This window comes from Akebia trifoliata, chromosome 1, assembly GCF_017979445.1.
Source record: "Akebia trifoliata isolate Shusen 1 chromosome 1, ASM1797944v1, whole genome shotgun sequence".
Classification (NCBI taxonomy): domain Eukaryota; kingdom Viridiplantae; phylum Streptophyta; class Magnoliopsida; order Ranunculales; family Lardizabalaceae; genus Akebia; species Akebia trifoliata.
Window position 1 is genome coordinate 24,313,799 of NC_141375.1, and position 64,658 is coordinate 24,378,456.

Below are 64,658 nucleotides of genomic sequence, written 5' to 3' on the forward strand. Positions count from 1 at the left end.
AAGTAAGCCTTTTATATTTTCTCGAAACAACCTTAACATGCCAAGACAAATATTCAAAAGGCACTCTTTTGTAAATATTCTTAACTCACTACCATAGTTTTAGCACTTATTGAGTTGACTCCACTCAATTGGATTTCGAGGAGACTCGGTTCCCAAGTCTCCTCAAATGAACTGATCAAGTTAAAACTCAACCAAAATTATTTCACGTGTTATAAATGTGATTTGAAGGTAAATACGTTAGGCTAAGAGTCTGAATATTATTTTCTAGCTCCAGGGAATTGGCTCAACAATAAAACTAATGACAAGGGTTTGCTCTCTTTGGGTGTGTGTTCGAAACTTGGTGGTCTCCAGACTTAACTTGTTTTCCGTCGGAGAATTTCCACGGGGTCTGGATGTGTGACGTGGGTTGGTCACTTTTCTTTCCTTCTGTTTTGGAGTCGTGCACATCCAGAGGTGAAAGTGTATATGAACCATAGATGTTTTTCACTCGTTTCTTGATGAAAAGTATCCATGGTTCCTATACACTTTCTTGTGAGGATTGTTCAATGTGAGGTAAAATCTCTAGTTAACTTCAGCATTATTATTATCTTTGTTTTTCTGAATCGAATCTATAAGTTGAGATGGGAAGGTGTCATTTAAAACAGATTGTAGTCATCTCACATCTGAAATTGCCATTCGTATTAATTGACCATAGTGTTAACTATTGTAGAATACAAAGTCTCCAACTCTAAGGGCCTTTCTAGATCACTAGATGTACCCAAAGGGGCCTGTTAGAACAATGTCAATTGTCAACTAATGAGAATCTTTTAGGTATCTAATTATATTACTTAATAATAATAATGGTAAGGACGTGTTTGGCTGCACCAATTTGATTGCTTGGGGAATCCTAGAGATCGCATTCTGGCCGCCAATCATTTTTTCACCCCTCTGGAGGGGAAATGTGTTTCCCATGCATTTCGCGTAAATCCAAATTCCAAGTGCAGTCAAACAAACCCCTACGTGTTTTAATGCATTTGGGTCTAAATGGATGCAGTTTTAAAAAATTCCTTGGTTGAAGATAATTGACTCGGATAAAGAGTTGGACTGGTGAAGTAGAACTCATGCTGCCAACCCAAATATTTGTGATAAGGCATAGATAATTATAATGATTGGCAATATTTGCAGCAGCAGCAGCCACCTTGATTGCCCATGGTTCCATCCAAGAAACCATCGAAAAACAAATATAGTTGGATGATATGTTGTGGTATTTAATAGGATTTTTTTTTTCTTCTTTTTCCAACTTTGTTCTGCTCGTCCAAAAGAACAGATCAGATAGTAACAACAGTCTGATCGAGTCAAATTCGGGATCAAAAGGCTAGGCGAAACCCATCAAATCGCAGATACAACCCCAATGTGTGGACCTAGTCCGAAGTCAATGGAAAATGCAAAGTTTTTATTTATTTTATTATTATTATTATTATTATTATTATTATTATAATATTTTTATTTTTGGCTAGGCAAGCAATGGTTAATGATCAGGGTGAAGGTGGGTTCAATGAGCAACATTTGGGACATATTTGTCTCACTTTTACTAACACGGTAATTTTGGATAAACATGTAAATATCATATTGACTTTCAGGTCTTTACAGTAAAATAATAAGCAATAACCTGATAACTAATTGAAGAAAGAAAAAAAAAAGAGAACTTGTAACAATTCAGATTGGGTCCTTGAAGATTGATTTTAAGAACCCGGAGAAGAGAAAATCCATATTCAACGAAAAATATTATTCAAACCGTTATAGCTTTCAACTAACATTTGAGGAAAATGTGGAATAGATGAACCATATATATCCAAAAGCCTATAATCAATTTGCATATAAATGCTATTAAATCAACTGAAGCCTTCTGAAAACTTTCCATAGCAAATGGGTTCTCTGCTGATCTTGTTAATGAATATCCTTGAGTAATTGAATTTGGCTCCCTTGACGCTTAAAATCTTTCCGATTCCTCCGTAGAAATCTCATTGTGAAACTGTAGAAATATGTCAACAAAGCTTACAGGAGAGAGAGAAAAAGATTGAACAAGAAGCTTCTCCGTGCAACTATACTTTTCACAAGCTTGTCTGTGCAAAACAAATTGATTACAATTCTCCAAGAAATCTAAATACCAAAATACACAGGCAGGGCTCATCTGTACCCGTATATAAGGTGAAAAACTTGAACTTGAGCGTCAACGATAATGCCACACTGCAAACATGTTACAATTAAATATCAAATTAACTTACCCCATGTGAGAAGCAAAGTACATTGGATTTAAATACATTAGACCATCTCTACCCAAATATTTGGCCTAACGCTTCAATGATAAGGAGACTAGATCTTTCTCTGCCCTCCTTTTATTTTCTAAGACTATCTCCATGAAGTTTGATGAGCTTATTTGCTTCCAAAACCATATATGGGTGTTCCAAATCGATAGACAAGTCGAAACATGAAAAGGCACAATATTTGTGTGATAGATGTGAACTGGGATATTCATACACAGTTTTGACACACAAATGGGTCTGTAGGGCCCACATGGAGATGAGTCTGGTACAAATTTTTATGTACATGATCTCCATAATTAGGATATCATTCATATATATATGGGGAATGCTAACGTCTAAGACCTCATGGGGGAGGTTAGCATTGTCTACCAAATTAACTTTCCAATCATACCCCTCCCCATTTTGTCTTTTAGTGAAAAAGACAAGTGTATGTTGGTCTTTTACGTAATAAATCATTGGTTATATAATAAATATTAAGGGCATTTTAGTCGTTTGACTTAAATGCCTTTTTATAGTAAACGCTTTAGCAATTAATGCCAACATAATAAATGCATTTATTAAGGGAATAATAAATGTATTTATTATGTAAAAGACTAACGTACCTTGTCTTTTTCACTAAAAGACAAAATGAAGAGAGGTATTATTGGACAAAAATGTGGTGGAGAATGCAGACAACCCCATGAGGCCGTGGACATTAGCATTTCCCTATATATATATATAAGAACAAGCAAATTCTGAAACTTCTAACCTTATCAAAAAGTATTTTGGAGCTTTCCATTATGATCTCCATAATGAGATCGTACTGACAAAAAATAATCCCTAGACTCCCGATGTGACCCCATAGACCCATGTAAAATACAACTTATAATGTACACATATGTTGGTGAGAAAGCAGGAGTGAACCCAGGTCTACGGCATTACAACTCATATGCATTACCAACTTATCAAGTTGGCACCTTCAAAATACATAATTACGAGCCCAAAGAGTCGTTTAAGGAAACATCAAGTAGGAAACTTACCAAAAAGCTAACAAAATTTCGGTCGATGTAATCACAAAAATTGTCAAGCATCCACATCTTGATCATCCATTTCCTCGAGGATAACATATTTTGCAGCTATGTTGGAAGTTGATGACACTGCTTTTTCATTTTCATTATGTAGCTTTTGGTATCTGACAGTGATTAACATACAGCGGTATTAGACAACTGAACATAGATCTCTAACAGCATTTGTGGGATAGAAGAAGAAAAAAAGTGATCCATAGAAACTAAACGAGTTATATTATTAAATAACAATCTGAGATCAAGGGCACACAATAAATGTGCCGGCATTATTCAACAGTCAGCTTAGATTTCTACTTTACAATCCCTAGTCCTTTTCCCCTATTAACTCTTCAGTCCACTGGAAGAAACAAATTTATGGTTGCAACTACAGAGTTGATCTAAATGTTCCAAGCAATCAATTGGTCAGGCCAATCCGTACTTATCTGTGTTGCATGGATACGGGCCAAAAAGTAGGGAGCATTCATCACTACAGTGAAATATTATCGCATTCAAGTAAATATAATGACAAGGCCTTAATATTGCAATCCATTTGATATGTTCACTACCTCCGCATGGATACGGGCCGAAAAGTAGGGAGCATTCATCACTACAGTGAAATATTATCACATTCAAGTAAATATAATGACAAGGCCTTAATATTGCAATCCATTTGATATGGTCACTACTTCCGCATGTCTAATAAATGAAGGGCCAGAGTTAGGGGCAACTAAAGCTAGTTTTAAAAATTAGCCGAGTTTAAGAATCTCTTGATCAGTTGTCTTTCTTCACCAAACTGAGAGTCCCCGTCTATCCAAGTTCAAGAAAGTTTTAGACTCTTATTACACTATTGAATTTACTTCATATATCAACAAAAAAACAAAAAAAAACATACTTTAGAACATTATAAACTACAGAGCATTTTCTATCAAAAATGGTTTAAGGAGTGACGACTTACTTGTACCAGTTGAATAAACTGACACCAACCATGATTATGACAAGTCCAATCCCTTTCAGCCAGGTAAATTGATCATGGAAATAAAACACTGCAACCTGAAAATGAATACACCAAAGAAAAAAAAAACACAAATGAAGATCCACTTAAAGAAGAAAAAAGCTACAGAAAGTAAGGGAAAAAAAAACATTAAAATAAGTCAATGCAAACATCAGTAAAACTGTTCTCCAAATCATAGATAGACCATTCTTCAAGAAAATGTGAAGAGAAAATCCTATTGGTAAGGACTACATCCATAAAGTTCATCCTGGGAAAGTATAATTTTTGTGTTTTTATTTTTATTTTTTATAAGTAACTGGAAAAGTATAATTAACATGAAGAGACACATTAAATTAACTGTACATACCATATAAGAAGATAAATATAACCATGAGGTGGACATTACGGTGGGAGAGTATGAGCTTAGAATGTGTACAGTATTGGAAATATGTCTTATGTCTTTATTTTACTTTTTCCAGCTTTCTATTCTTCTCTTTGTAAGAGCATTTATGTCCATTCACTTTTATTAGTATAAATACTTAGCCAAACTCTAATTGAGACTTGACAATTATTCTTCTACAATTCTTCTTGTTATCATAGCTTGAGAGGATCCATCGACAGCCCCCCTTGGGATTTCTCCTTTGTTTTTTGGGCCTCTTGGAGCTTCACCGTCACCACCTCCATCTCTTCTCCTCCCATTCACCCCTTTAGACCTTTGCGACAAAAACCCTAGCTGCAGCCTTCATTAGAGGGTCTCACCTTCAGGAGTTTTCCTTTTCTTTATTTTTTGGTCCCAATCGCATGTTGCGATAAGACCTTTTCCATGCAATAGTGCTGGACTGTGTTGCTGCTAGCTGCAATAAGAGCTGCCCTCCTCTGTTCTTCTGGCTGGGATACAGGCTGCTGTCCGCAATCAAGGTTGCTGTGTTGGGCTGTGCTGCAGGCTGCGATAGTGCTGCTGGTATGCAGAGGTGCTACCTTTATTACTTTGTTTTTTGCAACAAGGATAGGGTTGCTGGTATGTAGAGGTGTTGCTGGCTGGCCATCTGCGACAAGGACAGTGCGGCGATAGTTAGTGCTGCTGCAATAGTGTTGCTGTGATAGTTAGGCTGTTTGGCTGGTTATGCGATAAGGCAGTATTGATATGTTGTTGTGTTGCGATAAGGTGGTTATGTGATAACTGCTTCTGCGATAGTGCTGGTTTTTTGTGGGATCGGTTCTTTGTGCGATAGCGCTGTTAGTAGTAGGCTACAATTAGTGCTGCTGTTTGGGGCTGTCTGCTTTGCTGTTGTGGGCTGCAATTACTGTTGTTGTGTTGTTTTATGCGTGCTGCTGAGTTGAGACTCTGTGCACTTACGCGATTGCAATTGTGCTGAATTCTTTTTAGCTCTTTAGATGATCGCAAGACCTCCCTTCAAGCCAAAGCTTCATCTTTATGCCTCAGCTGTTTCTCTTCTTGTTTTCTTCTCCTCTCTGCACCCTAAATGTATGTTGATTTGATCATACACTGTTTCTTCATCAAATTGTACTCTTCCTACATTTGATTGTTACCCTATTACCTTTTTATCCTTTTGTCATCTTTTGTGAGATATGACATCGAACCAAAAGAATAAGGAATTCAATACTACTTTTGGGCAAAATTCCTCGGCCTAATGTATTACAAGTGCTCTATTGGATGGTCGACATTTTCAGCCTTGGTCTTGGTTTGTGAGACCATATTTGGGAAGTAGAAGCAACTTTGACTGGTTTTTGAGCACTGTTAGTACTCGTTGTGGCCGAGGGGGGCGTAGTCATGGTCAAGGGAGTAGTCTTATTTGTAGTCATTGTGGGAAGACTAACTATGAGAAGGCTCAATGTTTTCCCCCCTATCCTTATTTGTTGAGATTTATTGCCACTCCTTCATTGGGGCATTTTGCTCCCCATGTTGCCACTATTGATTTATAGCAACTTTAGACCCAGATTGTCACCATTGTTCGAGATTAGATTCATGCTCATACTCGATCATCTTTGACTGTGGCCTCAGTTACCACGCCTCTAGGTATATCGTCTATATTTCATGTCACCAATCAAGTCCTGCTCCCCTAACATGGGTTATTGATTTTGGTGCCTCTGATCACATGACCGATGAGTCTAGCCACTTTACTTCATCTATTTTTCCTGTTACTCATAAGGAGGTTCGTCTTGCTAATAGGTCCCTTACTCCTATACACAACAAGAGTACCATCCTGTTTTCATCTGATATTTCTCTTGATTTTGTGCTTCATGTTCCTCACCTATCCCTTAATATTTTTTCTGTGAGTAATATTACTAAATCCCTAAATTGCTCAATGACCTTTCTTAATCATTGTATTTTTCAGGACCTAACTTTGAGGATGATTTTTAGCAAGGGGTATGAGAAGGATGGGTTATACCTGCTTGGATCTCCACCTATTGCTGCCCCCGCTTCTATGCTATCCTCATTTGGGAGTTCATACTTGTTCCTTTCAATCTTTAGATTTGTAGTATGCGCGCTTAGGACATGCTAATTTTCAACACATATGTTATTTATTTTTTGCTTTAAAAACTTCTTGTAGTGGTCATAAGTTTCAGTGTTCTGTGTGTAAGCTTTCTAAACATACTTGTACTTCTTATATTCCTAGCATGCATCAATTCAATATCATATTTGATTTAGTTCATTCTAATGTGTGGGGGTCTTCCCTTGTTATTGCTTTTACTGGTCATCGGTATTATGTTACATTTATAGATGACTTTCCTTGTTGTACTAGGGTCTATTTGATGCGCTCTTGTTCTGAAGTGATTCCTATTTTTGTTAATTTCCTTAAAATGATTCAAACACAGTACAACATTACTGTAAAATCTCTTTGGTCTGATAATGAGGGGGGTAATATATTTCTGATGGAATTCGCTCCCACTTTCATGAGCATGGTATGCTTCACCAATTGACTTGTCCCTACACCCCTGAACAAAATGGGGTGGCAAAACGCAAGAATCGCCACCTTATGAACATTGTTCGCTGTATACTTCGAGGCATGCATGTTCATAAGTAATATTGAAACATGATGGCCCTCAATGTATTTTCTTGGACTACTCATCTATGTCAAAGGGGAATCGGTGTTATGATCTTGTTTCTCATTGTGTTATACATTCTATGGATGTTACTTTTATTTAAAATGTTCCCTACTTTCGTGCCACATTTTCTTTACAGGACTCTTTTCCTTTGCAGGACTGTTCTACTTTTCCCTTTCACTTCAGATTAGAACCTACTGTAATGAGCTGATTAGGTTGGAGATGATATGCTTAATTAAAAATTACTGACTTCCCCATTCCTTTCTAACTCTAATATTTTCAAAATGCAGAAACAAGTTGTCCCCTCTTTTGGTTCCTTCCACAAGATTGCTCTCAAATTTTAGATATTTATGCAAAAGCTTTTAGCATTTACCCTAACTATTAGACTATGTATCCTATATCTATAGACAACCTATCATACATCAAGTGAAAGAGAACACTAGTCGACTTAGACTGTAAATTTGACATTCGACTCCTACTCTAGCTTAGTTTATCTTAAACTTCATAGTGATCATTATGATCCTCAATGTGCAACACAGACTTCTGCACCTATAAACACATTCACCATCCACTTGGTTTGCTTGAAACTGAAGATTAACTAGGTGATATTTATTGCTCCATTTTTTTTCTCTATTAACCTCTGCATTAGCACCCATAGAGAAGAAAAAGTTTAGAAAAAGACAATTGAAAATCATCATGGCAGAGTTTATGAAGGATTGCATATATTAAGCTTTAAGAACATAGACTGTAACATATAGGTAAGCATATGCAAATAAAAGAGCCACAGCAAAGGGAGTTCAAGGTTCAATGGAAGTATAGAAGTGCCAGCATATTGTAGAAACATTTTATGATCAAGACTATGACAATATACATCATACCAAAATGGTAACAGCCTCCTTGACAACTCCTGCAATTGTTACTGTTACCGCACTGGTTGCTGAGACAAGAATGTACTCAGTTAAAACCTACAAAAAAGAAAGAATATGAAATCAGTGTTGAAGAATGATTATAGCCCTCTAATGGCTTGTGAAAATCCCAAACTCCTGAACAAATAAGAAAACCCTGACATATCAAGTGTCCAAATTAAAATAAGACTTTTACACAGACAGCTTACCATAAAAAAGGCTAGGGTTCCACCAATAAACATTAACAAGGAACTTCGAAGGACATGCCATGAATTATTAAAATAATCATTCTTTCTGAATTCATCCCACGGATCCATAAGAAGAGAGAGTAGAGCAGTTGCCACTGCCATCACTGGAGTCACATAACTCATCAAAGTAAGGGGATTCTTTAAACCTGGCAACATTCAAATAGAAGCAACTCAGGCATTTTCTTGAAGTTCCAAGAATCGACATTTGTATAGGATACACAACTAAAGAGAGACCTTGTGATCATAAGAGAAAAAAGAATGTCAAATATAGTCAGAACTAAGAGTTCCACACAATGTGCATGTGTACATGCATATGAAGGCTTATACATGTATAAATGAATCTCATAATTTCCGTTCAAACTTAGTTTAACAAGCATCAAAATATAAACTTGATAGCATACCGTATTCTTCTTTCTTCATGCCAATTTTGGAAGCATTGAACACAAACAGAAAGGATAAGTCAGGTTCTGAATCACAAAGATAAACAAACAAAAAAATTGATAAATTGTGAAAGGATATTTAAATAGCTTGAGTGAGAAGGAAAAATAGTTCTAACCCCATAGATCATGAGATCAGAGAAATAGATAAGAAAACAGAAACACAAGAAGCCATACCTGCAAAAGAATCTGAGTCATGCACCAGCGAAACCCAGACATAACAGCAGCGAGCATAACAAAAATGAAACCCCAAAATGCAAATTCTGTTTCTTTTGCAACTGCCACACAGATTTGGATAAGTCATTCTACATCATAAAACAAACGATTGGAGACACTGGCAATGCATGACAAGTTTAACAAATTTATTTTCAGAACAAAACAGACAATGATTATCAGCCAATTAAAGAAATGTCCTAATACGTCTTTGATTGGGAACAAAAATAGTTCGATTCAAGCAGATGAGGTTGCCCTTTACTTGGATTTTAAAAAACATGAAACACCTAATTCAATTCAGAAGTATAACAACTTCAATGCATTTAGGAAGTTTGAACAAAGGGAAAATAATTGTCTGTAGACTGCACTAAAACAAGTAAATTATTGACAGTGTTCTTCAAAACTTGTATCTTGATAGTTGAAAGTAAAAGTTGCCTAGAATCCTAGATTTTGCATAGAAATAATACAAAAAGTGATCATAAAAGATTCATAAGAGTCACATGTATAAGCAAAGGAGTCTGGAATTGAAGCCATGAGCAACCAGCATGGAAAAATTCAGTCTCATCATTGATAATTGAAGATCTCATGGTATTACATTTCTTCAAGAAGGGTGACACTATGAAAGCTTGAGTTATCACTGAGTTAACATTGAACTTTTTCTCTCATGGCATGTCTAAGGGGTGAAAGGACCAAAACATGAATGCGAGCTGAAGGTGAAGATTTGAATTCTAACAGGGATTTTTCTTATATATAGATATATACATACACATACACTAGAGTTTGCTTGTGCCTACCGTTAAGCAAAGGCAATAAAGTTGAAGGGGGTATTATTTGAAAATGGGGGGAGAAGAGGAAAGATGTGAAAATTAGAGGGGTATTATTGGAAAAGGGAGAGAAGAGTAAAGGAAATATCTAAAGTTGAAGAGGAATACTTGGAAATGGGGTAAAAGAATAAAGACAATAAAGTTGGAGGAGTATTCTTTAAAAAGGTAAGAGAGAGAAAAGAATAAAGTTGAAAGTTATCCTCAAGATGCATGTGAGATTGAACCTGAACCTCTCTTTGATTGGGGGTGGGGCGGGAGACAACCATATATATATATCGTGCGGAAGCAGATATGTAACTGGGTCGGATAAATGCAGAATTTGGATTATCATAAGATGGAGCGAAGCAAAGAGGTCTCCTGCTCTTAGTGGCTGGAGCTAGAAGCCTAACGCTTGAGTAGACCGAAGGAGTAATCCAAGTAGGTTGCTTTAGCAGTAACAAGGAAGTAAATATATCAGTAGTACCCTAAAGAAGTGGCTATTGGTGGGCTTCTGTGTATGCCATATCAAAATGCCGAATCTCCCCTCAAGGGAGGAGAACAAAGCAAGGGGCGTAATGTCCTCCCTACGGGGGATGTGGGTCACAGGGAGAAGAGGTTTCAACAATGTCTTTGTCATTTGATACAATAGCATTATGTTAGATGGGAACAGATTTTGATAAATACTGATAACTCATGGATATATTAATAGAAAAGAAAGATCTACTAGATAATGAACTGATGGTTTTAAGCCATCTTTGACGATGAATCAACAATTCAGAGTGTTTTTCTTGCGTATTCTTGATGAACCAATGTTTATATATACATGTAGGAGGATCTATTTGGGAAGTAAGAAGCCCCTTCGATATCATTGCAAAGAATTCAATTTGACCACCATGTATCAAGTATCAACCATTGGATGTCTCCCACTGAAACAAAGAAGGGAAAATTACTGAACACACCCTAATAGAGGATTTTCTTGCTAAATGCCTCCTAATTTGTGGGCAGCAACTTAATAATCTAATTAGTTTTTACAACTAAATACCCCCTTACCTTAATAATGATTTAAAGTACCCAAAATATCATTTCACACCTCTGTTACCCCACATTAGTTTTCCAATGACTATTGAGATACATTACGACGATTTGCGACGACCAACGGCATACTCATCATTTTGAAGACTTAGTCTTCTACAATAAAGCATAATGTCTTGTTCTCCAAAAATGTAAGTTATTTATTTAAAAAAATTACACCATGTATATGCATTTTGAGCATCTCGTGAAGATCTATCCAGCAACAAGTTTGCTACTTTTTTATTTATTTAAAAACAAGGAATTTTTGTGCTTTTGAAAAGTAGCAATTTCCAACTAGTAGGTCTTCACGATATATCCAAAATGCATATATAATAATAAGACGCTCATATCAAAAGTGGTGTAATCCAACCATGACCTTAATCATAACATAACTTCTGATCCAAACATCCATTTGACTATTATTATATATGTATTTTGAGTATCTCGCGAAAAGTATCTAATAGCAAATTCGTTGTTTTGTCAAAAGCGACAAATTTACCACTTAATAGATGAATTGCGAGATACCCAAAATCCATAAATAATAATAGTCAAACGGATTACCAGTTTAAAAATTACATAATAATTAAAATCAAGTTGGATTTCACCATTTTTAAATACACAAAAACAACAATTTCGCCACTGGATATATCTTTGCAATATAAATAGACACCTAGATCAAAAGTTGCTCTGATTAAAATCATGATGTAACTTTTGATAAATAACTTACCTTTTTGGAGAACAAGATACCATGTTTTTCAATAAAAAGACTAAATCTTCAAAATGGTGAATATGTCGTTCATCGTTTGCCGTCACAAATCGTTGAAATATATCGTAGTAGGCGTTGGAAAACTCAGGTAAAGTACAAGAAGTGACAAAGGTATTTGGTATCCTTTAAATATTACAAAAGGTGACAAAGGTATTTGGTATCTTTTAAATATTTTTTTATTTTGAGAAGGCATTAAATTGAAATTGAGACTGAAACCAAAATTTAATACCTTGAGCATAACTCAAGCCTACCCAAGTTCATTCATACATCTTTGTAACTTCATTTTGCTAGCCACCATTCCTTACTCCCTCTTTTTCTCTACTGATATTGACCCTTCAAACGTTGAGGTTCTTTCAAGAAAATAAAAAATACCTCCTTCTTCTCTTTATGGAGCTCTCTTGCTAAACTATCAAAGGTGAGACACAAATGGGTTGTTCTATAGGTCCCTCCTATAGTAACCTAAAAGAACCAACATTTCAAACATTTAAAATCTCCAATTCTCCAACACCACAATCCTCAACTCCCATATGTGGGCTTTTCTAATAAAATCACAATTAAAACAATGAGTTCTTGCCATTAGAGTATTTATCTTGTTGCCAACATTTTCCAAGGAAACCTTCAATTAAATTATAGTTAGGGGTATAATTCATGTCAAGTTTTGTTCTACATGCAAGTACAGTAGTGAATCTATTAAACATTTATTGATGCAATGTAGCTTTTCCCACGAGATTTAGTCATTCTTCCTATCATTATTCCAAGCTTCTTTGTGCTTTCTTAGCTCTGTTCTCTCTCTTACAAAGTTGGCATGTTTTTGCTTTCTCATCTAAGAAAGGATCTTGTGGAATATGGTTCCTTTATCCATATGTTGAGGCCTCTGGAAGGAAAGAAACAATAGACCTTTTGAGGGGAAATAACACTACCTCCAAGATGTCATCATCACAATGGTTGGTCTTTTGTATTTTCGGTGTAAAATCTTAAAGAATTAAAGGGGGTGTTCTTTGAAAACCTATTATTTAGATGACAAGCAACTTGTTTTTGTGAGATGTTTTTGTAGTTTCCTTTGCTATTGGAAGACTCGGGCCTCCTCCTCCTCCCCCTTCCTTTCTCCTTTTAATAAAATTTCACTTATTAAAAAAAAAATCAAGATTGTCAACATGGACTCCTACCATGATTATCCCTCATCGGAGCTGATCAAATGGCAAATAGAGAGGGGTGGAAAGAACTTCACTCACACAACTCAAGCTCCTTTATTAGAGGAGAAAAAGCTCATCGCTTAACTCTCAATACCCCAAAGAGGTTACTTCTTCAAAAGATATAAACAAAATTCCTACAATTCATAACAAGGGGATACTTATACGAAACAGCTAAAAACCTTGAGCAATCCTAACTCTCGGAGACTAGGACTTCCCCTCAACAAATCCCAACCATTCAACTTCAACAAGTCCCCCCACACCCACACCCGCATAAAAGTAAGCAGAAACTCCCTACATAAATACTTTAGAAAGGTTTTTATTGTATATTGCTCAAATTGAGCTCTAAGCGCATAGAGTCCCACATTTTTGCACCTCGTCAACTCTCATGTTTGAACAAAACTCGACCTTGAGTTTTGTCCTTGTGCCTCCAACATTGGTAGATTGCTATTCCCAAAAAGCCAAATAACTTGTGCATCAATCTGACTCAGAAAAAGCAAGTTGTTGGAACATTTATATTTTATGGCACGCATAACGCATCTTGTTCAATCCCAACAAGCCTCTGTCAGATTGCACAAAACAGCTCCTTCAGTGATCACATCCTATGGAGCTCAAAACTTTGCAATTTGAGATTTCCTTGTTGGTTATCCAGTATTGTGAGTAGCATAGAGGCAACTGTTGGAAACAGCATACAACCCACATCATTTTGTTCTTCAATAATCATACTACCTAGCAAGTTGTGGGCAAATAAGTCAACAAAAAGGGATCCCATTTTATCGTAGCCACTGTATTAGAAACGAGATTATGATACATGCTCAATTTTTCATCATCTATGTCAAAGAGTGGGTTACTATAGGATTCAAAAGATAGTCTCCTTACAAAATCACATAAGAACTGTCTTAGGGCATCATTGTAGAAATGGGTCTGTCGTGATCGCTCCCACTAGTACGTCCTATTCATAAAGTGGAGGTAATACTAGGATATCATTTGGGTAGTCTATCTTATCTACTTTCTTTTGGTGGGTAAGCTTGGGGGTCAAAGCCTTGCAACATCTAAGAACATGGACATCACTTTGATAATATGTTTAACTAATTAAGGCAATGTAGGACCTTCAAGTGAACATTGCCCTCACATCTGGCATGTGCTAACACCTGCTTGCGTACGTAAGCAGAAGTGTGCTTAAAAAGGTGTCTGCTCATGTGTAATTATGTATGACCATGTAAGAGTTTTCAACCTACTTAGCAAAAAAAAATGCAAGGGTTTTCAACCTACAACATTAATAAATCACTCCGAATTTACAACATTGATATATTAGTCATGTAAGCATGGATATAAAAGAAATATGTTATTTGGATATTTGAATAACTATAATTTATCAACAAAAATGTAACTGATGAAGGTACATACCAGTTAATAAAATTCCAGCAGAGATGATGAATATGATTCCCATAAGTTTAATGCTTGGATTCTCCAACCTTTCAAGATAAAACAGAATCTTGAAGCGTTAATAACAAAAAAGGTAAAGGACTCTTGTAAATGCCAAACACTATGCTACTTTAGTATGTCAGCAACTAAAGCATCTTATTTGTCCTAAGCAAACTTGATAGAATTTGATACAGATATGATGCCCAATTGACAAGAAGCTCACTTGAATGCAAAAGCAAATACAAGTAGAAATATAGGAGCGGCGGATTTACACTGCAAAAGAGAAAAGCATGATCAATTCAAAAATTAATGAAATATAAGGAGCAAAATAGTCTCATTTTTGCCTATTAATAATTTAAACAAAAGATGTAGCAAAAGCAAGCAAGACAATGAATGATCATTACATTAAGTAAACAGGGGAAAATAAACCAACCATAGTGGCAAATGTGACAGAAATGAAAACAAGGGAGGCATTGCTCAGGTTTATATCCAGTGCAGTTCCAAGAGCCGTTGGCACAACTGTTAATAAAGGCAAAGTCCATCTGTAGCATTAGTTGTTAGAGAAGTTAATAAAATAAGCAGTAACCAAAATTTGACATGATTAAAATGTAAGAAGAAAAAGAAAATCAATTGCCAATAAAGAATGGTAAAATACAATAGAATAAAAAGATTTGATCAAAGGATATAAACTTCAATTAGGAGATTAATAGTGAAATTTATGATTGAAGGTATTAAATTTCCATCCGGTGGTGTTGAAGCTGGAGTCTCTCTCTCTACTCAGCACTTTCTGGTGGATCAACATCCAATCAGAATATTTGGATAAGTTCATAAATCTTTCTCATATTTTAGGTGTGCAGGCCATTTCTCATATTTCAGAATGATCAAGATAGAATTCGTGCTTTCATATATTTATCATGATTCGAGCATGAGAACTCAAAGAACAGAGATTTATATCTTTACAACATAAATAAATAAATAAGTACTAACTGAGGCAACTTAAACATCCGATGATAATGAATATATGAATATCACTAATGCACAAACACAAAGAAGGGCCATTCATCTACTCCTTCCTCAACAAAACACGGTGGTTTTCTTTTCCCATGTTTCAACCTCTCGTTTTTATCCCTTTTTCTAGCTTCTCTGACATTTTTTCATCTTATTTATAATTCTATATTTACAAACAGCCAGCAACCAGGATGTAATACCGTGCAGTGTGAGTACTCAATCTGCTATCCTAAGCTATGATTTCAAGCTCATATATGCCTTCAGTTATCCAGGGAAAATAGGTAATAAAAAGCATCAAAGAAAATAAACTCAGAAACCAAAAGAAATAGGCATGTATTTGTGTTGTGATAACGTAAAAAAGATTTACCGAGCCAACTTATCGACAGTAAACCAAAGGAGAGGGACATGAAGAGGATGTAATTACCTCTGATAAAGTAATCCCTCCACGACATTCTTACACTAGGTTGAAACCGTCGAGACCAAAACCACGTGATAGCTTTTGATAAAACAGCTTGCATCGTAAAGTGGACAGTATTCATCAACATTGGAGCTGGGAACTTTCCCAATTTATCTCCTAATAATATTTTGTTATACCTATTAAATGAAAGACAAAAACCATTAATTTTGCAGAGATGACCAACTATAAAGTGAACTGAAGAACTTAGCCAAATGATTACTGCTTGAGTAAAGCACAGTACTCACAATGTCAAACAAGTGCTGAAAGTGTACCATACAACTATGAAAAACAATGTCTTAAGCACAATGGCCATGGAAACAGAGCTCTGAGTATCCGGTGTTGTTTCAAGCCTTCCTTTCGGACCAGAGACATCAACATTAACATCCGAAAAGTTATGTTCCCTGGCAGACCGGTTCTCGATATCGAAAGGCACATATTTGATCTCATTTCCATTTTCTTCAACACAATTAGATACAACATCCATCGTGTGATTCCCATTTAAATGCATGCTTCTATGATGAACCCTATTCAATTGCTGTCTACCATTCTCTAAAGACCCATTTTCTAGCCCGGCACTTTGAAGCAAGGGCAATTCAAAATCAGACTCTTCTACACTTGCATCGGCATTATTCAAGCCACTTTCTAAACAGATGTTCCCATTCTCATCACACCAACGTGAAAAAGACGGCTCCTTACGAAGAATCGGAACATTGCTTCTGTTTTGAACCTCATTAACCAATCTTTGGTCATCCTTTTCAACCTCTGAATTACTCTCTACCATCTCCTTCCCTGCTCAACTAAGAGCCATCTTTAGTCAAATCCACCCCAATGACGACTTCAAATTTCCTTCATAATATGGAAATAATTTCAAATTTTGCGGAATTATATTCCTGCAACCAAAAAGACTACCAATATATTATATTGCATAAAAAACTCAATTTGATTTCAAAACTCCCAAATCTTCCCCAATTCAATTAAGACCTATTAAACCTCAACCCCAAGGGGTTGGACTAGTGGCAAGTCGAGCCTTGATAAGCTCCTTAGGAACGGTAGGTCAAGTATTTGAAACCCCACGAAGCAATGAATTCCTTGGGGCCACCCTCTAGGTCCAGTTGACCCTTGACTCAACCAGTTGCACGTAGGACTTTCCAAGGGGGTGGTGCATGTGACCGTGGGATTAGTCTCACCCGAAGGGTGGGGATACTCACGATAAGCAAAAAAAAAGACCAATTAAATCTCATTAAGATTAAATTTGGAATCTCAATTCAATAAACAAGCAGAGCAACTAAAGAAATGCACCAAGAACTCTTGATCTCAAAATGCAAGAAATATTCACCAATTTTACGAAGGATTTACCATATTCCATAAAAATTAAATCTTAAATCTCAATTCAATGAAACAAATATCAAATGGATCCACTGGTGAGCTACTAATTGGGCTTAGACCCATATCTCAGTCAGTTTGACACATTACAAAACAACTTTGAGATCTTGAGTTCAAGTCCAATTTACCCATCAAAAATAAAAGTGAGCTACTAAAAACGAATTCATCTTGAGAATTTACAAAAATATGTTTGACGTAATGTTTTAGTACAAATGATTAGTTTTAAGTTGTTTTTGACAAAGTTTGAACCCACAACCTTCAAAGTGAATTTTGGTGGGAAATGAAATTTCAAACCTACCTTTAATTTTACATTTTTTTTCTTTGAAATGTTCAGTCCAACATTGGATATTAGAAGTTTTATCAAGCATACATAGACCCCATTCTCATTCTCTAGTTCCTCTAAGAGAGAGAAACTAGCCTATGAGTGCCACACGCCTATGAAGTTCCCTTGAGTGTCTAAGAGGTGCACTCTGCACTTCACATGTATGCATCGTGAGGAACCCTTCTTAATTTTTACCAGTCACTGAGATCTTTGACTTATTGGCCAACGTGATCTAGATAGTTTGAGAGAGAAGATCTGTTCATTTGACCATACTGCCCATTGGTCACAGGTTTTGCCCATTAAACCATGTTGATTGCTGATCATAACAAAAAGGGTGCAACCTCCACATTTGAAAATGTTGACTGTTGGTCAGAGGAAAAGGGTGCAACCTTTCACATTGACCATTGGTGTTGGTGTTCACTTTCAAAAACTGTGACTTTCCAATTTGACAGTCAAATCATGATAGATGTTGCTTGGATCGATCAGGGCCCTCGATTACAAAATTAAAAAAGTCACTTAAACCCATAAAAGGGTACTTCAAAATCTATAAATAATGGGCTTTGGAATATGTCAAGAAAGGTGATAAATTCAAACTTCATGGTGTGCATTAGCTTCCTGAGGACTCTATGTCTCCCATCTATCACTACATAAACAATGTGCAACAAACAAAATTCTTATTTCCATACTTGAGCATTTTTTCTATTGTCCATTAAGTTGATTTATGCAACTATGCGCGTTATCAGCTTCATTGTATCATCAAGCGAAGAATCCAATTTTTCAGTAATCTTTTGCATAGAGGATGCAAATATCATCTTAAAGAGAGCGAGGTTCATCGTTCCTTGAAACGATACACTAATCAAAGTTTTCTATTTGTATAAACCCATTATTTTCTATTTTTTGAACCAATACCCACTAACTAACAAATCAAACAGATCTTCTCACTACTTCATTCAAATTGAATCAAAATCTATAAATATTAACTATTTCAATAAATTTCCCATGAACAGCAGCTAAACATCAAAATTCTTCGATCTCAAACTCAAAAAAATAAATAAATCTATCAATAACGTAAATACTAGATATGATTCAGCAATAATACATAAAAGATCTAATTGACACCATTTTTTAAGAAACAAAGCATAAATATGTGGAGAAATTCTTAGATTTCAGCTCAAATAGAGATGAACAAACCGTGATCGACTGACCTGAAATCGCCAAGATTGTTGTGAGGATCTTATTTTATTAGAGATTTAAGAGAGATTTTATTCCTTCCAATCGATCTTAGAAATTGAGGGAGAGATAAGTTTACGACTTACGAGTAGATCTGATCTGGTTTAGAGATTCTTTCAAAGGCGTTCGTGTGGTGGTGTCATTGCAGTCGTCGGTTGGCCTGTCGTACAGAAAATAAGAGAGATCGTAGTCTCGTAGAAGGGTAAAATCTTACGAGTGAAAGGATCCACGCGGGTCCTACTCTTATAAATACCCCTCTTTCAGTAATTATTTTCAGAACTACCCTTCAGAAGTCAATAAGGGTAACACCATTCGCGATATTCCTAGAGATACCCCATAGTAAAACCTTCATCCGAAATCTTATCTCATCTCAACCTTTCTTTGATCACCAATTGTTCAACACAACAAACATTTCTTTTGGATAAAGTCACATCGGATCAATTTAATATCCTATTCAATCTCCCATCGGATTGATCCGGACCGAATCCAGATCCAATCTGAACAGGGGCGGAGCGAGGATTTTGCCCTTATGGGGGCAACCAAGATTAAAAAAAAAAAAAAAATTGTGGGGATAATTAAGAGTGAAAAAAATAATTGTGAGGGCAACAGTGATAGATTTTTTTATTCGTCGTTAAAATCTGTCATAATAGCTCATTAATTCATAGACTTTGAAATTCTTGTGGGGGCAAGTGCACCCACTTTAAATCCGCCCCTGAATCAAAACATGATCCACGATCCATTGATAGCGCTAGTAAGTTAGTGTATTGGTGATAGGCAACAACACCATGAACGAGAAAGTAACATGGCAATCTTTCACAACCATTGACCAATACATATTTAGTGGCCAATATGGATGGATGGTTTATAGTCATTGGATTTCGTAGTTCAAGGAAGTACGATCATTGAAATGCTAGTCTTAGTTTCAATAAAAATGTTCAAATTCAATGATTAGAAATCATTAATCAATCTATTATTAGTGTTTAAGTTCATTAATAGTGGGGCGAAAATTTCATGGGGAAAAGAATGCATCACAATGTAGTTTGGACTACAAAGTTTGCATCATGTGCTTGGGGTCGTTGTGAGAAAAAGTGCTAAAAAATTGGACGGTTAGAAGTATTAGTCACATGGATGAACCCAAATATTGTACCACGTGTACAAGAAAGAGAATGGCAGTAGAGTTGCAATCCAACTCCCACAAGTACCAGAGATTCATTCTTGGAAAGCATTCCTTGTAATGAAAGGAAACAAAGGTGGTAAGGTGGGTGGCAAGCTGTATATTACGCCAAGATTACTTTCTAGTACCACTCCCATCGCACCTAACAAAAATATATTCACTTAATGTGAGTGGCTTTTTCTTTAAACAATTAATGTGCGTGGCTTTTTCTTTAAAAGTCATGATGAATGCATGCAGGCGGTGTTGGTATGCGGCCGGTGTGGCAAGGGCACAAAATTATAAATCTTTTTCATTGGAATACACAGGAAAAAGATGTGCAATTATGTGCCCTTGCCACGTCAATCACGTATCATTATAAATCTTTTTCATCGGAATACACAGGAAAAAGATGTGCAATTATGTGCCCTTGCCACGTCAATCACATATCAAAATCGTGAGTATTCATCATTATTTTTACTTTAATTCAATGCCTCGAGATCTCTAGCATGATCATACCATCTAGTATCCACTGATTTGGAGCATCAATGTGTTACCTTCCTAAGAAGCAAGGGCAGAGCTAGTAATTGCCCCCACAAAACATTGACAATCCTATATTTTCTTTTGATTACATGCCCCATTTATCTCCACTCCCTCACCTCTCTCCCCATTTGACGCCACACCCTCACCTCCTTCCATTTGTCTCCCCATACCAAAACCGTGGGCATTCATCATTATTCTTACTTTAAGTAATTCTGTTTATTTCTCTTTATTGGATCAATTCTTCCCTTGAGGAAGTTAAAACCATTTCTGTAGAGAATCTCCACATTTCAGGTAAACATTTTACCTCTTCTTTGGAAAATTCAAAGCAATCACAAAATTCAGAAAAATTCAGCACCACTTACTTTATTTGCTGATTAATCCTAATTACTAAATCTTATTAAACTTTTTTTTAATTTCAAAATAAGAATCTTAATTTTTTTTTCTTAGAAATAGATTAGCTTCAACATCTAGGGTAAAATATTAACCCTTCAGTCTCAAAATTCTATTTGCTTCAAATCTCAAGAACAAGATAGGGCTTTTTTGTTTTGGGGGGGGGGGGGGAGAGAGAGATCGAAGATGATGTATTTTTTATAAGAAACCCATTTGCAGAATTCCTTGAATTTAATGGAAATTTTTTTCTAATTCTATTTGAATTAAACTAAACTGAACTCCCAGCCCAACAATTGTAGAACCCTAACTTGGTTACTGGGATTACATAAAATCTTTTGAGTTCAAAGCCCATCCTTTTGTAGACTTTAAAACAACCAAAATCAGCTTTGATCAAAGATTTTTAACCATTGGATCTGATGGCAATTTTATACTTCTTGTTGGTAGTTTTTCGTACCACACTTCTTAAGAATAAAATTGCAGAGACGCCTTTCGGTGTAGCTGTCAGAAACTGAAGATGTAAAGAGCAAAATTGGATATGTGAACTTGATGGCAATCAGTGGGACCTTCACCATTCCCTGTCAAGAGAGAAGCACCATTACCGAATCAAAAGTTTAATGTCAAGGTTTTCTTCTATCCTGTTTACAAGTGTACTTAGAGAAATTAACAGAGCAGCAGAATGCTAGGCTAGTCTAAGTAGTTGTTGTGAATCTAGGGAATTTTGTATTAGTGATTTGTGTACTAATGTGGTTCAAATCCTCGATGAGGTTAGGGAAGGTAAGAGTCTACTTTCCTGACTAATTTTAGCTCTATTTCAGATGGTTAAGATTCTCCAATAATTTATGTGATCCATTCAAGAGGTGGTGAAGCGTGGAAAGAGAGAGAGAGAGGATAGGTCATTTGACCCCACATGAAGTGCCTGATCAGAAAAAAAAATTTGATAAAACAGACACTCCAAAAATTTTCCAGAACTAGATCTACAAACACACTACGAACATCACAAAAGTGGATTTTCAAAGTAGTTCACCTTGAGTTTTACTACTTAAAGCTGCATTTATGAGGATTAAATAAACCGGTTTCTTGGATCTCTCTAATTAAAATCCCCATTGTCACCCACTTCATTGGATGAGTGAGTAATCAGCATAAACACACAAAAATAGTTTTTTTTACGAAATGCACCTGCTCCGGATCTCTAGGAAGGGCAGAAGGAAAGGTTACTGATATCGTTCTCAAGATATCAACACAGGTTCACATCTATATCTTAGTTGTTGATTCTTCTTGTCTATTAAGCACAGGCAATTCGGCGCACCATTCTGTGTCTTGATGCAGTTGGTTGGCCCTGCGGTACATATTCACTCAAGCTGCAATAAATTATGACAACAAAAAATGTCACAAGTTCAAATTCTGGTTAGTTTCACTAGCATTATTGACAACAGAGCTTAAATTAATACAAAGAGAAATAGTGGAAAGTGCTTTCTAGAAGGACATGAAAAATGTAAAAAACTGACGACTCACATGCAATGTTTAATTTTTCATAACTGTGTTATTTTCGAAAACCACCACCACCACGATGATGTTATTTAACGATGTTATTTAGGCAGTTCAGTTGTCAAGGAATAAAAAGTTTCAACTTAAATAACAGCATTACTTAGCTTTTTTTTCCTGAAAATAATGGGAATTATTTATCATTGTTATTTCAGCTATTCAAGTTAGAATGTTCATTCAAATAACATTCTGGAACACGTTATTTCAAACATCTTTTAATATTATTTGTGGGTCACAGTCGCACAACAATGACAATTGACAACATTCCCCTAAACATGTAATTGCGTGTATTAAACCTTGCTAAAACACTGATGGAAAATATTACCCTAGCGCAAAGTATTCCATTAGCCTATTGTCGAGACAAGATTCGTGGCTACATTCTTTGCTACAATTGCAAGCCAAGCATTTAGCAAAATATAGTAAGCAAACAGTTTCAGTTTGCAATATGTCACCCTTCAAAAATTGTGATACATTGCAAAATATATTACAAAGATTGAGGATTATGGACAATCCACTTTTCAGGAAGCAGCTGTGGCAATTTGGCTCTAATCACAATAGCCTGCAGAGAAGTCATTAAAGCCAAGTTTGACAAGAAGTCTTACAGGTGGGAAGTGCACCACTCCCATCCCTTCATGTTTGAAAACGTTCGTCACAAATACAAAGACTTCATAGCTAATCACTAATCCTATACCTATATAAAATAAAATAAAAAAGACACCCGTTACCCATCCAATAGGCAAGTTTCAGAAATGAATGATATAGAACAAAACTTTTCCATATCAGTTCCTAGTACATCAGCTTCTTGCATTTATCCTTCAACCTGGCAATATGGTGCATGTAACAAAGGGCTGAAGCGTCAACGTTTAAGTAATTCCTTGAAAGTCAAATTCAAGTTATCATCTTCAACCCAAATAATAGATCAGTAAAGGTGCATGAGCTTCACTAAAATCCATAACACAAGAATCTCCATTTCAACTTTCAACAGCTATCATCATATGAACTAGTCCAACACAAGTTAATAAGACTTGGCCCATGACACGTCCCGCCAGGCCCTCATATGCTTCTCAGTCAATTAATTTCAGGAGATCAATATATTTTATCCAAACAAATATTTTCAAAAGGGGGCTTTCAAACTTTTCAAGACACGTAAACTCTTCTACTTAACAGAATTCACTGACTTACCATCATAAAAACAATTATTCATAAACACAGAAAAGCAAGTAAGAACACACTATTTCTGATTTATTTAATTTTATATTGAGTGGACTCACAAAGACAGTAGCATCCATGTTGACAAGCATGAAGAAACTTGGTACACATCCAGGATGATCGGAACATACAATTCAAGAGGATCTGTGAGGTCAAAAGTAGAGTTCTGTGATAAGAATGAGTAAAAATCATTGAATCTATCACATTCTTTTGGATAACAAAAACAGGAAGTCAGACCCATCATAAAGTTAGAAAAGCCATCATTGGATATGCAGTCACAGATTTATTTTTTCTCTAGTGTCTCTAAACCCATTCTGTGGTAGATCTCAAACCCTTAAGCAATTACATTAGCCTAGGATACCCAGATACTTCAATATGCACAGTGTACGTATATCAACAAGAATATGACATTGATGGAGTAGTACAAGATACTGCATGGATGTGTACTTCTACTTCAATAGTTCTTCACGTTCTGTAGTACTAAATGCTTACTTTAATTTCCTTGTTTGTTTTGTCAGCATAAATATACAAATAGTATAAAATTGTACTGTAAATAACATGGCAATATTTTCAGTTTCATTGCATTTCACCTGCAATTTACGTTACATATTTAAGTGGCCACGTAATGGCAACTCACAAAAAACCATAAATAATCTGGAGCAAAACAGGTTTTAGAGGCGAACTTTGCCACAAAGTTCTTCAATGATTATGGAAACAACTGTATTCTAACTGGTACTCGTTCTTTTACAACCAATTATTACTTACTTGTGTAGTCCTATTGAGTCAAAGATAGAACTCCTTGGAAGGACCCATCTCATGATAGTTCCCATTCTCCCTTTTGTAAGCTGTATGTATCACATGGGCAGGGAGATCATTCTTGACATAAGAGTTTCTCTAAAATGATATAAATAAAGTAAATTTTACGAACATGTAACCTTATAATAGTGTAGATTTCATAAAATAGAATGAAACGATAGTACAAGAAGTTTTTGGTTTGGAAAACAGTACTAATATCTCATGGTAGGACAGTTGAGTTGAGATAGGGACGAAGGAGACGAAGAAGAATCGAAGATCAGCTAAAGTGGGGTTCCGAAAGAGAAGATGCAGCAACAAGTGAAGCAAGAGAGGAAGAAGAAAAGGGAAGAATTGGATGAGCAGATCTCAATTGTTTTTTTTTTTCTTGGGGTTGAGAGTGCATGTGGTGGTGGTTGGGGGGGGGGGGGGGGGGGGGGGGGGGGGGGTGGTGTGGGGGGGTGGTTTGGAATTCTATGGCTCTCAACCATAGTAGAAATATAAACGCTGGAGTTTTGCTCCTTCGCTATTGTCTGGGGGATTTGGAAGGAGTGAAATGGGAGAATTTTTTAGGATAAGATGTGCTCCATAGAAGAGATCATTAATTCTATCTTGTATTTGCTTTTCTTCTGGTGTAAAATTTTTAAGGAGCTTAGAGGGGTATTCTTTGAAGATTTTATGTTTAGATGGGATAGAATTTGTAATCTTTCAACGGGTGTTTAGCTTGTCGGTGGTATTCGGGAGAGTTCTCTTCTTTTCTTGTGTTGGTTATCTCAACAAGCTTTTTGATATTATTTCTTTCACTCACTCACGCATGCACAAAAAAGAAAAACTAAAAGGTTAAAAAAATGTTTCATAGCACAAAAGAAGAGAAAAATCGATGAGAAGACTCCGTCATTAAAACAAAACAATATATATTGATTACTTCCAAGAAGGACCCAGCTCTATAGTTACGGCAAAAGCATAAATATATGGGAAAGCAAAACAGTTTGGTAATCCTGAAGCCCCTCAGATGCTTCAAACTTGTAATATTTTTTCAGCAACAATTCCAAGCACATATGATATCTCAAACAAGGATCAATCCAAAAGGAAAACAAAATCAATAAAAATGACAATTGACAAAGAATATAAGTTCATTATAGTAATTACCTCTACTGGATGCGCCTGAACCACCACTTACATCAGTTCTTTTTCTTATTTTTGGATTTGGTGGGAATCTTTCCATATTTCATGAGTCTCAATTGTGATATTTTAAGTTCTGCCTGACGGTGTCTTCTCCTACTTCGCTTAGACACCGTACCCGTTTCACCATTCAATTCGTCCAATTGGGCTTTCCTTTGCTCCGCAGCACCTGTTACCAATGTTGTTGAATGGCCATAGCCCTTCAAGCTATGCTTCTTACCAGTTTTTTGGTTTTGGGCAACTAACTTATTCTTCATTTTCTGGTTGTACCTCTTGAGCTTATGTACCTTCCATTCATTTTCCCTATAAGGAGCGATTTTTTTCAAAGAAACATATTGATTCAACTCCTTGTCGTCCATCATTAAAATCTCGGAAGCACTCAACCCATATCTTTCAGACGAAACTGACGTATACTTGAACCGCGTTTTTAGGTCTCCTATTGTATCTTCATAATCCAACTTATAGTACTCATCAAAGTTATTATCAAGTGCAACCTTCTCCAAAAGTGGGATTTTACGCTTCCTCTTTCTTTTACCCTCTTTGGGCAACTCTTCCTCATTTTCTTCGCTGTCATCCGAGAGGTCAATATCCTTTCCATTTGCCTTGCGTTTTAAGATTTTCTCTCTAGCCGCTGAGAACCCATCCCCAGACCCAGACCCACACACATCCCAATCTTTCGGAAGCCCAAGCAATTCATCTTCTTTATCAAAATCAGGTTTTTCAAGATCATCATCATCATCACCACCTTCATCGCCATTGCTGCAAAAACCAGGGTCTGCATCCTTTGCATCATAGTAATCCACATCAAATGCTTCCTTCATCTTCTGATCATACTCCTCGGGATCAAAATCGTCCTCTAAATCATCTTCATTCAGCATGCAAGCTCCGCCATCCGTTATACCTGCAATAGCCCGTATTTTCTCAAGCTTCTCCAATATCTCATTCTTCTTTAAATTCTTCATGTGTTTCAGCTCTTCTTTTCTCTCAAATTCTGCTTGAGACATCCTCTCCTCCTTACTCTTCCGTTGCAGTTTACGGGCATTTGTTTTCTTCCGTACTGACCCCTCCGTGAACCGAGAATGACCCAACACCCGATCCCCAACGTTCTCTTCAAACCGGAAATTATACTCCGACTCGTATTTCTCTTGCTTCTCTATCGCTTCCTCGTCGTCCGAAATACCATAAAAATCCTCACCTGAAGGCTTATTGCCCTTATCTTTGTCGATCCACATTTTGTTCAAGAAAAAATTCTTCAAAAACTTCTCGTTCTCATCCAAATTCTCATCCCCACCAAAATACTCATCCAACCTCTTTTGTACTTCACGGGTATCCTCGTCCCCCTCCACATCACCACCGTTAATTTTCTTGTTCTCTATCAGCAAATCTCCATCATCATCACCATCAAAAGCCTCGTCCACAGCTTTCAAGAAATCCTGTCGAAGCTCATCTTGTTCTTCAAAATAGTTCTTTACACCCGATTTCAATTCCTGCTCTTCAAATTCAGGTCCTTCTTCCATCAATTGCTTCGCGACAACATCCTTCAAATACATTGGCTTCACCTTAACTGATCTACGCTTCTTATCGTTTTCTTCTTCAGATTCAGATTCAGAATCAAAGAATTTCGCATCTTTTCGATTAACTATTGGATCATTCTTCTTAACCCTAACTAGAGCATCTAAGAACCGTAAATCACTTTTACCAGAACCAATCAACTCCTCCTCATCGTCTCCAATATCAGATTCGGAAGAAGAGTTTTCTTCGGAGTCTGCGACGAGTCCTCTCTTCTTCAGCTCGTCCAATCTCTGCAACTCCTCTCGTTTCTTGTTGTGCTCGTATCGCCGAACGAAATCTTCATTGATTTCGATCTTCGAAATGTCTTCATTATCGTCTAAATCGCCGAACAAGTCGACCCCCATTTTCAGAAACTATCAATCGAAATCGAAAACCCTTGTCGTCTGAATGGCCAAGATTGTTTGAGGGTCTTATTTTATTAGAGATTTAAGAGAGATTTTATTCCTTCCAATCGATCTTAGAAATTGAGGGAGAAATAAGGTTACGACTTACGAGTAGATCTGATCTGGTTTAGAGATTCTTTCAAAGACGTTCGTGTGGTGGTGTCGTTGCAGTCGCCGGTTGGCCTGTCGTACAGAAAATAAGAGAGATCGTAGAAGGGAAGTGAGCGATGACGGTTATGGTGGCGACGAAGAGGGTGACTGTGAAGGTGGCTTTGGTGGTGGGGAAGAAGATGATTTGGGGATTAAAAAAAATTGGGGTGAATTATATTATCCCAATGGTTTTTAAACTCGGTATCGCTTCACGTCTCGTTCAGCTCCTATACCGAGTCGTCTCGGACGAGTTTTCCGATACGTTTGAGATGTCTTGTGAGATAACTCAAAAAATTGAACGTAAAACTCGATCAAAAAATAACTTTGTGAGTTGGTCTCATTCAACTCTAATACCAAGTTAACTCGGGCGATACGTCTCGGTCTCAAATGAATTTAAAAACCATGATTGGTATTTGGTAGAGAATGCTTTAAAACTCGATTTTCCGTCTCGTCTCGTCCAGGTCAGATACCGAGTCGTCTCGGACGAGTTTTCCGATACATTTGAGACGTCTCGTTTAAAAAATCAAAAAAGTGACTTGTGAGATGGTCTTGTTCAGTTCCGATACTGAGTTAATTAGGGCGATACGTCTTGGTCTTGAACGAGTTTTAAAATCATCTATAGATGAAAAAATAAAATCATTGTTTGAATTTTTGAAGACGGTGGAAAATTAGTTTCCATCTAAAAAATCAATCCAATATAGGAAAATTTAGGCCCCGTTTGATTCAGCTGCCTGAATCTGCTGTCAGCTTCTGCTGTCAGAATCTGCTGTCAGAAGCTGAAACACTGAAAAGCTTGTTTGTTACAGCTTCGTGAAAGTGCTGTGCTGTTGACCAGAATCTGGTAATTATTGTTTGATACAGCTTATAGAATCTGTTGTTTAGGGTAAAATGACCAGAATACCCTTAAGGTTGATGGAACACTCAAAATGCATAAAAAATTACCAGAATACCTTTATAAATATATAATTACACTAAATATATATAAATATAATAAAATTATATAAAAACTTTTAAAAATAATTTTATTAATTTTAAAATATTTAAAATTTAAAAAAAAATTATAGAAAATTTTATAATTCTACAGAAATTTCGGCAGCATCTCCTCTTAAAAATGGACATATGAAATTTTCCTGATAAACAAAATACCTGCATAATACGCAATTCAACATTCACATTACATCATATATACATAACATATCCACATCACATCATATATACATAACACATCCACATAACTTCTAATTTACATTCCGACATCATTTAAACATAATAATCATAGTTAATATAATAAGTAAAATTGAAATAAATAAAAACATGAAAAATATACATCCAACAAATGCATACAAAATATATTTTTCATTCTTCTTATTTGACTCTGTTACTTTATCTTAAGGAACATTATCATTGATGATGTCAACTTCATCTGCCCACACAAAAGACCCTGCATGTCTCTATAAAGTAAAATAACACATGAATTAATATCAGTCTAACCAAATATAAATATGCACCCAATATTAATATCAATATCATATTACCTGCCAAGATGGACACCTATAAAACATCCTCCCATAATTTTCTTTTGTTTTAGCTGTGATTAATGTCATCACTCGACCACATGAACAACATGGTGGATGCGTATAATTTACCATCAATGCTATTCACCATACACAAAGAACATAAATAAATAAGCATAGAATCTTCAAAATATAATTAAAAATATTATAATCTTTATTCCAACATCGAAGAACAGTATTTATAATTACAATACAAAGTAAAAAAAAATTAATATGAAAATGCATCAATGATTGCCAGTAAAAATGGCATCAGCTATTGAATCCCTATGCATTTTCATTATTTGTTGACTCTGACAACCTACTGATGGGGGATCTGGATACTCTTGATCAATAATCCTGTTTTCTTCCTCTTCCATTGCCCCTTCTTCCTCGAATCGAATAAATTCTTCATCGACAATTGCATGTTTTCTGATAAAATTGTGCAATGCCATGCAGGCCACGACAATGTTTCGTTGTTTGTCCAAATTATAGGAACGCATCATCTTCAAGATAGGCCATTTTGCCTTCAAAACCCCAAAGGTTCATTCGATCACATTCCGAAGTGAAGAATGTAAATGATTGAACATTTCTTGTCGACCATTTGCCCGTGACCTCCGATAGTCTTGTAGATGGTATCGAACACCTCGGTAAGGTGCGAGATAACCTTCCATGAGCGGATACCCAGCATCTACCAGATAGTATTTACCTATTATCCAACAAAAATTTATATTGCCTAATCTTGAATATAAATATATATAATTGACAAACTTTTAAATACAGACCTGGTGGAGGATATGGAAAATTTAAATTGGGAGTATTCAATGTCTCAAGGAAAACCCGTGAATCATTAGCCGATTTTTCCCAACCAACCACCACATGAGTGAACAACATGTCAAACGAACATGTTGCCATTATATTTTGCGTGAATCCCTTATGTCCTCGATATTGCATTTGGTCTGCTATTGGTACAAATGCACTAATATGTGTTCCGTCTATCGCTCCAATACAACCCTACATATTTTTTAATTATATTAATCTATAAACATTAATAAAACAAATATATTTAAAGTGTATGTATATGAGAAATTACCTTAAAATATGGCCAAAAACGAGGATTGTTACGGATGTGCGGAGAGACTTCATTGAGGTCGGGAGGTACAATCAAGGACATTGACAAGTTCACAATCGCCAAAAGAACTATGTTGAAATACTTGCTAACCGTTTCAAGTGAATGAACAAAACGATCCGCAATTACTCTTTGTCCTTGATTATGTCCTATTATCAATAGGAACATCGCTACTTGTTCCTGAATAGTAATATATCGTTGCATCTTTAGCAGACCCCGTTCCTCAAGAATAGAACATAGATTCACAAATACATGACTTTCCATTCTAAACAATGCGTGGCACATTGTATTATCATTCAGTGTTTTTCGCACAAAATCAATCCCCTTGAACGGACAATTACTATGTTCCTCCCTATCTAAGACATTCGCACAATAAAATAAAGAACCTAGGATGGCTCCTCTCGTGCCTAAATTTAAAACACTTGACCCAACAGTATTATTGGTATCATCATTTGAATCCATGGTATCAGCAGTATCAACAGTATTGATGCTATCAACATCTGAATCCATTTGACCTGTTTATGGATCCATATTAGTTGTATATACACCCAACTTACAATACATAATAAAATGATATCCACCACATACAACAAAACTCATTATCTACAATATTAATCACAATAAACATCCAATAGTGCAAATAATATCCATTTATAGGAAAATATAATATATGTTTAACAAAAATTAACATATCCATCTAACATAGTATATTACATCATATTAGTGCAAAAAGTAACCAATGTATATTGCACCCTATAGGTGCATCATCAAACCGACATAAATATAAAAATAACATGAAAAAATATCTAACAATCTCTCCCAGCCAGATAATCAGTCATCTCGCTCTCCAACCACCTAAGACGAATATCTGTTGATCGTAACCCACAAAAAATCTCTCTGAATTGCTTGTTTTTCATAAACATCTTTAACGCAAAATGATAGAGATCACTGTTGGGGGTTATCTCTGTTAGCTGGTCTAAGAGGTCGATTGACTCTTGAATAGTACCTTTCTTAACAGATGACTGATTGATAGAAGCAGATGTCTGATTGTTAACTGCATCTACGAGCTTCACCAATGATTGGCTAATTAGCATAGCAGGAGTCATCTTTTGCCTACGACCCTGAAATTGTAGAGTATCGCCACTTCTGCGTCGAACAGGATCTGTGGGTGGGGGTACAGTAGCGGTAGCATCATCCCCTAACTCATCAGCATCATCAAGAGTAAAGTCTAGAGGTGTCTGAGACTCTGGAGGCAAGGTCTCCATGACATCTTCTAGATCATCCCCAAGATTATCTGGTTGGTTTACTGATGTAGATGGCATTGTACCAGATATAGGCGACCACATCCGGCTACCAGTAGCATATGTGCTTCCAAAGATTACATCTAATTGCTTCGCAAACATCAAAGGCTTCGATCGAAATATTGCATCTTTTGGATGATGCTTTAAAAAATAAAAATTCTAAATTATATATAAAAGAAATAAAAAAAATTTAAATAAGTGAAATAAATAAGTAAAAAAAATATATACCTCTAACCACCCATCCCACCAATCCTCACTTGCATCTAATATACCCGTCTCAACATTATAAGAGACGCCAGTATTTGTGCAAATCTTATTCCAACGTCCCCAAAGTCCTTTTTGTCTATCCCACTTATTTTTCATTTGCCCTCTATCATAGTAAACGCTAGTTATCATTTTAAACTCTTTCATCAATGTTTCATATCCGATCTTATCAAGTACTTTATGTGGTCTCCTCCCCTTTTTAACTAATTCATAGCATATCTCGACCCAAACTTCATGTTGTTTGGGTGTCCAATCTGCTTTCGCACTTTTTGAATTGTTATCTTCCATCTGTCAATGGTAATAACAACAGTAGTGCATAGAACAAAACATGTCATATTCTACTTCAATCTCATCATCAATCTTTTGTAAAATCTTTAGTTCACACACAAAAAAAAGAACGAAATAAGTAAGAGCAATAAAAATATTGTTTTCAGTCCCACGGTGATGGATCCCATATATATTTTGATTTTTGCACAATGTATAATCAAAGAGAGAAACCAGGAGGCAATGTCAGGCTATCCTATAGATAGCCGGAAGAACGCACAGTTCTCAGTCCCACGGTGAGGGATTCCTGTGTTCTCAATCTTTGACTGTACAGAGTACAGTAATTGATGTGTGTGTGTGCGTGTGTAAGATAAAGAAAAGCATTCATGATTCAAATATTCAAACTTTAGATGGTTAGAAAAATCGAACCAAATTGATAAAAAAAAAAAATTATGAAATTTACTTAAATAACAAAACTATAATCACGTAGACCCTAAAATTAGGACATCCATACCAATGACTACCTTGACTTGCTAAATAAGATAAAAATCCCAAAAGACTATTATAAAAAACATAACATGAATCCTACTCACATGAGATAGAACTTGACCGATAAACTTCATTATAGAATCAATTTTAGAAGACTATTAAATCCCAGAAAATAAATAACAAACAAAAAACTACTATTACTTTATAACTTTTTAAAGGAAATTCAACTTCTACAATACCAAGAACATAACCAACTACATCAATTTTTCAAAATGCAAAAGAAAAAAATTCCAAAAAAAAAAAAATCAGAAAAAAACCCAAATAAAAACTCCCTTATTTCAACCCATAAAACTCCTATATTTCTTAGAATCTGCAATTCCGACAAATACCCATATTTATTTATAATGGAGTCTCTAAAAAATCAGAACAATATATACCTAAAAACAGATTAGTATAAATTGAAGAACATAACATATTTCCCTAAACAATGAAACAAAGAAACAGAGAGAAAACTCAACAAAAACAAGTTCATCTGAATCTCTCAAATCAAAACAACCAAAATCTAACTACAAATACCCTTAAATTGAGAAAATAAACCCAATTGCAATTTTCAAGTTTAGTGATCATCAACAAACATTCTACCGACAACAAATAAATAGAAGAAAAAAAAAAAAAAAAAATATAACACATAGAACATGAATAAAGTGAGAAGAAAACTACCTCTGTAGAGAGAAAAAGACAGATAAAGAGCTTGATAGAAAGGGGTCGATCACTGTTTTGACAGAGAAATTGAAGATTCCTGACTTGGAATTTCGAATCGACAGTTGGATTCTTCTTCTAGAGGGCTGTGGTATGTAAGATTCAGTTGAGATGAAGATCTAGAGAGATGTCTGAGGTCCTATCGACAAGAACAGCTTCGTGCTGTCAACAGAGAGAGAGAAAGAGAAAGAGAGAGAGAGGATCAGTGGTTATTTGAGGAATTTTCGAGAAAAAGATATGAGGAGAAGAACAGATCTGTGATCTGTCGAGTAAAAACCGAGCTACTGTGTGCGAAAAAAATTAGATCTGCTGTGTGTAGTTCTTCGACAGAGAAGGGAACGAGAAAACAAATGTATGGCCGAAGAACAGCTGCGTGTTGTCGAGAAGAAGAAGATAGCGATGGAGATCAGATGTGATCTGTTGAGAAGAAGAGATAGCGATGGAGAACAGATCTGATCTGTTGAGTTGTTGTGGTTCTGTCGCAGAGAAGGGAAGAAGATAAGCAAAGAAGAGAGGGGTGTTTCGGTCTTTCAACGTGAGCGGTTTTTCGGTGTTAAATTCACCCGCAAACGCGAATGTAAAAGCTCCTTTCAGCAGCTTTTCCTATTTGCTTTTCAAACCGTGATTTTTTAACGCGAAATTACCAAACGGTAATTTTGAGGTGAGACGCAGATTTTCGACGCAAAAACGCAAAAAAGCGCATTAAAAATCGAAAACAAACACCCACTTACTTTTTTCATAGAAAATGACTATACATTCTATTTTTCATGTGTAATCAAACATACTCTTAATACATGTCTTAATAGATCTATATACAAAAAGGTCATCCACACTTGGACGGATTTAGAGTCGGGGCAATGGGAACACTTCCTCCCATAAGAATTTTCAAACCGATTAGTGAACAATGAGCTATTGCGATAAATAATAGTGATGGATAAAGAAATCTGTCGTTATTACCCGCACAAAAAAAATAAAAATTCACTCTTATATTACCCCTACAAAATTCTTTTATACTCCTAATTACTCCCACAAAATGGAAATTACAATTTTAGTTGCCCTTACAAAAAAATTTCACTCTCACTTAGTAAAATCCTAACTCCTCCACTGTCCACACTTGCTACTCTTCGTTGAAGTGTAACTCATCTCATCATATGAGACACCTTAAATTGCAGTGATGGGGGGATAATTAAAACAAGTCAGCCCAATAAAAAAAATAACTAAATAAAGTAGACTCAGGATTCTATATTGTCCCAATCAAAGTTTTCCCAAGTTAATCATATTGGGAGGTGTTCCACGTCAGGCTAAATATCATACGTTTTAACAAACGAAATGGGACCGTTGGATAAGATGTAGATGAACGGCACAGATGAGTTCAATTTAATAGAAACGTGTTAACTTGCATTTGTAAAATTGCAAATACTTCCCTGCAAAGTCTTTTGTTAATTCGACCTTCTCTCTCTCGCACTCCAACTCTCTCTCTCTCTCGCACTCCAACTCTCTCGCTGCTATTCCCTTTCTCTCTCTCTCTCTCTCTACAACTTTCATTTTCTTTTTTTATTAGAAAGATGTTTGAATCCACCGCATGCTCCTACACACTCTTTTTTTAAGGATATAGAAACACTGGTCATAAAACTCAATGAACAATAATTTTCCTTTACCTGACATACACCATATTTTTAAGTCGATCATCAAAAAGAGATTCAATAATTCAATCTTTCAATGTTGGTTACACCTTCACTTTCCACTTCCTTCATCTTGGCATATCGATGCATCTTCTCATTGAGGACTACTTGTGGGTCCTTCTCCATCAAGACCCTATCATCACCATAAGCATCCCTCAAGAACACAGCTCAGTTCATCTCTGTTCCAGCCAAATAAAACATTCTTGGTTGCTTCAAAAGCATCTGGTAAGTGTGCTTAGTGAGACTAAATTCCTCCTTGAACTCATGCAACACTCCAACTCTATACTTCTCTGCTTCCACAGACCAAAGCTTCAAGTCCGACCCATCCGAATAGGGTCAAACAAGTGGAAACATGTTGAGAAAATTCAGTTTCCTTAAATCTTCTTCATCTAAATCCAAAGATTTCCCATGATTTATAGGAAATTTAAAAGCTTTCTTAACTCTCTCTTCATCTACAATGAAATCCCTTTCGAGCGTACTCACAACTAACGTAGGATCTCAATTAACAAGTTCCAGTATTCTCTTACTATCATCTTCAACTACAATCCTGAAATAATTGAGATATTTGGAAACCTTATCTCTGAAATCTTTCGAAATCCCAAATAAAAGCCTACAACGATAAATCTTGTTGAGAGGAATCCGTTTCTTCGCAAACATCATGAGTAACTTACGAACTTTAGTAACCCTATCTTTCTCCATAGAATCCATAATCGATTTCTCCTCTTCGAGCAAATCCTCCATGAAATCAACGAATCCGAACAACATTTTCCCATGTGTGTGACGATAAGTCTGGAAGATCAACGGATGACGTTCAATAGATCAATAAACCTTTCGATAGACAGAGAATTGCAACAAGAGAGAAAGAGAGAGAGAGAGAGTAGCAGCGAGAGAGTTGGAGCACAGGAGAGAGACAGAATTGTCTGTGTTTGTAGAGTATAGAGAGAGAGGGTCAAATTAACAAAAGGCATTTGCAGCGAGGTATTTGCAATTTTACAAATTTAAGTTAACACGTTTTTGTTAAATTGAACTCATCTGCGCTATTCATCTATGTCTTATCCAACAATCTTATTTCGTTTGTTAAAACGTATGATATTTAGCCTGACGCCGAACGCCGAACACCTCCCAATCATATTATAGTGTGAGCAGTGTGGGTGTCTACACTTCATTACTTCTAGTATCAGTCTGGAGTAGAGAATGGAGTTTGGTTAAGGCGGACAGTTGGCATAATTTTTAGACACGCCCCTCCACGTATTTGTTAATATTTAATATACCCATGTTTCAAAATTGTCAATATTAGTTGAATTTTATTTTTCGCCATTATTATCGGTTGTAGTAGCATAGAAATCCTAATAATGAAAAATAAATGAATAATTAATTTATTTATTTATTAATTAATTGTGAGGGTAAGTGCCCCCACTGTAGACTTGTCTTTGCCTAAAATAATATTTTATTGGAAAGTATGTGCTTCCCAACAATATTATAAAAATTGTGAGGGTAAGTGCCCCCACTGTAAACTCGTCTTTACCTAAAATAATATTTTATTGGAAAGTATGTCCTTCCCAGCAATATTATAAACTCTAATGATCATTTTTCGAAATTTGATAGAATGATGTTGGAAACCTAAGATTGTTAATTGCCTAACTTTGACCTGACCCATTGTGGATCGGGTTTTGGAAGTATTGATAAGCCCATTTGTTATTGGGTCGGATCAAGCGAGGTATGATCTATGTTAGAGTTTGGCTCAAGCTCGAGCCGATCTTGGGAGATAGAGTCATTGGTAGCTTGACCAATCTGATAACTTTATCATATAATTTTATATAAACAGGATATATATATATATATATATATATATATATATATATAATGAAGGGTATCCGTGCCAGCTTACACGCATTCTAACTAGTCCCTATGCCCTGCACCTAGGCCATGGCTAGTGCCTACTTGGTCCAAGTCAGTGCGTGGCCACCACAATAATATAGTTAGTGGGATTCGAACTTGAGACCAACTAGAGAGCAAACCTAATGATACCCAAGTATAAGAAAACTTATGGATTATACCCAGATACTTATAAGTTGGACTTGTTTAGAAGTATTTTTATTTGATCTAACCTACTAGATTTGCGATTAAGAGTTTGAGGTTTGTTACAATTGTCAATTAGTTTAGTTAGTAAAGTCTTTGGATGATGATATAAGAAACATGAGTTCAAACCTGTCAACACCAAGTTACTAAACTTATTAAAAACAAGCTTACCAATAAAAAAATAGAATTTGAGATTTGTTTAGTACTGGATTATTGACATCCCTACATATTCACGATACAAATCATATTTCAACATTAATTAGTAAAGACTATAATTTGATAGAAGGGGGAAGTGATAAATTTGGGGGTCTGCAATGAGTGGAGAGACCTAGGAACTTATAAGGAGAGAGACAAGATAATTTGTGCCCGATGTGGGACTAAACTCAACATGCCTCCCCATGTGTGAGCTGGACTGGGTGAAAGTATGTGGAGATATGAATTGGGTGACAAAGAGGAGAGAAAAACCCACTCTGATATCATGATAAATTTGGGAGTCCAACTCATAACCAATTGACAATAAGTAGAGAGACCCAAAAGCTTATAAGGAAAATGACAGGACTATTTGTATCTAATGTGGACTAAACTCAACAAGAAGGGGGGAGTGATATGGCCAATGATATTTTTGACTATCCAAACATTTGCTAGCTCCCTATAGGAGCAAAAGTCTTCAAGAAGCTCTATCCAAACATAGTGCAAGTGCCCACTAAATCCAAATGCTTAGCCATTCGTTTGATACAATTTGGACGAGCCAAAGCCCATGGAGCATAGGTCAGTTGTGTCCAACACATATATGAACACATGAAAAAGTAGAGCCATATAATTATAGATTACCTTAAATTGCAATGATATCTCAGTCATCTTTAAATGATCAAAATATAAATGTTCTCCAGCTAGGTTGACTAGCTTTTTCAAAGAAATTGGAAAAAATCGGTGATTTTGACATGGCCCTCCACGTATTTGTTAATATTTAATATACCCATGTTTCAAAACTAATGGCATATCCCTCAACTTTGGCCTTATCAAGAGTGTAGATTATATCCTTACTAAATTTAAAATTATATTTCATTCAGCCTTCAAACCTAAAAAACAAGGTAGAACTATTGAAGTACGGAGATTATATATTTTTGAGTAGAAATATCAAGAATTTTCAATAATTGGTTGAAGACATTATTTTTCTTCTTTGAATTTTTAAATGGTAAACCTGTTTTCAATAAGACCAGTAATTCAATGATGATGGGGGATGAACTCTATGTAGGATATTTTTCGAAAAAAGTGACATGTGTCAATCTCAAGGAAACATAGTCGAACACCCAAATTATAGGCTAACATAATTGAACTAGCCAAATGTCCTAAATAACAAAGGGATAAGAAAGGTTGGACTTGCCTGTAACCAAGTTCTGAGGGAGTTACGAATCCCATAGAATAAGGAACATAATTGTATCCATGAAAATCAAGGCAAATCCTTACACAGGTGTAACCGTTCATACGTAAATCAAGGAAAAGATTAAGAAAGATTTAAGGAAAGAAACCCTTATAAAAGTATGGGTGCAAGGTATTAAAGTGTATGTAATTTCGTTATAAAAATTCCCTATTCCACTTCTTATACTAAAAAAAATCCTGACTTAGATGTTGGAGTGGTGTTGTTGCAGGCTCACCTGGAGTATAGGAAGGCGAGAGATTTTTGACTAGGGAGAATCACTGGGTAGTGTAAGTTTTGTATATATAAACTTGATGGTATCATTACTCATATACTTTACCAACTAAGCTAGTTGGCATCGACTTGGTTCAATCCCCACCATCATGGAGTTACTGATCTCATTAAAAAAAATATACCTAATGGCAACACCATTTTTTTTTATAGGTTAAAAATTATTTACTAACTTTTAAGAACAAGAAGATATGGATTTTTGGAAGAAAAAATGGTTTTTGGCCTTAAATATTGAAGAAAATGGTATTTAGGTCTTTTTTCCATTAGTCTTTCAGACAAGACCTAGGTCAAGGAACATGTCTTCAGTTTGAAAAACACGAAAGGTGTCTCAAATAATAAACAAAATATGGAGGTGGTGGACGTACAAATCACCTAAAAAGGACCCATAGCCTCTCCTTATCAAAAAGTAAAATAAAATATGAATCGTTATGTTAAATATTCTTTTCTAAGTTGACGCTCCAAACTCAAAATGACCAAATTAGCCCATAAGCCCTCCGAGATGCTCTTAAAAAAGCCTACAATCTGCTTCTTAAGTAAGTACCATTATGTCATTTCCACCACTTTTCCTTCAACACGGCTTTGATTGCTGTCTCTTTATTTGTCTCTGATTTCGGCCACTGGGGTCCACAACAAGCCGACATCAATCTCTCATGATTCCATGTCAAAAAGGGCGAAAAAAAAAATTTAAAATAAATATGAGAGAGAGAAATCCAACACAAAACCAAACCATCTTCTCTTCTCTGATTCTCTTGTAAATCTCAGTTGGTTTCAGATAAAAACAAGAAGATTTGTTGTAGGGTTTTGCAGAGGAGAAGAGTAGTGATGTCTGCTTATAAAGCTGAAGACGACTATGATTATCTCTTTAAAGTAGTTTTGATTGGAGATTCGGGTGTGGGGAAGTCGAATTTGTTGTCTAGGTTTACGAGAAACGAGTTTAGTCTCGAATCGAAGTCCACAATAGGGGTGGAGTTCGCTACCAGAAGTTTAAACGTAGATGGGAAGGTCATTAAAGCTCAGATTTGGGACACAGCAGGCCAAGAGAGGTATTTTTATATTCAAAAATTTGGTTTTTTTGTGATTTGGGTATTTGAATTCTTTTGGAAATTTAAAGCTTTAGATACTGGGTTTGGATTGGTCTCTGTTTAGGGTATTTGTATGGTTGGTTTTCTTAGTTTGTCAGCCTTTTTTGAGTTGGATGGATAATAAATGGGAGGTCTTATTAAATTTCAGAGATGAGTTTGTTTGATGGAGATTTTAAGAGTTTAGGTATTGTTGCTTTTAGTGAAGTGGTTTTGGGGATTCTTTTGTTTAGGGTTTATTTTGATTCGTAGATGAGTGTTAATCTAGGGTTGTTTGGTGGGTATTTCTCAAGTTCCTTACATTCTTACCGGTTAAGCTTAGATCCATGGGAGACTGTTAGATCTCAACCTGAGTAGAAGCTGAAAAAATCAGAGCTTTGTTCTTGGGTCACCTTAATTTTGCTTCTGAAGAGAAGAAAAACACACATGGGGTGGGATAGATGCTCAGTGTAGATCTTGCCTAGTAGAGAATTTTGGTTCTCTTTTAGTGAAAGAGAAGTTTTTTGCTCACAGCCCTCATAGACTTTGTGGCAGAGAGAGAATAGGAGAGAAGGTAGTTTTTTTTCTCTCTCTTGACCTGCCCAAACTGCCCACTGTCATGGTTTTCCTCTTTATTTCCTCTCTTCCCTTCCCAAATAGAGCCCCTTTAACAGAAAACACAAACCCTATTTTTTTTTTTTAGCATTCCTCCGATTTCTGTCAACGGATTTTCGATTAAGAAGAAGAGGATGATACCAACATCCCCAATTTGAAAGGACAATTTGGTTCGCGATTTTGTTCCATTTGGTTATACTGTTCTGTGCTTCTTTTATTTCTCTCGAAATCTCAGGTAAAAATCTCTCAAAACTCATTTTTTGATGTCTGCTTCTTTGCATTATTATTCACAAATTTGTTATTTCCATGATAAATTAAGAATGTGTTGAAAATGGCGGATTTATCTTCGTGTATGCTTGTTGATTTCGATATTTGAGTTATACAATCATTCCCCTTTCTATGTTTTTATTTATTTTCGTGTATGCTTATTGGATTCTGATTGTTTGAGTGATACAATCATTCCCCTTTCCATGGTTTTTAACAGAAAACACGTTAGAAGCAAATTCCTAATTGAATAGATCTATGATACATGTCAAGATGAGAGTGATCTAATGTATTTATCTCTGTGTATCTTTATTGGATTCTGTTTTCGTGTTATATAGTCATTCCCCTTTCTATGATTTTTTATCTTCATGTGTGATTATTGGATTCAGATTTTTTGAGTGATACAATCATTCCCCTTTCCATGATTTTTAACAGAAGGCACGTTAGTAGCAAATTCCTAAGTTAGTAAATCTATGATGTGTCAAGATGAGTGTGATCTCATGACTTCGAAAGATTGATTATTGATCAATCCTTAAGAAATCATTGAAGAAAAATGAGAAAATGGTTTTGAACACTTGTGCAGTACTGAAAAATATGTGTAACTGTACCAAACTCGTATGGTATGTTAGGAAAAGTCAAGTTATGGTTGGTTGAAATTAAACTTGGATACTTGTGTGGTGTGTTAGGAAAAATCAGGTTATAATTGGTTGAAATTAAACCTAGACGACTCTTCTTTAAGGAATCCAAGACTAAAGGGGAGTAGAGAAATTTTTAGATATACGAGTGGAAGCATGGTTTAAAATCTCATTTCGATTTGGTGTTTTGGTTTTTGAAAAAGCTGAAATGATACCGAAACAATTTTGTAACATTACAAAACATTAAATTAGCCATTTTAATAAAGTCTTGCATAGAAGACTATGGTCAAGGGACATATCATCAGTTTGAAAACACTTGGTTTCTCAAATATTTATCAAAATGTGGGGGTCCTATCTAAATAACTTCAGTCTTCCAAAAAAGACTAAAGTCAAGGGCATCTCATCATCTTCTTTTAAGGAGAGCCTGAGTCTTTGCTAATCGCCACACTGCTGTGCCTGCACCATCCATCGTCTTTTTCTAAGTAGAGAGAGGAAAACGGACTTTGTATAAATTTCTCCTATAACTGGTATCAGAGCCAAGTTCAATTCAAAAGTCTGTCAAGGTATAAACCTTTGTAATATTTTGCCATATCAATATACATAGTTTTTATATTTTACACAAGCACATATTTTGTATAAATTTCTCCTATATTATAAACACTGTACTCTGTACAGTCAAAGATAGAAAACACAGGGCTCCTTCACCTTAGGATCGAAGCTGGCTTTCAGTCTGACTATCTATATGGTAGTCTAAGATAGCCTCCTGGTTTTTCTCCTTGATTCTACAAAAACACTATTCAAAAATCAAAATTACTATTCACTATTTGAACTGTTTGCTTACAAGAATTATCTTTTGATTTTGCCTATAATTTTAGTGGAAATTTGCCAAATTTTTAGTCTTCTTTCCAAACTCTTTTAAAATTAGGTCCGAGGTTTCCTAGTCACATAGTAAGGCTTAGTTCGTGTGTGATAAATCTAGCAGTAAGTTGTTGACCAACCACTAATTAAAACAGAGTTTTTAAAGATCCCTAAAAATGATGAACAAATTTTTACAAAAATTAAAGAAAAAATCAGATGATTCTTCTTCAAGTGATAACACTGTTCAAATCTGTAGAACTTTACTAAGTAAGCTAGCTGATACCTTCACAATGAATGTGCCATGTTATCACAATTTTAAAGAACAAAACATGGGTTTCGCTGATCCACCTTTTGAACATCTCTCTTCGATCCATTTCATCCACATGGCAATCTCTAATGAGACATACGGCACAGTTCAAAGTTCACCAACAGTATCCACCATTTGATGTGCTAATTGAACATTGACATGGATCACTTATTTGTTAATGTGAATCCTTACAATATTATGTTGCTTGATAATACATTCACAGATGGCAGGCACACACACAACAATGCATATTAATCACAATATGAAATACTCTGTATCTCTTGGTTCCCTCGTGTTTTCTGATGTCATTTTGTAAATTTCGGTATTTAGTTCATTGATTTGTTCTGAAAGAAAGTAGTTTATTCTATATTTCATCTGTAGACTGGATTCAATAACATATCAATATCATCAATGTCAGGTGCACAATAAAAATTAAAAGAAAAAAAATGTATTACACTGACAGTGGGCAATGTAATCTTGTATCTCATGATTTTGATGTAATGATAGATTGCTATTGTTAAGTTGTGCAGTTGTTGCGTGGACATATGTTTCATATTTTTTATTTTATTAATATGTCATATGCTTAAATAGTTATTTACATTATATCATTTCTTTCCCACCTGGTAAGTGCTTATGTTGCATTTTCTAGTTTTAATTTTCATTTACAAAGTATAAGTCTATTAATACCAATGAAATAAATCTCCCAGTGTGTGCCTCCTCCATTGTTGAATCCAACAAAATTGAGGTGCTGCCACGTTTGGGTTTCACATTGAAGGGGTTCACTTAAATGACTCGATAATCCTCAAAATTAGAACGAGTTTCCCATATTTCAATACCCACTTTATATTATTTATTTAGAAGTCACTAAAAGAAATTCAGTCTGTTTGACCCACCTTTTATCTTTCTTCTTTCCATGTTGACTGCTTGATCCATGTTATCTAAATACTTTAGGTATAATGCGTTTTCTTATGCTTTCAGATCTCCTCATTTTCCATCAGATGATTCTTCAGAGCATGCAGTAGAAGTGCATAGACAGACCCTAACTACCACCTTATTGTCAATTACTATAGCGGGGCAAGTCACCTACCTAAGTGGGCCCTCTACAGGCACCCTTCAACACCTAGATGTGTTGGAAAATATTTTAATCTCTGTAGTTTGTAACTAACATCATCTTCATCGCCATCAAATTCTTATCCCATAAATTTTAAGCTTAACAAATCTTGTTACATCCATTCAGTTATGCCTGAAGCAATATTTTCTCTTAATTTAAGTGTGTTCATATTTGTAACACTACCTAAGTCCACGTCTTTTGTGATTGGCCTTCATTGCACATGACCCAACTGTCTCAATTGACTTTCCATTAGTTTATTACTTATTGGGCTACTGATACATTTTCATGAATCCAATCATTTTTTAATTTATCTTCTTGGCTTTTCCACTCATCCATCTCAGTATCCTCATCTTAGCTACACTCAATCTGTAACCTTTTTTTTTTTTTTTTTCATTCCAACATTTAGCTTCGTAAAATGGTATTATAAAATTTTCCTTCTAATTGGATTGGGATGCAACTGTCACATACCACACAAGAAACACATCTTCATTTTATCCTTATGGATAATATAGTGTACCAGACAACCAACTACCAAGGTATAATGAAAACGGTCACTTTTGAGGTATTTATTGGTCATCCATTTTTTTGTGGTCCTTCCTTTCGATGGGTCAATACTAAAGTAACACTCCATATACTCTTTGTTCCACTTATTTTAAAGCTCCTAGACTTCAAAACAACTCTACAGAGTTCTAGTTTGTATTCTCTATTCTAGTTTTCTTAACTAACATTATGTTTTTTGCAAATAGCATGCAACAAGGGAGCTATGCTGAATATAAGCAGTTGGTTTATCTATAACTATATTCCAGACAGAAATAGACTCCAAGCCGATCCTTGATGTAGATCATGGGAATTCATTTGTCTCCTCACCATTTTTTCTCACATTGGTCGCAACTCTATCATGTGTGCTTAACTATTCCTATATATGCTCTCAGAATTCCTTTCTTTCTCAATATCCTCCAAATCGACTCTCTGGGTACACGCCATCTAAGTCAATAAAAGCTGAGATAACTCTTTATTTTTTCTAAATTTCTTCATCATTTGTCTAAATAGAAATATAGCCTCGATGGTTGATAACTCTAGCATAAACACAAATTTTATGAGTTATGACATCTTTTTGTTTTTTTTCTCTCTCTTTAATTTCATGGTGTGGCTCATAAGTTTGTTGTGACGATAAATCGATAATTAGTGCAATCCTAGGCATATTTCCATACTTATATTGCAATCCTAGTCAAAGGTTAGATCATGCTTCTGTCATGATCTGGTTTATATCAATTTTACTTTCTGAGAAATTTGATTCTAGGGTTAGGGTTTGAGAAAAGAAGGGAGAAGAGAGAGAGAGTCAACCTTGTTTAGGTCTCAATGATAAATATTTATTTAGCAACAAAAACGACAAAAACATAAATTACATCTGATCAACCGGCTACTAAATCCGATCAATCAGATTTTATCGGAAAAAATAAAGAACTCTAACATCCTCCAATATCAAGTGTTCTGGTTTAGATTTCATTTCTAGTACGTGCTTGCAATTTTTCTAAATTTACCTTAAAAGAGTTCATTTTTTTTGGGATGAGGCTTTAATGATGTTAATAATGGAGATGATGGCTTTCTTTGTCTCACAGGTATCGTGCCATTACTAGTGCTTACTACCGAGGAGCTGTTGGTGCACTACTTGTATATGATGTCACCCGACATTCTACATTTGAAAACGTGGAAAGATGGTTGAAGGAGTTAAGAGACCATACCGACCCCAACATTGTTGTTATGCTCATAGGGAACAAGTCTGATCTTCGTCACCTTGTTGCCGTCACCACTGAAGATGGTAAATCTTTTGCCGAGAGAGAGTCTCTCTACTTTATGGAGACCTCCGCCTTGGAAGCAACCAATGTGGACAACGCATTTGCTGAGGTCCTGACTCAGATATACCGTATTGTGAGCAAGAAGGCAGTGGAGACAGGTGATGAGGGAGCTGCCTCGGCTGTTCCCTCTAGAGGGGAGAGAATAAATGTGGACGAAAATGTGTCTGCTATCAAGAGAGTTGGATGTTGCTCGTCCTAGGTGCTGCAGGGAATCAAATATTTGTGTGAAAGTTATTTGTGTCCACCATGGTTTTCTGTAAGATTATTTCAGGGATACCAACAAGGAAGAAAGAGTTAATTGTGGAGGATTCTGAAACCATTGTTAATTTTAAGTTTTCTCCCCAACGTGCTTGCAGTTTCTTTGTCTAGGAGCAGGATTTGCTATAAGTGACCAAAGGGTGGAGTGGGAGTGGAAATGCGACTTCAACCCTATTGGATCGTTGCTTCACTGGGTAACCTTGCATCATCTTCTATGGAACCAACAATGGTATCGTAAATCCATTGATCGAAGAATTATTGTACTACTTCAGACTTTCTCTCATTAAAACTGGGACAAAATTTGTGAGATCTTGATCGATAGAGTACAAAGTCAGATGGTAAGGATAAATGCTGAGCACTTTAAAATAGATTAAAATATTTTTAGTTGCCCTACATCTTTGCAAAATGCACTCCACGTAAAAAACAAAATAACACCGAATTGGTCCATCTGCTGAACTCGTACTGAATCCATTAAGAACAATCCTGTAATAAGTTTGCTTTTTTTTTTTTCTTGATTGGTAATTGATAATAGGTTGTGGAGAGGGGGGCGCCCTAATTAAAATAGGTAAAATTTCATTTTGTGAGTCTAACATGAAATTCCAATTGACTCGTATTTCATTTTAATTCCCAAAACATGGGGAACAAGATATTGGATATTTATTTGAAAAGTGACAATCTCGCTGATTTATAAGGTGACATGTCACTAAAAAGTGGGAATCTGTGAGTGTTATTTTATAACCAATATTGTTAATTTTCAAATAAATATCAATGATCTCAGTTACTTTTTTCTTAACACAAGCAAGATTGTACATTGAAAAATCTACGCTTGTCATGTTTTGAGAATTACAATGAACCTGAATGGCAGTTTAGTTTGATAATTTTGGAGAAATTTCTCATAAAAATAAAATATGAGTGTCCAACGTATCTAACAAACAGCTGAGATGGTAAGATATTAGAGGAGAGAAAAAAAAAAAAAGGGGGGGGGGATTTCTTTCTCCCCAAAGGTGGAGAGAAGAAGAGACATTTTATAATACCAACTCTGCCCTCATCTCTTTTAAGCTATTTTACAATTTCAAAGTTGTCCTTAACTTCTCTCCTATCGATCCAAATATGATGGAGAGAAATAGAGTTTCTCTTCTCTTCCCTTATATTCTCTTCGCTCCACTTCTTTCAATCCAAACACAGCCTATATATGATGGAGAGAAATTGCATATTTTCTCTTCTCTTCTTGCAATGAGTTTCTTTTCTCTCCACTTTTCTCACAGTGAAACTAATATGAAAACTCATTACATCCCTATAAAATTCAGATTTCTCTTTCAACTTGGTGTTTTATTGGACCCCTGGAAAAAAACCTAAAATGATTTAGAGCCCTCTTTATTATAAGACACGTGGTATTTTGAATTTGTTTCACAGTCCTATATTTTCATTAGAATTTGAAATACCTCCTAGAAATGCCACGTGTAATTCAATGGAGAGGATTTCTTCAAAATATTGAAGCGACCTGTCCGCTTCAAAGTTTTTTCCCCACTCAAATAATCCCTCTTTATTTCCAATTTTATTAATTTAATTTACACTGAAACCAAGGCATTGATGGAGAAATGGAAAAAAAAAATTTAATAATAAAATTATAATTTGAATTTGTGTGTTGGATTTTATGGCGCACACGACACGCACTCCGTTAATTAATTATAATATTCCCGCGGAGACAAAGTGGTTGGTTGGTAGGTATTGGCGAACGATCTTATCCTGTGCTCCCGCACAATGAGGACTCGCTTAAACTACACCTGCGGCGTTCCTCCTCCGCCTCAACAATTCCTCTTCGAAAAACCATCGAACATTCTGGCAACTCGCCTAGATCGGCGTACAAAGACTCCTCTTCTTCATCCATTGTGAAAATCATCGCCACGTCAGCATCTCCATTACTGCTTCCCGCGCAAATTGGGTTCTCTAATATTGTGGGAGAGGTAGATACCACTTCTGAAAACCAGCTATAATCATCGGCTATAATGAGCGATTCGTCGCCGCCCAAATCGGTGAATTTATCGTCTGATTCGATATGAAGCTGATTTGTAAAAATCCCTAATTCGTCTTGCTGGAATTCGGGAATTGTAGCAGAGGTGGAGGTAGAATTAGGGTTTCTGGATGGTGGGGAAGGGTGGTTGTGCTCACAGGCGTACGTTATGACGAGCTTGGTTGGGTCGAGTCGACTTCTCTCAACTTGTTTTCTTGCTGGGCAGCCCTTTAAGCTACTACACCGATAATACCCTCTGCCAAACCCAAAAACCACATAAAGATAAAATTGAGAAAATAATTTACTGGATTCTAATCCCAACGTACATTCTAGAAAAACCGCGTTCCATTAGCTAAAATACGCTGGTGTCATTAGGATTAACATGTGCTCCATTATGAGCTCGTTTTAAAAAAAATGTTATTTTTGACTGTTGTTGAATTTGAATTTTAAATTTGGGAGTTCTGAGAGTCCTTCACTTTCAAAACCTTGGATCTTGCCAATGTGGTAAACCATTTGAGCTCTTAAGAGTTAAATTCTTACAATGTCCCGTGTTGTGTTGTTATCTACATTGTGTTTTTTTTTTTTTTTTTGAGTTTGAAACACTTAGGATCTTAACCAAGTTGTCCACGCAGCCTGATGTGTTTACCCTAATAAAAATGGGTCTCGTAAATACCCAACATTGTTACAGGAACAAGACACCATTCTGGATTGTGACTCTCATTACATATTGAACTACAAATTGGGTATAGTAAGAGTGAATACATATGTAATTATGATGTTAGTCACGGTGTTACATGATTTTATCTTTATAATATGAGTGCTGATACTATGACGCGGTTTTGGTGCGTACGCTTGACGCGTTTGCTATCACAGGAATGGCATTAGTAATAGAGAGATTATCTCTTTTACCCACTACCCACATATTTATTTTTTTTAATTTCAAATATTAAAAAGGGATGTTGGACTCACATTGTTTATCATATTTACAATCCAACATTACAACCTCTTAGATTTCTTGAAAATATTCATATTTAATAAATAAAAAAAATTATTTTTCGAACTTAAGTGGTCATAAAAACCTCTCATCTTTACATTTAAACTTAATATAATCAGAATCATTTTTACTATCTAATATTCGAAAGCACTTTAATCACTTATTTAAATTATAGATAAACCCTTATGATATATGTGCGTTTGCACATATCCCCTTTTACTTGGTAATAAAGCAAAAGTTGCCAACACAATTGATCCTATATAGGGAAAAAAAGAAGAAAAAAAGAGTGATTTAAGATATCCACTTATTTTCGAGTTGATGATTTGTGAGGATGTAAAAATGAATCCCATACTCTTTTGGTTCAGTTCATAAAATATTTATCATCTAGAAGTTGTTAACTTTAAGGGTAAATTATTTTCAACACCTTCAATTTCATCATACTTAATATTTCATAGAAGATCCTTGATTTTTCTACTAAAAAACCCATTTTTATCTCAAGAAATCCTATATTGTTCTTTGAGGTTTAAAGAACAACTTGAATCTAAACTTGATTAAATAAAAAAGAAGAAGAAGATTACCTGGGATAAGGAGAGCCCTTGATGGGCTTCTGTCCATACTTCCTCCAGGCCCACGAATCCGACGGTGGAGCTCCCTCGCTCTTGATCCGAGGAGATCCATCCATGTTGTTTATTGCAACAGACACCACTCTCTTCTGTGCATCGCGCCTACTGAATACAATCCCAAACAATTTCAAACAAATTTTTTTTTTAAAATTAAAAAAAAAAAAAAAAAAAAGTTCTCATCGGAATCTGACACAATTCCGGTGAACAACACTAACCTTTTTTTAGGAGAAGAAGTGGTTTTCATCTTTCTGTCAGTAATAACGCCGGAAAACGTCAGCTCTCCACCATTTTCCGATCTATTTTCAGGCTCTTCTTGCTCACTAACAAACGGATTACTAAATCTACCATTCATGATCGCGAATCTAAATTGAACTTGAGCTGAGATGAATCAATCTGAACCGTTCGTTCGTAGGTGATGAAACATGGAAGGAAGGAGAGAGAATTGGGAGGACAAGACAAGGTGGGGGCAGAACAAGGAGTGATTTTAATGGGAAAAATACTAGTCTTTGAGACTCCCATCAAACGAACGGTTGAGATGTAAGGATATTTCATATAGATTACCACAATGAACAATCCATATATAAAACGTGTTTTTTCATCTAATCTCACCCGTATGTTGGATACTGTGCATCAAACGTTGTTTTAAATTAGAAAATAATTAATTTTTTAATATCAGACGTCAAGTTTGACAGATGGGCAGTTGTATTATTCATAGTTTATAGTAAACGTGCCCATCAAATTTGAAATAATTTCAATTTTCTACTAAATATATTGCAACTGAAAGTCACTCTCTCTCTCTCTCTCTCTCTCATTTGAGCTTTCAGTAGGGAATTGGATTTGCTATCACATGTGAAAGAGGTTTTGAGTTTTTTTTATGATCTTTTGCGTGGGCAAAAAGTTGGTTTTTCCCACCGTTGATATGTGTCAATTGCAAAGCTATAAATCTCGAGATTTGTTTAGAAGTAGGGTTTACAATGGGTTGGATGTGGGCTGGATGTGAGTATGTCAACATTATTCGAATCTAGCTAGATATAGGGATGGATCGTATCTAACTTGAATGCGACTCAAATCAAGGGACATTAAATCATATTCGACTTATTTTTTTTATTTAGATCTACTTCTAAGGTTTAAACTCACAAAATTCAGATTTAGCATAAAATCCAACTCATTTTATATTTTGCTTAGAATGTTAAATATGCCCAAATAAAGAGAATAGAAAGAGACTAACTCAAATCCCTTGGATCACAGAAATTGATGAACTATGAGGGTTGTGAGATGGTCAAGACCACACCTTAGGAGAGGGGGAGGGGGAGCCTTCTTTAGGGATCACATTCAGGAATTTATCTCAAAATTGCCCAAGGATTAGTTAGGGTGTTGGCCAAACCCAAACCCAAACCCATTGGGTTAAGTCAAGCAATCTGATTGGGTTCAAGCAATCCGATTTGTTCAAATCCTACTTAATATGGTTATGATTTAAAAATATTTATTATACATTGATCACTTTCACATTTATTAAGTATACATGTTTTTGTTTATGAGTTGTGATAAATTGACTAAAAAACACTCAAAATTCACTCAACTGACATGAGATGTGTACAAAATCATAGATTTTTTTCCTTGGGATACACAAGAAAAAAAACTACGGTTCAGTGAAATTGAGTGTTTTTTTTTTTTTTTGAATTAGTTTATCATTATTTTCTATTTATCTATAAATCAGAACTAATGTATGCGTTATTTTCATTAAATAAACATTACCTTGATATTAATGCTTTTATTTATGTAATTTTATATTCCCTTTTAATAATTATTATATATTTACAACTTTAAATGTTTGTTTTGTTGCAAATTGCGTTTAATAGTAAATAAAGATGCCTCTTATAGTTAATCATCATTTTCTCCATCTTTTTAAGATTTGCTTATAATTTTAGATTTGCAATTTTGAAACAAATTTTAAGAACAAATAATTGTAAATTTTAAGTTCTTTTACATATCACTACTTATGTTTATATTAGTCTTTGTCGATATTAAATTATCTAGTATTAATGGGGAATGCACTAACCAGACCAACTCAAACAAATCGATCAAAATTGACTTGGGCTGGGTTCCAATTGATCTCAACCCGGCCCAACCCACACGAGTTGTAGCCCTAGGACGGTGCTATAAGATAACCAACTCGCTTGGTTAAAAAAAAAAACAAAAGTTTGTAACAGTATTACTCATGTGAGTGTTGGAATATGGTCGACAAGTGCCCCATCATCGTGGCAAATGGATCCTTTGTAGTACATTTTTCCCATAGTTCCCAATAGAGATGTTGAAAAGAAAATCTAACACCACGGTCTTGTAAGGATCGTGACGTACATGATTTTTTATTTTTTATTTTTTTTAAAGATTTTTAAATGGACGCTCCCTAAACTTTAGTTTTTTAACGAATGAGATTTTGACATCAAATGCCACTACAGGGAATCATAGGTAAACTTAGTACAGAAGATCCGTTCCCATCATTCTCAAGGGTCAGTAAAAAAAAAAGATTGAAACTCAAGCCTTTTTATGTTGAGTTTAGTCCCACATTGGACACTCATTACCTTCTCTCTCTCTCTCTCTCTCTTCTTATAAGCTCCTGAGTTTCTCCACTCATTATCAAATGATTTTGAGTTAAATCCCTAAATTTATCATAGTATTAGAGCAAGTCTTTCTTTCTTCCACATCACCCAGTTCTTATTTCCATGTCCTTTGGCCTAGTTCGACCCACACGTCATGACCGTTCATTCTATTCAAATAATCTATGTTTAAGAATCATAAATGAAATTTTTACTTCTCACAAGTCTGAATTCTCCCCTTCTTATTATAAAGACAAAAATTCCAAGCTTTGTTCTCAAGTCATATAACTTTTTCTTCTCCACAAATAATAAATACTAAAAAGGTGGTCCTAGATTTGTGTAATTTACTATTCAAGTAAATGGACCGGGTCAGGCTTGAAATCCAATTTGTTCTAATATGATAAATTCGGATATGGATCCAAGATCTGGGTTCCAATGAGGATATCATACGTCTCAATAATGATTTGATTTGATTATTTTTCGGATCGATTTTTCATAAATTACATCTTGATTTGACAGGGTCTTGATCCGATAAATATGTGAAAACATGTAAGTTATATTTTAGATATTTTTTAATTAAATTGAAAACTTGGAGTTTACTTATATTTTGCATATCAAATCATATTTGATCCAATCCGGGCATTCGGATTTGGATCTTAGTATTGAGGTCCGATTAAAAAAGTCATTTTGACAAAGGTCTGATTCGATTATCATCAGATCAGTTTTGGCTCCCATCCAACCTTGTGGGGTTGGTCGTCGGACATCTCAATCGACAAAACAAATGCACTCAATTTATAGATAATCAATCAATCAAGGAATAATTCTATAATCGGCAATGCTGATGGGACTGCTTTTGGATTTCTAATGCCCATTTTAAATTGAAATTAACTTCAAAATCATGTTTTGTAGGCCTGTTATGGATGAAATGTGAAACGAATTTGCTATTGAAGGAGGCAAACAAATTTTGATCCACCACCCTCTCTAAAATTCCACGTGGCATTTACTTCAGTGGACCCCGAAGAGCATGCCAGATGGACCAATGAGACTTATGTATCGTGTTTTGGTTCTGAGAAAGATTGTGCCACGTGGAATTTTGGGAAGCGGTACATCTAAAATTTGAAGTACTTGGATAGAGCCAATTTCTTCATCTAGTGGGCCTCTTCTTTAAACTATTTATGGACGGTGAAGATGAAGGAGACACCTTGTGAATACAACTATTTTTAATGAGCGGGACCCATCCCACTAAACTTCAAACCAACAGCTCAGACGATAGGATATTCACATAGATTCCTTAAAAAGGATGCATCTCTAAGAAACCAATGCTAGGAGCTCCAACACATTAGGGCTCGAGCTCTGTATATTCTCCCAATTGCTATTTTACGAAGTTAGAGCCGTCCAAAAGGACTCCAACGCACTCGGGTTTTGACTCTCTAATTTGAAATATTTTGTAAAGAGAGAAAATGAGAAACAAAAGAAGAGAGTGAGTTTTTCTTTTTCTACCTGTTGGCGGTAAAAAATAATAACAGTTATGAAATATTTTACTAGTTGAATTTGTGGAGAATTATATTGACTATTTTGATTGAAGTGAAGACCTCTTAAATAGGTAAAATCACTCTCCACAATAAAATCTTTAGCAGGTACACCTATTTGCGTTGAAATTACTTCAAGAGCATTACCAAATAGAGATCTATCTTTTGTTGGACCTAAAAAATAGTTTTTTAATGATAAATTATTTTTGGAGCATCTCTATATAAATTACAACTCCAATCATCCATCTTTATTCTAACATCTAGACATATTACTTCAATAATTTATTTAAAAAATATCAAATGAGATGTTTTTGTTCAAAAATTAAATTTCATTTCCCTCCAAAACTTATCTATGTTCCCTACAAAACTCAATCATTCACCTATTGCATTTTTAAATATATGTTAAAATATTTTGTATTGATTGTTTAAAATATTGACAATATTTTTTCAAAAAAATTTTGGATTTGTAGATCGAAAATTACACTAATTTGATAAAAATAACATTGAAAAATATAAGGAATGTAATCAATATGAAATTTAAATATACGATATGAGAAAGGGAAAAATAAAAATTATAGTGAAAAATGATAACATTAATGACAGTTTAGAGACTCGATCGTGGGTCTTTAAATTTGGAGAGTCAAAATAGGGGCTAGCAAATAGACAACCCCTTTGGAGCATGGTTTGCATCTGATAAGTAGGGCTTAAAATGGGTCACGATTGGGCCAAATATGAGTATATTCATATCGGTATTTGAATTTTTTTATTTGGATCTTGATCTGTACTTGAATAAGACTCGGGTCTTTTTAGTTAAAATCATATCCGAACCATTTTACTTTCACTAAATCAATATCCAGATTCGACCCGATCGAATTACTTAATTTGGGTTAGATAATTTCGGACCGTTCAATTTTTAAATTTTAATTTTTTTTGCTATATTTCTTTTCTAATTGCTATACTATTCTATTCTACCATTATTATAATTCATGTTATATTAAAGTAGTAAAAGAAAAATATCTTGAAAAATATAACAATATAATTAGCAAAGCAATATATCATTAAGATGTAGGGATGGATTCGTATCCAACCCAAATCTTACTCAGGTCAAAGGAGATCAACCCATATCCGACCCATTTTCTTATTCAGATATACTTAAAGGAACCAAACATGCTAAATTTGAATTTCAGATAAAATCTAACCCGCCCATTTAATGCCTTTTTGACAGGTGTCTATGTTAGGGGTGACAATCTCAACACGACCTATGACCACGACTCAAAAATGACACAAAGTTAGTGGGTTTGGGTCAAACTTAATTAGGTTTGAGTCATAATGGTGTTAATTCGTCTAACACGATTATTAAATGGATTGGGTTTAGGTTCTGGGTGTCAACCTATATGGCTCATTTAGACATGTTTAGTTATTCTGCCATTCACATATAATTTGAAATATATCAACAATTATTTAAGAAGTTTTTTAATTTCTCAATTTTTTTTTTATAGAATTTCCTAGAACATTTTCATAATATATATATTTTTTTATTAAATTTTAAAAAATATAAAAAATGTTTTAAGATATTTTTAAAATAATAAATAATTAACCTTTAGTTTGGGAAAGAAAAAAATATTTTTCTTAATAAGTTATTTATTTATATTTATATTATTTTACTTCATTTTTTTCCATTAAAATATAGAGGTATATAACGTTTGATTCCTAATATTGACAAAATGACTCTCAGTAAGATTTAAGATCTTCTCAAGTAAGATTATTATGTCTCATATGATGATGACATAACTTAGCCAATAATAATAATAATAGTGAAAAAGCTTTGCCTTCCACATCACCTTATGGCATCTAAAAACATGATCCGATGCCATATGATTGTATAGGACAAAATTCTACGAACTTTGAAAAAAAAAATTCAAAAGAAAATTATTTTTCACCACTAAGCTAAGTCTACTGTTGTGCAACTTAGTTTTAGTAATGATATTTTATTTTTGGTGGTAGAAATATAATTTATTTATTTTAATAAAGATTAGAATTTTATTAAATATGTTATATATGGTAAAGTCAGGTATACCTATTTATAAATGGGTTTGGGTTTGGTAATTTTCATAACATCCTTACCTCAACACGGCCTGACCCGACCCATTGCCACCCCAACTCTATGTTGCTGAGTTAGAGTATGGTTGGATATAGAATCCTAAGAAATCTCCATCTCATGAATGGACACATTTGAAGGTCAGTAGAAACATAGATTTTAAATTCATTGAGTAGTCTCCAAACTCGGCTGAGTCAACTTGATTTGATTGGATTGTGAAATGACTTTATTCCAACTCCTCTAGTAAAACTCAATAAATCATTGATCAACTCATCAGATCAATTAGCTCAAAAGTGCATCGAGTCAGGTTAGAAACTCAGATGAGTAATTAATTGATAAAAATAAAAATAAAAAATATTTTTTATTTATTTAAAAAATTAAGTTAAAATATATTTCTCTCTCTAAATTGGATCACTCCTCCCTTGGTATTTGATATTGAAATGTGGAAACTAGAAATGTTCTAAGCTAGTGGCATAGCCATCACCAATGGTTGGTTCATTGATGTTTGAAAGTAATAGAGCGATACAATCTCATCCCTTAGATAGTTACTTGTGTGATTGGGTATGAATTTGTGGGATGATTGGGATCCAAATTAATAACCATTGCGCGATCGGGCATGAACAAATGTGACAAATCGGATCCAACGGTTCATTGCTCAAATGCAAATGACCCAACCATAGTTACAAAGTCAGAGTACTGGTTTAAGTCGGCAAGCGAAAACTTCGAAAAAAATGATGAAAATAAATGATAAAAATATATTAAAAATTATGAAAAAAATATATATATATCTAATGAAAATTCAAACAATCAAATTATTATCATCAAATCTCATTTCTACATTTATGAATTACCAAATTCTATTATGCATCAAATCCCACATTTAAATAATAATAATAATAAAAAAAGAAAATGTTTTACAATTTTATCCCTGGGAAAAAAAGGGGGAAAAGTCTGCGAGTTTTGTAATGTAGGAAAAAGTTGCGTTTTATTTATTTATTTATCGTTTTAATCATTAGGGATGCAAATCGTGTTTTAAACGCGATTTTTTCAAACAAAAAAATCGCCGATTTTTATGGCTATGGACCCAACTAGCTATTTAGTAATGGGTGATATGAGTCGAGGGTTGCATCATTTGGATCGGTCCAATCGTTCACCCCAAAGCATTGTTAAAGACCTATAAATAGATGATCTAAGATGGGTTGAAGTACGTTTTTTTAGTTTTTATTTTTTATGATGGCGGTGTCCGAACTTATGTCTGGCTAGGGGGAGCAGAAGAGCCAAGGCATATGGTCCCTCCCCTGGGCACGTGCAATGCTGGCACATCACATGCACCGGGTAAGTGTAAGTGCACCCTCACAGGTGTGGCCCCCGGGAAATACGGCTCATACTGAGTACCTAACTCACAACCTATGGACTCTCATCAAAGTATGTTACTAAATAATCAAAATGCTTTTATCAAATCAATTTAGGATCAATAAGAAAATATTGAATTTTTGGGTCAGTTTTGGAACAACACATTATATCGGATCGGGTTTAGAGCTTAAAATGACGACATGTCCAATTGGGTCCAATATCGTTTTCGGGTCTAATAAATTTCTTATTGGATAGGACCAATTTAGTACCAAACCCAATTCATTGACAACCATACTGACAGGGATCCGATCTAGTCAGATCGGATCCGTATCGAATCCATTAATAGTCCTTAAATTCACATATTAAGGTAAGAATGAAGAAAGAAAAAAACAGGATTAGTTGAAGTAAAATTTAAAGTACTAGTCTTCTTTATAGTAATTACAGCTTAACATCCAAGCCAACATTCCTCTCTACTTTGTTTTCCAATGCCTTGAAAACAGCTTGAGTTACATCTCCAACATCAAGAGTTTCAACATGAGCTTCAACAATGGCTTCCATGCAAAATGAATAGTTGCAAGAAACCCTAGCTTGTACCACATCAATACCAATATCTTCAAATCCCTCTAAGACTGAAACAAGCAAATCTTGCCCTTTTTCACAACTCACCCTTACCCTAAAACCATTCTCAATCTTCTCTACCTTCACCTCCTGTTCATTCAAACAAGATTAAAAAAACATGTTAATAAATTGGTTAAGCTTTACGGGCCCAACCCAACTGCTTCTGTGAATATTAGATTAAAAGCTAAAATGGGCCGAGCCTTGAAGGCCCAATTCTCATCAGGTCTAAAAACCTTAGTTCTAGCCCAGCCTGCATAATGGTTGGGCTGGGTCATAACTGCGGATGGACGTCGCCCCAAAGACAGAGCTCAGCCCTAAACATGAATAGGGCCTATTCCGACCAGTCTCGATAACTAAACAGGGCTAGTAATATAGCCCAAACCCGATTCACCATTGGTCCGGCTAGTCAAAAAACGCAGCCCATTAGCAGCCCTAATTAGAATCACATTTACGCTTCACGCAATTTATTACCAAATTGCCCCTCCATTTAATTGCAAATGTCGAACTTAAAGAGAGTTATAACGTAGACCAGTAGACAAAATACCCGACTTCTCTATGCTCCAATCAACTATCTATTAATTCTTCAACTTAGAAAGTAGGATGGTCCTAGGGATTCTCAAATACGAATCTCTAAGAAAAAGTACTGAACCCTACGCGTATAGACCTAGAGAGAGAGAGAGAGAGAGAGAGACCAGAGGTAGTTGATGAGGAGGAAGTTGTAGTTGCAGTTGTTGTTGTTGGTTGATTTGGTTTGAATATTCTTTGGTCATTGCCTCTACTTTGAGTTTCAATTGGTTGATGTAATTGAAAGCATCCATTAAGATAGAACTCTTTCTCACCTGATCAAATCCATCACAACTCTTCATCATTATAAAAAAAACAGAAGTATATAATATCAATTAAGCAAAATATATAAATGGAGATTAATTTGGTGGAAGAAGAAGAAGAAGTTATTACTGATTTGGAATTTGTGAGGGCCCGAAGTACTTTAAGCTTTCTTCGCACGGCCATCCTCCTTTGCAACCTTGACACCATCTCTCTCTCTCTCTCAAGTTTGGTGATGAACCAGTGATCATTGGTGGGTTCTTATAGTTCGGGAACAGAAGGGCAGTGGTGGATCACGTTGTAACAAAATTACTAGAACACCCCTATTTTGTTGTGAAATTTCAAAAGTACCAACATTTTTCTTAAAACAATCTCCTAAATATTCTAGTCCGAGCTTGTAATCTTTGTCTTTTTGTTTAAAGAAGAACCTGTGAATTGGCTCGAAACTCTACTGATTCGACTCGACTCAATTAGATTTTAAGGTGACTCTACCCAAAACTCAATGAAACCAGCTTGCCAACCCAACTCGTCAACTCGGACAGGTCAGATTGGATAAGCAACTTGACTGAATTATTTTTTACTACATAAAATAATTTTTAATTTTTATATAAAAATTTGATATATTATTATTTGACTTGTTTAAGTTGACTCATGAGTTATCAACTTGACTCGGTTGATTGACATTTGAGTCGAGTCGAGTCAATTTTCAAGTTTTAAACTATACCCTAAAATAATGTAATAAAATCTTAAATTTTCACTGTAGGAGCACGAGCATGAAACCTCGTAGAATTTGCATATATGCACAACACTTAGATTTTGAACTTATATGTGAATCATGTGACTCACCCTTGTGCATGGGTCACGTTAATCTTTCATACCTACGTCCCTCCAAAATAAAATTGGATTTAATGTAAAATATATCATATTATACACACTAATTCTATAAAAATCTTGATTATAAAGTCAACACAAACAATTAATGGTTTACCAAGACTGAAATCTATAGTCTAAATATAGAAAAATAACTCAACCATCAAGTCACCGCAACTCGATAGGATTTTTACGTGGCTTGACGACATAACTCAATGGACTAAATCTCCCAATCAATAGGTCGAGTTCGCTTGAAAAATAATTGAGCTAACTAGGTACAAAACTTGACAAAGTCAGGTACTGTATTGATTTTTTTTTTTTTTAAGAAAAAAATTAATAGTGTTATTTATCTTATTATACTAAAATAAAATTTTTAAACTAGTTATAAAATTGATATATTTTTATTTGTCTCAATTTAGACAACGCAAGTTACGCGACGACTCGACTTGCATTTTAGTCAACTCTTTGAGTTTTAGAATTATTTATAAACCAAACCAATCCAGGAGTCAAGGATTTGCTGGGAATTCCGGATCGAAGAAGAGGCAGATCTAAATATGGTGCGGAAAAACCAAAATCGATATGAATGGAAGATGCCTCTGGAACTTCTTTTTCTCGGTCAGTCGAGGGAACAACCACAACGTTACGCCCCAAAATAGAACTATACGGAGCCCTTCCGAATGACCTATAGTTAAATATACTACACGAGCCAAGAAAGAGTGTAGTAGACTCCATTCGCCCGTGGAGGTGAGTGGAGGAAGAATCAAAAAATATGCAACAGGTATTAATTTAACCCTACTTATCATAATCTTTGATTTAAGCATATATAGTTGTGATATATTGATATTAATGTTTTGGTGTATCATATGCTCACCTTATAATTACAACAAGACATCCTATCTCAAACACTCTAAGTATTAGAAAGCCTGATCAAGCTTGAATCGAATTTGCCCATCTAGATTTTCAAGTACAAATTGACTTAATCCCCAACGATATGGGATTGGTTAAGTGAATCTTGTTCTTCTAATCCTCTTTATTTAAAGTCATATATTTTATTATTGTGAGTGATTTCATATCTGCTTCCATTAATATCCAGTTCATGTTCTTTTGGATCATCTTTGTCCATATGTTCTTTTGAATTTTCTTTTCATTCATATTTCTTCCAACATGCCTAAACAAACAAGTGAAAATTAGTGGTCGTTTGGTGGACTAGATAGACAATTCAATCCCTTAATAAATAAATCATAGAGATCCGATACATTATCAGAAATGCAAGCATGGATTCCTCTTGGCTATTAGTATAATCTATCATATTTTTTATGTTTAGAACATGCATTTTCATTTTTTTTTTTTAATAATTGTAAAAAAAAAAAATTAATAATAATACTGAAATTATTTGAATGAGTGTTATAATGTTTTGTAATGTTTGGAGAGTGTGTTTTAATGATTAATTGGGGTGTGATAAATAATTTAAGAAATTAAGATGTAATAAGAGAAAGTTGGGGTGCCAATAGCAGGTCTCTTCTTTCGAGTTGTAAGTAGAGAGAACCTGTTGGGAGCAACGTTTGATCCGACAGATTACAACGGGACCCTATCACCCTACCCATAACCCATATATAATATCGAACTTTAAATTCTAAAAGATTATTCTATTTCCAATTATACCCACTAATAAGTCCAAAAATGATGGCAATTTCGTTAATATGAATGGGAAACGAGGGTATTTCAGAGAAGAGAGGGATGCCAGCTAGCCTGGATGAAAATACGGAATCTAGGCGTGCTAAGGGATAGGTAGCATGAAAAGAGAGAGGAGACAGAGAGGGAAGGATGATTTGGTTGCATGCAGAGGTGAGTCAGTGAGTACTGAGTCAGAGTCTATATCACGAGCCTCTCGTTTGCTTCTTTTTGTCTCCTTTCTAGTCTTAGTGGGGTCACATGTGTCGTTAACTAGAAAATCTCATTTATTCTCTCTCTCTCTCTCTCTCATATTTTCAAATCAGGGGTTTTAAGGAATATCGTCATTTAGTGTCCTTCCTTATGGGTTGCAGGGATTTTGCTGTCAAATGATATATAAAATTTCTTGAAAAAATGGTAATAGAAAAAATAATTTCAAGAAAAAAAATTAATTTCATCCTTTGATCGCACTTAGAAAAATGTCCAACGAGAGAGAGTTTTTAATTTTGGAAAAATCATTTTCCTTTTGGCGAGGGCAAGGGCGGAGCCAGGATTTTCTTATAGTGGGGGCAAACTATGGTAAGTTGTACAGTTGAAGAACTTGAATGGTGGAAAAATTATTTGTACTGAAAAATATAATTGGAGGAAGGTGTGGGAGTAAAAATTGGAGGGAGATGAGGGTGTGGGGGCAAATAGGGAGAGAGGTGAAGGAGTGGAGACAAATGGGACATGTAATTAGTTGAAAATATAAGGGTGTCTCAAAGTTCTGTGGAGGCAATTGCCCCCTCCAGCTCCTTACTAGCTCCGCCCCTGGGCAAGGGAGAAAATTACATTCTTTGTAAGGGTAAAAAATTCTTTGGACAAGAAAATAAATTCTAAGTTAAATTCACAATAAACACGTAAGACTCATATTTCTAGGAAAAATTATTTTTCATACGCAATCATGCAAAACCTTAGGGTATGTTTGGTTCACACCAAGCAATTGTTTGAATGGTAATTATTTAGAAGACAAGTGTTTATGGAGAAAGCTACACAAAGATTTAAACTAGCTCGTTATTAAAAGTGCTTTTTATAATAGAAAATAGAGTCAGGATCCAAAACAGTATCTTGTTCCTATAGAATGGGAACAATGCCTATGTGGCAAGATTTGGTTGGTGCGTAAAATACATTGGGCTCCTAAACAAGTGTGCACGCAGTCTTATGTGTTTTTAAATCAATAAACACGTACGTAGACACTGTTTGTTGTTATAGGAACAAGATACCTTTTCAGATCATGACTTATAAGCAAAAGATTGTTTGAAATTGCCCAAACATGTGGTAACCAAGACCAACAATGACAATAATGAGAATAAATGCTTTTGAAGATAAATTGTGATCTAATAGAAAGAAGAATATTACAAAGAAATATAAATTTTTTTATAATTTGAATATTAATTTATAAATAAACATGAAAAGTTTCAAATCTTATTTTATTGGCACACCAACTTTTACTTACAACACACCAAACCTTACAGATGTACATGATCATTTACATTAGATTGTTGTGTTATAAGTAAAAGTTCGTGTGTTGATAGAAACTCTCTAATTTAAGACTATTTAAAAGGATATATAATTTACATAGTCCTGTTTTTACATATTTTACGATACTGAATTTAGGATCTCACAAATACCCCTTCTTTTACATTTAAATGTAATATAACCAAGGTCATTTTGATAAATAAAAATTCATGAAAATTACAACACATAACCCTAGAGAGTCACATTGGTTAACTTTCAAAATTACAAAATATTATGTAATAGTCACAAACCCTTTACTCAAATTTTTAATTACAGATAAGCCCCTTTGATACATGTACTTTGCACATGCCACCTTCTAATACAACTATAATAAGAGAAAATAAGAAGTAGAAGTGGTTCGACACCAAAATTTTATTTAATTGAAAATTAGATTTAAAAAAATCAATTATATTTTTGAAAACCAAACAAACCACAACCCCTTTAAACAAAGTTGATCCCAAAAAAGCAAGACACGGGAGGTACGGTTTTGTGTCACTGAGTTCATGACAAGACCTGTCGTCTTCACATTCTCCACGCCAATAGACAGAGTAAGGCAAGAGAGTAAGGCAGAAAGGACATTGGATTTTAGTAGTAACTCTCCTGATCAAATCACTCTTTATAAAGGAAAAGAAAACTGCCCATGTTTCCTATGATTTTGTATGTTATATATACTTACTCTCCCTCTACTTCAGCTCCATGTAAGGAAGGCTTAATTTGTCATTTTCATTGTCTCCTTCCCATCTCCCCAAGCTTTGTCAACTTCTCCTTGACATGTCTCTCTTGTTAGCGGCCTCATTGGCTCTACTTTTCAAATTATTTCTTGTCAACTTGTGAAGGCTATTTACTTGATTCTTCTTATATTTGGATGAGAATAAGGATTCACATCACCTTAATGTGGAGCCCATTTCTATCCCTAGTTAGGATCAATACACGTGTATCCAAAAGTGACAGATTTGATAAGAAAGATTCAAGACCGATCTAGAAGAAGTTCGTAGAATCATTGCAAAGAACGATGGATTTTCTATTTATCGACCACTAGAGTAAAGAAAATGATCCTAAAATCTTTTTGCCTACTTTGAACCTCCACTCGACACGTATGAGACCCAATCGAGACAGTATGAACCGAGAATCCAAGGAAGTACAATCATAGAGAAGAAAAATTGTTAAATGAGCATAGTTAGCACAAGGACAATAATGACAGAGAGTAAAGGTTAGTAAACCCTCACCTCGATATGATACTCAACTCGGTATGGGAGACCCAAAATAATGAGACAGAGAACTTATTGTGATTTGTACGCTCTAGGTATCAAATCCATGACATTAATTCAGAGATGAGATGACAGTCACCGACTTACCCACCCCTGAATAATGAAATCACACCAACTCAATATTTAATACACTGTAACACTACTAATCCAACTAGAGTATTAACATTAATGAGGTCTGGATATGAAACTCTAGAGTAAAGTCAACAATCCTCAGCTAGCTCACATTCTACTTGACATTACACATGGATCAGTTATGTGATGAAACTTATATCTAAGTTTCAATTATAAAAGATCTTCTCAAAGACTTGAAGGGGGTTGAGAAATTTCGGACTAAAGATATATGCTCAATTTTACTCTCTACAAATATACTACTCATCATCTTCCCCAATTTTTCATTGTTTGTTTCACGAATCTTGACTTGATCTTCGAAACACTTTTGGCAGGCACCACACTCTATCGTCCTAGAAGTCACAAATGAGCAGATGAGAACCAAACCATCACAAGGAAAATGAGGAGGCCATTAGATCAAGATCAAGCTCATCATCAAGGAATATATCACATCTCAAGGAGTGGAAGCCTGAAAAACTCTCCACGCTTACTTTGTAAACTTCAAAAACTATGGTTTGTATGTGTTTATTCATGTAAAACATTGGGGATGAGATGGGTCTAACTACTTGTACAAA

At 35.2% G+C, this 64,658-nt stretch overlaps 6 protein-coding genes and 1 pseudogene across 16 annotated transcripts; 1 reads left to right on the forward strand and 6 right to left on the reverse strand.

Moving 5' to 3' along the window:
- Positions 1-1,748: 1,748 nt before the first annotated feature.
- LOC147411130 (Nucleotide/sugar transporter family protein) lies at positions 1,749-19,101 on the reverse strand. 6 transcript variants are annotated; one of them, XR_015179070.1, is made up of 14 exons: positions 18,837-19,053; positions 16,172-16,816; positions 15,894-16,063; positions 14,895-14,980; positions 14,685-14,734; positions 14,444-14,511; positions 9,171-9,271; positions 8,958-8,970; positions 8,518-8,702; positions 8,282-8,368; positions 4,302-4,396; positions 3,323-3,474; positions 2,177-2,226; positions 1,749-2,011 (listed from the first exon to the last, which is right to left on the reverse strand). XR_015179070.1 is itself a non-coding variant. In XM_086444807.1 (13 exons), the coding sequence occupies exons 2-12, from the start codon at positions 16,705-16,707 to the stop codon at positions 3,366-3,368; spliced, it is 1,500 nt and encodes a 499-aa protein (XP_086300933.1). In that variant the 5' UTR covers positions 16,708-16,816; positions 18,948-19,101; the 3' UTR covers positions 1,749-2,226; positions 3,323-3,365. The 6 variants fall into 6 exon arrangements, 5 of the variants coding, with proteins under 5 accessions (XP_086300933.1, XP_086300950.1, XP_086300942.1 ...); XM_086444807.1 differs by having other exon boundaries at positions 1,749-2,226; positions 18,948-19,101; XM_086444824.1 differs by having other exon boundaries at positions 1,749-2,226; positions 16,172-16,715; positions 18,948-19,065.
- A 2,000-nt stretch (positions 19,102-21,101) lies between these two features.
- LOC147411131 (uncharacterized) lies at positions 21,102-27,918 on the reverse strand. 5 transcript variants are annotated; one of them, XR_015179074.1, is made up of 4 exons: positions 25,637-27,918; positions 23,758-23,839; positions 22,121-22,302; positions 21,102-21,519 (listed from the first exon to the last, which is right to left on the reverse strand). XR_015179074.1 is itself a non-coding variant. In XM_086444850.1 (2 exons), the coding sequence occupies exon 1, from the start codon at positions 27,583-27,585 to the stop codon at positions 25,669-25,671; it is 1,917 nt and encodes a 638-aa protein (XP_086300976.1). In that variant the 5' UTR covers positions 27,586-27,918; the 3' UTR covers positions 21,862-22,302; positions 25,637-25,668. The 5 variants fall into 5 exon arrangements, 2 of the variants coding, with proteins under 2 accessions (XP_086300976.1, XP_086300990.1); XR_015179077.1 differs by lacking the exon at positions 21,102-21,519 and adding an exon at positions 24,461-24,540 and having other exon boundaries at positions 21,862-22,302; XR_015179072.1 differs by lacking the exon at positions 21,102-21,519 and having other exon boundaries at positions 21,862-22,302.
- Positions 27,919-29,162: 1,244 nt separating this feature from the next.
- On the reverse strand, positions 29,163-30,963 carry LOC147411132 (uncharacterized). Its single transcript, XM_086431627.1, has 5 exons — positions 30,547-30,963; positions 30,110-30,338; positions 29,933-30,033; positions 29,651-29,851; positions 29,163-29,225 (listed from the first exon to the last, which is right to left on the reverse strand). Exons 1-5 carry the CDS (start codon positions 30,961-30,963, stop codon positions 29,163-29,165), a joined length of 1,011 nt encoding a protein of 336 aa, XP_086287753.1.
- A 4,245-nt stretch (positions 30,964-35,208) lies between these two features.
- LOC147411133 (protein WHAT'S THIS FACTOR 1 homolog, chloroplastic-like) lies at positions 35,209-38,149 on the reverse strand (annotated as a pseudogene).
- Positions 38,150-39,647: 1,498 nt separating this feature from the next.
- LOC147411134 (ras-related protein RIC2-like) lies at positions 39,648-46,048 on the forward strand. Its single transcript, XM_086444896.1, has 2 exons — positions 39,648-40,042; positions 45,467-46,048. Exons 1-2 carry the CDS (start codon positions 39,822-39,824, stop codon positions 45,900-45,902), a joined length of 657 nt encoding a protein of 218 aa, XP_086301022.1. The 5' UTR covers positions 39,648-39,821; the 3' UTR covers positions 45,903-46,048.
- A 1,508-nt stretch (positions 46,049-47,556) lies between these two features.
- Positions 47,557-50,094, reverse strand: LOC147411135 (putative WRKY transcription factor 65). Of its 2 annotated transcripts, none has more exons than XM_086444883.1 (3): positions 49,805-50,094; positions 49,545-49,691; positions 47,557-48,228 (listed from the first exon to the last, which is right to left on the reverse strand). In XM_086444883.1, exons 1-3 carry the CDS (start codon positions 49,939-49,941, stop codon positions 47,703-47,705), a joined length of 810 nt encoding a protein of 269 aa, XP_086301009.1. In that variant the 5' UTR covers positions 49,942-50,094; the 3' UTR covers positions 47,557-47,702. The 2 variants fall into 2 exon arrangements, with proteins under 2 accessions (XP_086301009.1, XP_086301002.1); XM_086444876.1 differs by having other exon boundaries at positions 49,545-49,694; positions 49,805-50,083.
- A 7,479-nt stretch (positions 50,095-57,573) lies between these two features.
- LOC147411136 (uncharacterized) lies at positions 57,574-58,892 on the reverse strand. Its single transcript, XM_086449353.1, has 3 exons — positions 58,742-58,892; positions 58,477-58,623; positions 57,574-57,874 (listed from the first exon to the last, which is right to left on the reverse strand). The coding sequence occupies exons 1-3, from the start codon at positions 58,817-58,819 to the stop codon at positions 57,605-57,607; spliced, it is 495 nt and encodes a 164-aa protein (XP_086305479.1). The 5' UTR covers positions 58,820-58,892; the 3' UTR covers positions 57,574-57,604.
- Between the last annotated feature and the right edge of the window lie 5,766 nt (positions 58,893-64,658).

Excerpts from the sequence above, each read along its gene's own strand:
- LOC147411130 (XM_086444807.1), bottom strand. The coding sequence starts at position 16,707 with ATGGTAGAGAGTAATTCAGAGGTTGAAAAGGATGACCAAAGATTGGTT. Across the intron at positions 8,369-8,517 it reads GAACCCTAGCCTTTTTTATG|GTTTTAACTGAGTACATTCT; the intron begins GTAAGCTGTCTG and ends TCTTTTTTGTAG. Across the intron at positions 3,475-4,301 it reads AGTTTATTCAACTGGTACAA|ATACCAAAAGCTACATAATG; the intron begins GTAAGTCGTCAC and ends AATCACTGTCAG.
- LOC147411131 (XM_086444850.1), bottom strand. The coding sequence starts at position 27,585 with ATGGGGGTCGACTTGTTCGGCGATTTAGACGATAATGAAGACATTTCG.
- LOC147411132 (XM_086431627.1), bottom strand. The coding sequence starts at position 30,963 with ATGGATTCAGATGTTGATAGCATCAATACTGTTGATACTGCTGATACC. Across the intron at positions 29,852-29,932 it reads AAGACTATCGGAGGTCACGG|GCAAAATGGCCTATCTTGAA; the intron begins GCAAATGGTCGA and ends GGGGTTTTGAAG. Across the intron at positions 29,226-29,650 it reads AGTATCCAGATCCCCCATCA|AGACATGCAGGGTCTTTTGT; the intron begins GTAGGTTGTCAG and ends TTTACTTTATAG.
- LOC147411134 (XM_086444896.1), top strand. The coding sequence starts at position 39,822 with ATGTCTGCTTATAAAGCTGAAGACGACTATGATTATCTCTTTAAAGTA. Across the intron at positions 40,043-45,466 it reads GACACAGCAGGCCAAGAGAG|GTATCGTGCCATTACTAGTG; the intron begins GTATTTTTATAT and ends TTTGTCTCACAG.
- LOC147411135 (XM_086444876.1), bottom strand. The coding sequence starts at position 49,941 with ATGAATGGTAGATTTAGTAATCCGTTTGTTAGTGAGCAAGAAGAGCCT. Across the intron at positions 49,695-49,804 it reads ACTTCTTCTCCTAAAAAAAG|TAGGCGCGATGCACAGAAGA; the intron begins GTTAGTGTTGTT and ends GATTGTATTCAG. Across the intron at positions 48,229-49,544 it reads AAGGGCTCTCCTTATCCCAG|AGGGTATTATCGGTGTAGTA; the intron begins GTAATCTTCTTC and ends TGGGTTTGGCAG.
- LOC147411136 (XM_086449353.1), bottom strand. The coding sequence starts at position 58,819 with ATGGTGTCAAGGTTGCAAAGGAGGATGGCCGTGCGAAGAAAGCTTAAA. Across the intron at positions 58,624-58,741 it reads CCCTCACAAATTCCAAATCA|GTGAGAAAGAGTTCTATCTT; the intron begins GTAATAACTTCT and ends GGATTTGATCAG. Across the intron at positions 57,875-58,476 it reads CTCCTCATCAACTACCTCTG|GAGGTGAAGGTAGAGAAGAT; the intron begins GTCTCTCTCTCT and ends TTGAATGAACAG.